Source organism: Electrophorus electricus, unplaced genomic scaffold (assembly GCF_041902795.1).
Source record: "Electrophorus electricus isolate QZ-2024a unplaced genomic scaffold, ASM4190279v1 Scaffold50, whole genome shotgun sequence".
Taxonomy (NCBI): domain Eukaryota; kingdom Metazoa; phylum Chordata; class Actinopteri; order Gymnotiformes; family Gymnotidae; genus Electrophorus; species Electrophorus electricus.
The window spans coordinates 163,568-235,656 of record NW_027658768.1 but is presented as its reverse complement, the minus strand read 5'-3'; the positions used below and the strand labels follow the sequence as shown (position 1 = coordinate 235,656).

Genomic DNA, 72,089 nt, shown 5'->3' with positions numbered 1-72,089 from the left:
CTCCACTAGGACAAGCTGTTTGCTGTCGATGAAACTGGTGTTGACCTTAGCCGCATCTTCTCGGAATGTAAAGATAAGCTCCTCCAGGCGACAGCTTCTTCACCTCAGCTGGGATATCGTCCCTGAGACGGTGATATGCCTGAGTTTTCTGTGGGTGTGGTACACACATGTTCATGTCAGAAGGTCAAGCCCAACTGGCAGCCACAAGACCCTTTCAATTCTCCAAATGATAATAGACAATTTCTTGATAGAATTTCTTGATAGAACCATCACATGAACCAGGGAGAATGTCTGTTTTTTGATAGCGTTAAACACAATGACAAAATAGGATCTCACCTTCCTCATGCTGTAGGCAAACAGGAAGGCTACATTATAGCCCACTTCCCTGATCAAAGAGACCGACTGCTGGTGGTCCTCCTCGGTTTCCCCACAGAAGCCTGTGATGAAGTCACTGCTCAGACTGACCCCTGTAAAAAGAAATTATACATAGATATATATTCACACAAGACCTATTATAGCTACAATAATTTTATAATTACATATTGAATGTTTGGTAATGATAGGACACCTGGTATTATCTTTCAAATGTTTTCCACAAGCTCAAGGTAGGCTTCCCTAGTATACCTATGAAAACATCCCAGAGCATGATGACTTAAAGTGAGAACTAAGTTTTAACACATGAGACATCAAGAGATTTGAGATAAGCAGGCTAATCTCTACTGTGCTTGTGGTGAGTGCTGTCGTTCTAGGAGCGTTTCTCACCCACGCCTCATGGTCTGTAAGACTCTGCTGCTGCCGCTCTGAGCTGGCAAGTGGATCTGCTTACAGATGTTCCTCCGCTCTTGGATTAGCTATAACACCTTCAGGAAACATACTCACCCACCCCAGCACAGGTCAAACGAAAACAGCACAAATTGACTATGGCAGTCAAACCTTATTTCACATATCTGATAAGCATAAGGCTTTTTCAATCTGATAATCTATTAATGATCTTTTCTACTGCTCACATCCAAATTTGCGAATCCTAAATTATTATCCAATCTGCTGCTTAAAATGGCCTATGAGCAATATCTGCACATGAATTCAGACTATAAGAAACTGTTCAACTAAATACTTAAACTCTTTGAACATCCACTACACCACACAAGCCATAAACAGACAGGGCCGGATTACCAATAGATTACCAGAGCAGGCAGTGACCTGTAGGCCCCACACCTTTTAGGGGCCATGCAACAAGGAATAAAAAAAAAAAAAACATATTAGGAGATAATTTGCAAGGGAGGCCCCAAGATTATGACTGCCTAGGGGCCTCCACAGGGTTTAATCTGCCACTGTAGGCAGTGTACATGTACATGCCCCTAAATGTAATTGGTAACATATTCCATTACATTACTCAAACGAGGAACATACTTTAAAAACTTTGGAATACTTCAACATTGTCCAAGACTATTTCAAATATAACTCACTTTAATTACATTTAAATTACATTTAACAGCATGTATTCTGTGTTCTGTATTTTGTCACCTGCAATGAAATACATTTTAAAAGTACCTTCCCCACACTAGTCATGGGTATCCCAACCAAAAACCACATGCTCACATCCATGACTCTGGGGTTTCTACCTCATCAGGAAAGTCTTTAGGATGTGGCCAGGTGAAGCGAATCCTTGTCAGGGTTTACGAGGGAGACGTGGTGTAGCAGGTCAGCGAATCGTAGGCCTCCTTGCTCATCACGGGAACACGGTGCTGAAACCACGGCTGAGGTGCGAACCAAGCTCCGAGTTGCTGGCCCCGTCCCCAGACACGTCTCTGTAGCTGTTCACGTTTTGACCCAGCAGGGTCACTTCCTTCACCCCCTATGGCCATGATCATTTCATATACTTAGTGTTCACATCTGGCCAAGTTTCACACACAGAAACTAGTAAAGCCAGACTGCACACATAGTCGCTGAAGGGAAGAGACCTGGTCAGACAGCATGCGCACTTCTTCAAGTATGGAGGACACAGGTCTGCTCCTTTCCCTCCCCCAGGTAAACGGCACAATGCAGTAGCTGAACATGTTGTCACAGCCCCGCATGATAGACCTACAGCAGTCAAAGAGGGACAAAATATACTGGATAATCCCACTGTAAGACAAGGTGCCACCAACAAGGCTTGCAGTACACAAGGTCTGTACTGTCAACAGCGTGAAAGGACTTTAAAAGTATCGACACCCCTGATATCAAACCATTATTTGAAGTGCTACATCTAAAAGCATGAAGGAGCTGAAGATGAGCCACCACGGTGTTTGAAGTTTTATATCCCTTCATAAGTATAGGAGGGTCAGTCATGTATAAATATTTAACCAAAAAATGCAGATTGACAAGTGTTCAGTAAAATGATAATAATAAACAACTGAACTATGAGCATTTGCTGTTTTTGGCTTTATTGTGGATGCAAGTCCCATGTTTCATGCAATATGGTAGCAAATGCCTTTAAATTATAGCTGACTTTTCTGTATTTTAATCTAACAGTTACTGTTCAGATTAAATTCAGTGTATTAGAGTTGAATATGAAAACACCAAAAACTGTCTATACATGTTAACTTAAAAATTGAACTGGACCATCTTTAAAAAATCACACAGTGCAAAGTTAATTTAAGAGTTAGTGTTTAGCAGGAACTCCTCCCTTATAAATCAGCCAGATATTATTATGGCACTCACACAAAGGCACTGTGTCCTGAATGGTGAATGGGCATGACATCAGCATATGCCTCTTCCAGGGAGAGCAGGACATTGCTGGTCCTCTGACCCCCATGGGCCAGTGCAAGGAGTCGGAGAAGATCTCTGTAGGCATCTGGCCCTGCTACAACATCCACCACCCTCTCCTTCTCCAGCAACTCAGTCTTCAGTCTCTCTGCCATGCAACCTACAAGAGAGCAAGCACACATATGCGTATACGGGCGCGTGAACCCACACACAAACATACATGCGCACACACGAACCTTTCAGACTGAGAGATACATTTGAATGTGAATGAAGAACTATGGTGAAGTGAGAAGTTACCCAGGACTCCTATCTTTAATGGAGTGCTGCTCTTTAGATGCTTCTTTTACAGAACTGCTGGATGTTTGAGTCTGTTCCAGATGGTCTGCTCTGCCTTTTCCCTGTCACAATGATTTTTATTTTTTCCAACAGAAAATAGCATTACATCCAAGCAAAAAATGTCACTGAAGTCAAGGACTGCTGTCAAGTTGCACAAGATTGGCAACGTATAGATTCACTGTGTAAAATACAAACAGAAATAGGCTTTTCCTACCTTATGGAGCATGTGACAAGAAGCACCACATCTGCCTGTATAAAAAAAAAAAAAAATTAGGAAAGATGAGAATGAAAGCTTTCAAATAAAGGAAGCACTGTGTTTATCAAGGGTCAAAGGTCAAGGCATTGACACTTACCTCTGATAGTTCGTGGGTCCGAACATATCCACCCTTCTGAAGAATGGACCACGCAATTTCAGTGTCGTTGACGTTCATCTGACAGCCGTATGTTTCGAAATACACTGCAAGATGTAAACACCAAAATAAAATTGGCAACGACTACCGGCATACTGACACATGGGAATTAAAATCCTAAAGCCTGAACTATCATGGCAACAAATGCAGTTACATACCTTTCCGTAGCTGCGCCAGACCACTTTCTTCAGGAAGATACGATTCCTCATGTTCCTGTTGCGTCTCAGTTGAACTTTTGCCTGAAGAACTCTTAATGACGACAGCTTGGTCTTAAATGTGCTCACTCTCGTCTCATCAGTCTCATTAGTAGGAGTGCTAGATAGAGACACTGAGCAATAACCTCTGCATTTGTCGGCGAGTCGAGATAAACACTTTTCCACAGAAAACACTAGAAGTCTAAGCCTGCGGGCAGACATCATGTCTAAACGGGAGATTCGGCTACAAAGCCATGAACAAGACAAGAAACTCAATTTAACTTTAAAAGTAACGTTAGCTAAGGCTAAGTGCTAACTTAGCAATGGTGCTGTGGTTTGCGCAGAACAATTTTGTATACAAAAGTATATTATCAGCGAGCTAACAAATCTGTACAAGCAGCCAATAAATATAAAAATATCTGTAGCTCAGTTAGGTAACCTAATAATTCAGCTGTAACATACACTCACGTATGACCCCACACGGTTAACATTGACATGCAGTTTTGTAATTTTCAAAATAACGGTTTCATTAAAACGTAACAGTGATACTCGTGTTTCAGTTCTAAGACAAGTAAACGGTGTAACTTGGGAGGGAGATCAATCGCAAAAATATCGATTTACGTTTTTTAATTCATATTTTTGTAATTAATATTTTTTAATTAATATTTTTTTAATTAATAGTTTTGTGAAATCTTATATTTAACATAAACGGCTACTTTTATTTTGCAAGTGTTTACTTGTTAGTCATAAGTAGTGTTTTGTGAGATGATTGTTCGTTTTCACACATGGCTCTCTGTCCCTCACCTACTCTGATCTAATGACGAATGCGTAATTTATTTTATAAGTGGACTTCACACTTCGTTCTGTTACCTAAGGGTCAATACAACATACTCGTTTAAATGTGCTGATACAAAGATTGTGAAACAATTAATGTTTTTAATTAACTGATTAAAGTTTTACTCTGAATGAACACATTTTACGAATATATAGGAATGTTAACCTTATTACATTGTCTTTGATGAGGAAATGGGTATTTTGGATGTTTTAACCTTTTAAACATGTTTTAACCTTTTAAACTTTTAAATATTACCGTAAGGTTGTAAATACGTTCATTAATATTTTAGGTATTTTGATTATTCATTTTGCAATTTTGATTAAAAATAAATAAATAAATAAAAATAAAAAATCTAGTTATTTAAACATGTCCAAGAATTGCTGTCCACTCTCTCATCTTTGGATAACCATCTTGGTAAAAATGCGACCTTTGACATCAGTGACCTCACAACTTTAAAAAAGGTCTATCTTCATTCGACTAAAGGCATAAACTGCATGCTCCTATAGTATGTCAGTTCATTTGAATTTCTCACTTTGTCTCCATACTCAGATGAGTTAAAGCTAAAAATGTCCACCCCATTGTGATGAAATATTGAGTTAATAAACATTATTTTAGAATATCAAAATATATGTTTGAAATGCTAACTTTAGCTAAAATTGTCCACCTGCTGACATGACAGTTGCACAATACAGTGAACATATACTTGCATATACCTTCTTTGCTGTTTTCTTGTTGTTTTGTTTTAAGTAATATTTCCTAATAACTATTAAACTATTGATGTTCAGCTACGACAGGAGCTGAAGTAGCAAAGAGGAAAAGGTCCAGGTGAGATGCAGACTCTTGGAGGAAAGAGACAATTACCTGTGAAATTAGAGAGAGAGAAAGCGCTGTAGAAAAGGTGAGGAGATTTTAACAAAAAAGGGAATTCATGACTGAAAAAGAAAGGTATGCCAAAAAAACCCCAAAACAAAACAGAGTCGAGAAAGGAATAGTTGCCATGACAACTAAACATTCTTGAAGAGCTATAAACTGTGTTATCAAGGTGTATTTTAAATGTTCATAACTTTGCTTTTAATGGCTTTAAACGTTATATATAGCTTAGAAGTATGTAGAGGTTGGAGGAATATGTGTGGCTATATTTGGGCTATTTCTTCTGTTTGGGTATGAGTGGTTTGTAGCATTTAGCCTTGGACATTGAGAGTGCTGAAAAGTCTAAATGTGTCTGTGAAAGCTTTAGAAGTATAAAGTGATTGATTTTTAAATTAGTAATGAAAATGCTGAGGTAATAAAATGATATTGTAAGCAGAAAAGTATGGATGGTCCCGAATAAACTGGTTTCATGCAGGAAAGACCAGTGTAGGCTTCAGCATAAATCTTCAGGAGGCCTCTTTGAAAAAGCCTCTAGGGGATTCCGTTGAAGGGAGAGCCTTGGTTCAAGGATGGGACATCCCGGCCAAGCACTGGAAGAAACAATATGGAGATCACCAAAAGAAACAATATGGGCATCCGGTGATATAGAATAGGATCGTCTTTTAAAAAAATAGAAGTAGTTCAGGTTGAACATAATAGTACCAAGAACTTGTTGGTGTAACTATTAAATATCAATTAGCATATATTGAATAATGTATGGTTTGAACATAATAGTGGAAACCTGGACAAGTATTATGAAAAAATAAAAATGGTTATGCAAGTGTCCTTGAAGCGTTTGGTTACTATCTGATGGATTAAAATAGGTTTGTTGGTAACAAAGACATCACTAAAGTGTACAGAGCAAAGGTACTCCAGGACCAGGATGGGTAAGTAGCAGCTTGATCAATGGACTCTTCTGTGAGACGTAACAGGGCGTCGGTCTTAAATGTAATGTTAGATCAAGTGAAAAACTTTAGTGGATTGAAATACAGATAAATAAATCCACCAAAAGTACACCTGCATCATTGGTAAAAAGTTGTTCTGCTAGTTGTCTGATTTTGTTCCAGTAATCTAATGTTTCCTGTGGACTAGGTGGTTCAAGATTATATTGGTGTTTGCTTTATTTCTGTGATCTTTTTAACCATAGTCTGCTTGTTTATACTGTCTACCAAATACTGAGTAGTGAAACACTGACACAATCCCTTTTGGCGTCAGACATTTGTAATAATTTCAATAATCTACACTTGTAAATCAAGAGGGCAGCACCATTTTAAAGTCTAGTTTCCTTTCTCTGTATCACTTTCTGTAATTTTTCCGTCTGTGTTTTTATTAAAGTTAAAAATGGAAAGGGTATTAAAACTCCCTTTCACTGACATCTCTTCCACTGAACTTGTAGAGAAAGTGATGATATGAAGATGATTATGTTTATCGCTTTCACTCAGAGATCATTGTCTGAGGGTCATGTTGTACAGTTCACGATGCCCCGGGTTGCAATCAGGAGGTTTGACAGTGATGTGCCACAGTTGTCTGTGGTGTTCTATATGATCATCACAGAACATCACACATAACTGGTCAAATTGTATCTCGAGTAGTATATTTGTGTATTATACTATATATTAGCAGCATATCTTTATGATGCAATTAAAAACATTCCCCATCCCCCTGAATACCAATCATATTACATATCTGGGTACTAAATTCTCTTCCCAGTTGTCTGTTATTCAAAATAAATTGTCATCCAATTATTAAAACAATAAGCGACGAACTTCATTGATGGACAAATTTGCCCCTTATGCTCTTCGGACAAACTGCAATAATTAAAATGAGAATATTACCTAAACGAAATTGTTTGTTTTCAATTATTCCAGTGCCACCAACCTGTCTAAAATCTTTGGACAACATCATAACTTGATTCTACTGGAAAAATAAATCACATAGAATCAAACTCACAACATTACAGAACTGTAGTTGATTATTGCAAATCAACTACAATATGGAATAAAATGGATAAAACCTAGTATATCAGACAGAATATGGATAGACATAGAGCAAACATTATGCAAAGATCTAAAAGTCAGACTTACCATTTATCAGTCAAATCAATTAAAGAACATTCATGATCAACAATTTGTGGGTGGCCATGATACTAACAGCCTGGTGGAAATTCCACAAGATATCAAACTCCACACTAACATAAACATAACACTGCTTTCATGTCACTTCCACAAGTAGCCCAAACATAAGATATAGAAAGCAGGTAAGAGCAACTATCAGTTCAGAGACATTAAACTCACCTGCATCCATATCAGTATTATAAACATTCCTAATACAAAAAAACTATCACATAAGATATACAAACTAATAATGAAATCAAATCGCATAATTACTCTCCCATCGAGACAATGGGAGGAAGATTTATTACTAGCTCCCGACACCACAGTTTGGATTAAAATGTGTAATAATAATTACCACATGACAGCAACACTAACCTACAATGCATTCAGTACAAAATAATACATAGATTACATTATACTACACATTGGATGTTTAAAATTGGTTTCACAAGCTCAGCAATCTGTACATACTTTACTCCAAAGACAGCTGACGATTACATTCACATCGTGTGGCAGAGCACACCTATCAAGCAATTTTGGCAATAAGTAATCACACACATGTCCCATGATTTAAATAACCCTATCCATCCAACACCATCTTTATGTCTCCTAGGAGACATGTCATCAACCAATGTGACAATAGAAAAAAAACAGGATAATATATATATAACATTATTAATTGCAAATACAAACATACTCATGAATTGGAAAACAAAAAATAATATTAGTGTCACCGAATGGAAAAATCTATTGATAGACTACATATCAATGGAAAAAAATCTCAGAATGAATCAATAAGAACCAATAACCTAGACTGGACTCCTTTGATAAAAAGTTTACAGAGCTAATCCATAAATGATAAATATCCCAATCTAGTACGTGTACATATACAGTGCACTCGCACATAGCCTCTCTCTCTCTCTCTCACACACACACACAGGCAGACGCACACAAGCAGTCACACACGAACACACACACACACACACACACACACACACACACACACACACACACACACACACACACACACACACACACACACATTCCCGTAATGGTGCAGGTGGCAAATACTTAAAATACTCTATCTGCATTTCCCGTTTGTCTGTTTCGTCTCTGTTCGTCTTATTTTTCCTCTCTCCCCTATTCCCGTTTCCCCCACGTTATTTATGTCTGTTCATACGTTTTATACACCCGATATAGTTGGACACAGTGAGAAGTTAGAAATAAATAATGAATAAATAATAAAGTTCTAAAGGTCCTCCGATGGGCGGAAATCAATTGATATATTTATTTCTCCAGATTTCTAACTCGGAGAGAAAAAGACGTCCTTTTACAAATCGCACCTCGTTGTGGAACTCTACTAAGGTTTACAATCCAGGCGATGATTTTTAACCTCAAAGAACATAGGCCTGCTCCAAGGCAAACTGATTTCATCCCATTAATTAACTTTAATGCGATGTTTTTTGCCGAGCATTAGGCTAAAGAAAATGAATGTTGCTGCGTTTATCAAACTAAAAGTATTTATTCTGAGCCATGCGGTAAATGATTCAGTGTGAGCAGCATATGGACGATTTTTGGAAAATGCTGTGACTAGGTAATATTTTGAAATATAAGGCGTTGTTAAAGCCTCTCATTCACGCTATTAACGTTATAAGTTAAAATAACTGAATAATTCATAAATAAATAAATAGCGTTTGTATAATATTTAAAAATAAACATTTACGTAAAAGCACTCTTACGTAACAACCAAGTTGTCATGTATTTGAATCTAAAGCTAAAGTGTTGCTTTGATCGCTTTGGTCGGTCGACACTTGCCTGGCTCTGTTGAATTGCTGTTTCAAGCTGTTTTATAATTCGTGCAGTTAGATCATTTGGTTAAATCATTTACGATTTTATTTTATTCATTTACTATTTTCGACTACGATTTCCAGAAAGGTTGACCGACGATCCTCACGAAAATGAATCCAAGTGCTCCAAGTTCGCCGATGACTTCGTTGTACGTGGGTGACCTTCATCCAGACGTTACCGAGGCCATGCTATACGAGAAATTCAGTCCTGCTGGCGCAATAGTCTCCGTACGGATTTGCAGGGACGCGATGACCCTCCGCTCACTTGGATACGCATACGTGAACTTTCAGCAGCAGGCAGATGCTGAGCGTGCTTTGGACACTATGAACTTTAACATCATCAAAGGCAGACCTGTGCGAATTATGTGGTCCCAGAGAGACCCCTCTCTGAGGAAGAGTGGAGTTGGCAACATCTTCATCAAGAACCTTGACAAGTCTATTGACAGCGAAGCTCTTTACGACACATTCTCTGCCTTTGGGAACATCCTTTCCAGCAAGGTGGTGTGTGACGAGAATGGCTCTAAGGGCTACGGCTTTGTGCACTTTGAGACCCGTGAGGCTGCGGAGAGAGCAATTGAGAGACTTAATGGCATGTTGCTCAATGACCGCAAAGTGTTCATTGGCCACTTCAAGTCTCGCAAGGAGCGAGAGGCTGAGATGGGGGCCAGGGCCAAAAAGTTCACCAATGTGTACGTCAAGAACTTTGGAGAGGACATGGACGACGACAAGCTGAAGGAGATCTTCAGCAAGTTTGGCCAAACGCTGAGCACTCGCGTCATGACCGACGAGAGCGGCAAGTCCAAGGGCTTTGGCTTTGTGAACTACGAGAGGCACGAGGATGCCCAGAGGGCTGTGGATGAGATAAATGGGAAGGAGCTGAATGGGAAGAAGGTGTATGTGGGTTATGCCCAGAAGAAAGGCGAGAGGCAGACAGGGCTGAAACGAAAGTTTGAGCAGATGAAGCAGGACGGTATGACTCGCTACCAGGGAGACAACCTGTACGTCAAGAACCTAGACGACGGTCTGGACGACGCGCGTCTACGTAAGGAGTTCTCTCCGTTCGGGACCATCACAAGTGCCAAGGTGATGATGGAGGGCGGCCGCTCCAAAGGGTTCGGCTTCGTGTGTTTCTCCTCGCCGGAGGAGGCCGCCACGGCCATGACGGAGATGAATGGGCGCGTTGTAGGCACCAAGCCGCTGTACGTGGCTCTGGCGCAGCGCAAGGAGGAGCGGCAGGCCCACCTCTCCAACAAGTACATGAAGCGCACGGCCAGCGTGAGTGCCTTGCCCAACCTCGTGCTCAACCCCTACCAGCCTGCCCCGCCCTCCGGCTACAACATGGAAGCCATTCCACAAGCTCAGAACTGGCCTGCCTACTGCGCAAGCAGCCAGCTGGCACAACTCCTCCCCAGCCCTTGCTGGGCCATGCAGTGCGTCCACCCACAGCAAGTCCAGGATATGCCGAGTGCCATCGGTCCAGCCGCATCCTGCCCGCAGGCCTTCAGCGCCATCCGACCAACCACCGCCTGCCAGGTCCCACGCACGATGGCCTATCAGACCATGGCATCTGAGGCTCCGGGGACAGGGATGGCCAGCGCGGAAGCTGCCAACAAGGCGTCGCTGGTGAGAGCAGTACCACAGTACAAAACCACCTCAGGCGTTCACAGCCCACAGCAACACCTGGGCACACAGCCCTTAGATATAAATGTCGAACTTACCATTTATCAGTCAAATCAATTATAAAACATTTATGTTTCTCAACCCACAGCAGCACCTGGGGGCAGAGCTCCAGGTGCCCGTGCAGCTGGCTGCGGTCCATGTGCAGGGTCAGGAACCTCTCAGTGCCTCCATGCTGGCTGCTGCACCTCCACAGGAGCAGAAGCAGATACTGGGTGAGCGTCTGTTTCCCCTGATCCAGAACATGCACCCCCACCCTTGCAGGGAAGATCACGGGTCTGTTCCTGGAACTGGACAACTAGGAGCTACTGCATATGCTGGAGTCTCCTGAGTCTCTGCACCCTAAGGTGGATGAGGCAGTCGCTGTGCTCCAGGACCAGTGCGCGCAGGAAGCCGCTCAAAAACTTTAACCAGTGCTGCGCTTCTGGCTGTCTAATGGAAGAATAAGCAGTAAAAAAAAATAACATTTTAACTGAAAAAAATAAACATTGAAACTGAAATGCATTGAACATTGAAATATTTTTGCCATGTCTGTAGACATCAAGCCTGTAAGGGTTGGCACCAGGCCGAGGCCCCCTCGACCAGAGGGAGGCGTCGAGTCAACCACGCCACTGATCAGGATCAACACCCAACAGCTGGGCTAGACCTTATATAAGCCCAGTGACCCAATCATTCAGTGCTGGGTTTTTGATAAAGTTTTGAGCCAAGCTCCTAGCCGGTAACTCTGGGTATTGAGGTCTGTGAGCCCTTGTGCTATGCCTCTTTTCTGTTCTGCGAGGGTGTCAGTGTTTTTACACGTCCCCTCCCTTCTCCAGTTTTCCCCTCTCGAGTCTGTCTCTCTCCTGAGGCTTCCCTTAGCCATTCAAGTTTCTCCCCGTTTTCTGGTTTTGTTTGGGAGCTTTTAGTTCGAGTTTTCCCCAGTGCATCGGGGTTGCCATTTCTTTCCGTGGCGTTCTTTGTTCTCCCCTTTTCCACGCTCACCGAGGTGTTTCGTTTTTTCCTCTTGTTTTGCTTGATCCAAGCTCTAACTGTTCTGCACACGAGCCCACCATTGTTAGAGTGTGGCTGCTTACCCAGTAAGCTATTGGTGTCCTCACCTAGCTGACCTGGATTCAAAACCACCTTACAAAGTCCAGGCCTTGGTTATTCTAAGCTTAAAATGAAAACGACAGAAAAAGGTAAAATCATTTCAAGTTTGGTTTATTTGTCGCATACATAGTCATACACAGTATAACTCACAGTGAAATGGTTGAGTGCTCTGTCCAATCTGAGGAAAAAGAAAAACAGTGGTGCATAATATTCTATATATATACAAAAATATATTAATAGTGCATGTACAATATATATATATATATATATATATATATATATATATATATATATTATGTTTATATGTACAATGTATATATGGATATTTATATATGTATGTACAGAATGTACAGTCCCATCTTGCAATTGGCATATTTACAGTTATATGTTACATGGTGGTAATTGAACATATTACAGTTATATTGAACATATTACAGTTATTTCTATTACATATTACAGATTTTGACATGAACAGCTGATCATTTTTTTGTTTTTATTCCTCTTAAAGTTTGAATGTTCAGATTGTCAGTTCTTACAGGTCATAGCTGATCATTAGATAAGTGTATTGGGTTGCATTAATATAAATGTAAAGATCAAAAAAACAAAACCCCACAGTGTAGCTTAAAATAGAGAATAATTCTGTAATATTCCTTTATGTACAACACAATTTCAAATGACCTTATTAACAAACCAGTAAAGACAGGACGAGAAGCAAAGGTCACTTACACGTATTAAATCTTGAAGCAAACAAACTGCAGCTGCAAGTGCCACACTGCCATCCAGTTCCACTCTCTGGTCTGGCGACGGTCATATTACAGGAGCAACGAGAGGCTGCCAACAGTTTCTTTTAGCTTGTCTACTGAGACGGTGAAACTGGCCAACCAGGTGAAAAGCATTGTGAAGGAGAAACGACTTCGACTGCCGACGTGGGAAAGTAGCAGTCAGAGCAGGTCTATTGGAGCAGTGCGATGGACTCTGCCCAACAATGGGCTGCAAGCCCACATCTCTGCACATAGCAACAGTATGTGGTTCCTAGGTGCCCAGTCGGCTAGTTTTAAAGTTCAATTCAAATATTAAATAAAAATGCAGACTTCAGAATTGGTTAAAGAGCATAACTGTGCACGTACTTTATTGTAGGTTAACATTAACACGCATTATTGAGGCACCCTCTGGAGAATGTCTAAAAATCAGAGAACCCACATTTTCATACATTTTTCAGTAGTGGTTATGTATTCACCCCACATTCCTTTACATATTTGCGTTTGTCTTCACGTCCATTGCATCCAAACCATACATTTGTCAATATATGCAAAGTAATATAAAACACCCACACCAGTTGGAACCTGTTAACACCACATTCCAAGAGATTTCTCTTGACCTTATCCTAAAGAGATGGTCCTGAGCCTGATGGAAATAATATCTCATACTTGTAAGTGTGCTGGAGCCTATCCACCATCCTTTGCAGAAGCCTGCAGAGGCCTTTACAGAGGCCTCTGCCCTGTACACAAATCATTCTGAAAGGACACATACCATTCTGTGATTATGTTATTAATATGTCTAATTCAATGTTAAACCTCTGTTCTCTTTTTATTACCTCAAGCACCAGACCTGAGGAATTTGCACGGTCTCAAGGAGTGCGTGAAGTTTATCGCTCAGTGGAAACAAGAGGTGGAGCGTGTCTGTAAGCCTGACGAGGGCGCTGCAGCTGCATCCAGTAGCAGTAATGACTGCGGTGGAACCGTACACCCCCACACTGTTGCCAGCACATTTTTCAGTGGGCCAGCCGTCTCAAAGCTGTTGATACATTGTTCAGTCCACGTGAAGGGCAGCAGGAGAGAGGAAGTGAAGAGAGGACCTAGGCAGTGAAGGAGACCAAGCAGAGAAACACTGAATGGGCTAAAGAACTCCAGACAGTCTCAGAGCGGTGCGGCATGATGAGGGCAGAGTTGGCACAGAATTTCAGGCAGCTGGAGCTTAAGAAGAAGCTGGAACCCATGCTGCCTGTCCTGGACTTCATCGCATGGTCTCTACTCAAACATAACCAGGATGTAGTTTCACAGCTTTGGGTCCTCAGTAAACAGCGATCCTGGAGAACTTCAAAATCCATTCCAAATTCATTGTGGAACTGGATCTGCAGTGCTGTGGATGAGGTCACATTGGACCCCATGACCAAACATGCATGGCTGCTGCTGTCTGATGACTGTAAGAGGGTTCAGGAGTACCTGACTAAGATGAAAGTTCAGTTCACCTCCCAGCGCTTTGACACTTGGCCCTGTGTGCTGGGCTGGGAGGACTTCTCTTCCAGCTGTCTTTCTATAACTCACAAATCTAGACATTTATTGGAAACGTCCGGGAGAAGCTGTAACCCCTCTTTGTACTGCTAGATGGCCGCACTCTCATGACACTGCACTCATCAAAAGCAGCACCAGAGACGCACTGAGTCATATTCCCGAACGCACCTCTCAGGCCAGCTTATTTGCACATTTTGTCGTAAAACTTAAGATGTCTGTTTTATTAAATTACCAAAAACTTTTTTTCAAAATCAAAGTATTTGTAGCTACAGAAAAACATGGCTAATCACAAAAATGAGAAATAACGTCACTGATATTTGCAACATGTGTTTCTAACATGCACAGGCTCTTGAGGAGCACCTAAACCCTCACACAGGGGTGTCTGCTTGTCATAGTACTGTAAGGAAGGGATTTGGCGAAACAGGCCACAGAAAGCAGCATATGAGAATCCACACAGGTGAAGAACCCTTTAGCTGCCCAGTATTTCAGAAGCAGTTTGTGCAGGCGGGTAATGAGCCGCATTCGTACCCATTCATATAGGATGTTGGGAGCAAAACGGTTAAAGACTTGAAAAGTATGTTAACAATCAGTTAACAATCAGATTACTGTTGTTAGGTTGTTAACAATAGAGTAATAAATGGCTAATATGCTTCTTCCCAGTTATGCCTTTGCTTGATCTATTTTGGTCTGATTTGGTGCTTGTCTGGGCAAGTGTGATAAAAAGTATTTTTTCGTTTGTTTTTCATTTAGTTCCTTTTTATATCGTGTTCTGTTCCATTTTATATGTTGTCTATTATCCCTTTAAAGTCTGTCAAATTAATCAAATGTGAAGATTTCACTCTGTTCAGATTTGATTGAAAAAGAGACCAACCACTCCCTGCATCTTTCATTTTGCATATACAGTGCATTTGCAGTTAACCGTTTCTTGTTTGTATTAATCGCGTGTGATTCTTGTGAGTGCCGTTAGTGTTCTGTGTTAAATGTTAATAAATGTACGTCCCAGACGTTGGAGTCTGTGCGTCCTGCCCCTCACCCTGCGGCACTCGGGCCACCCCTCGTTACGCTACTGTTGTAACTCAAGAGCGAAGCACCATTTTAAAGTCTGGTTTCCTTTCTCTGTCTCACTTTCTGAAATTTTTATGTCTGTGTTTTTTTAAACTTAAAAATAGAAAGGATATTAAAACTCCCTTTCACTTAATGGCCTCTCATCCAATGAGCTGTTAGAGAAAGTAATGATAGTTAGATGAATATGTTTATAGATTTCACTCCGAGAACGTTGTCTGAGGTTAATATTGTACAGTTCATGATGCCCAGGGTTGCAATCAGCATGTTTAACAGTGATGTGCCACACAGTTGTCTGTGGTGTTCTCTATGACCATCACAGAGCATCACACATAACTGGTAAAATTGTATCTCAATTAGTATATTTGTATATTATACTATTGCAGCAGCATAACTTTATGATGCAATTAAAAAACATTCCCCATCCCTCTGAATGCCAATCACATTACATATCTGGGTATTAGATTCTCTCTGCAGTTGTCAGTTATTCAAATTTAATATCATTCCAGTTTTTAAAACAATAAGTGACAAACTTCATTGATGGACAAATTTGCCCCTTATACTCTTTGGAAGAATTGCAACAATTAAAGTGATAATGCCTAAGATAAACGATTTGTTTTCAATTATTGCTATCCAGCTCCAGCAACCTGGTTTAAACCTTTGGACACCATCATAACTGGAAAAATAAATCACAAAGAATCAAACTCACAATGATACAGAACTGTAGTTGATTATTGCAAATAAACTACAATATGTAATACAATGGATTAAACCCAGTATATCAGACAGAATATGGATAGACATAGAACAAACATTATGCAGAGATATAAAAGTCAGACTTACCATCAAGCAAATCAATTCAAAACATCCATGTTTCAACTGTTTGACAGAGGCCATAACTCTAACAGCCTGGTGGAAATTCCACAAGATAACAAAGAACTATTCATTCTCGTATTTGGAACAATCAAGACTTTACCTTCAACAACAACAAAAATTATTAAACTTTACACCTTGGATAGAAAAAGGCAAACATATTCCTCATAACACTACTTTCATGTCACTTCCACAAGTATCCCAAAAGTATGATATAGTAAGCACCCAAATGACCAGCAACACTAATCTACAATGCATTCACTACAAAATAATGCATGGAGTACATTATACTACACATAAGATGTTTAAAATTGGTTTCATGGACCAGCCCCTTCATACATGAGGTCAATGGTCAAAGCCCGATCTGTACCTCGAGTACTTCGAACCTCAAGTACGGCTCGGCTTGAAATACCTTGCTTCGGGTCTCATGGACGACAAGCATCGAGACTATTTTCTGTCCTGGCTCCAAGATTGTGGAATGAACTCCCGCTTGCTGTCCGGACAGCAGAGTCCTTTGCAGTCTTCAAACCCAGACTGAAGACCCATTTATTTGCAGAATATTTAAAGGACAACTGACACTGCTCCCTTATTGACTGACCAATTTAATACTTATTGTAGGGCATTTATGCTTTTTAACAAACTCTAGCACTTATTGTTTATAGCATTTATCATTGTTTAAGACAGACCTTATGTATTTTGCACTTCTAAGTATTAGCATTTATCCCTGTATTCTACAGTATTCTTGTTCATTGGTATGTTTAATTCTAACCTACTATACTGTACTTGGACATATTCTATGAGTAAATGACAAAGCACTTTTGTAAGTCGCTCTGGATAAGAGCGTCTGCTAAATGCCGTAAATGTAAATGTAATTGTTTCACAAGCTCAGCAATCCTACTTACATACTGTCACGATACGGCCCCTGCTTCCAAACGTCTCCTTGCTTGTATGTGTGTGTGTCAGTTAGGTGAGTAAGGGACTGCGGTGTCCTGGACCTGAATGCCTTTGAGAGGCAGGTGGAGCTGGTCCTCCATGGGGATTCTCCCTTGGGGGGGCTTTCAGAGAAGCGTCGTTGTCCTATGAGGACACTCCCTCCGTGAAGTCTCGCAGCCCCAGAACTTAAAGCGCCTACGCCTAAGCCTCGTAAAGACAAGGAGGCAACGTCACCAGTGCCCACCCCTGAAACGGACAAATCAGCTGGTGCGCTTCCGGACCTGCGGGCGACAAATCGTGAGCAGCCGCCTCCACCCAAGCCATCGAGGGAAGATCCCGCCCAGCCGGTCCAACCCAGCCGAAGATAGGAAGACTGGCTGGAGCTCCTGATGATAACTTCCCTGGACTGTTTAGTAATTCCTTAAAGGAAGACTGGCTGGAGCTCCTGATGATAACTTCCCTGGACTGTTTAGTAATTCTTTATGTAGTCCTGATCACATACCTATCCTGATCACCGCACCTATCCCTGTCTCAAATATTGCCCACACCTGAGTCCTATTCCCCTCATTACCAACCCCTTTAATAAGCTTCTCCTCATCGCATACTAGTCGCGAAGTATTGCTTTCCTATACGGCGTACGAGCGTTTCCTCATCCTGTGTGGTTTCCCGGTTATTGACTCCTGCCTGCTTTCTAGACCTCGTCTCCTGCCTGACCCTCCGTCACCTCCTGAACGCCACCCCGTGTACGACCCCGGACCGACTCGACCACGCTTACCTGTCTTACTACACGTATTAGTACGGCTGCTAAAAAAAGACCTCTGCAACCGGACCTATATTTAACAGCATATCAGTAGGATAGTAGTAATACTGTAGTAATAGGTTTCTAAAAATGTATTATATGCACTATTTTTACAGCCTCTGAAAAAACATTTGAGGGTTAAGCTGAAATGTTAACACTTTCCTATTTATGTTCGCTGTATAAAATAAAATAAGTGCATGTGACTGCAGTGAACAAGGAATATGTTGTCAATATTTAGATAGATGACAGCATGTTCTTTATTTTTGCATCATATTAATTGTTAATAATTTGCTAATGATAAAAAAAGTTTCTGCGTTTTCATTACGAAATAATGTCATTTGGTCATATTTATAGTGCCTTAAGGCCATTTCAAATTTAACAGTAATGGATTTTCAGCGTAAATTTGCATTCCTGCAAAAATAAAGGTCTGTATTTTCAATGTTTAAACATATGAGCTCCGAATGGTCAAATTACGGAGCAGTAGAGTTTGTTTCCGTTCTTTTGTTGGACTGGTTCATTGTCGCGAGAGCGACCGTTTAGGCGAAGTCGGTGAGTGCGCGGCCGAGCTGCTCGCGCTTGAAGATACGGTAGACTCACCGCATGCAGCACTTGTACGCTAGCAATTTAATTTCTTCAGACTGGAAATACGATAATGCTAACGTTTGTTGTCAGAAATATACTAGCTTCTCCTTTCGATCGAGGGTATATTTTTCAGTCATAGTTATAACGCCGAAAGGTGGGTTTCGTGTTAAAACTTTTCAGTTCGTTTTTTTTTCATACTGTTGTGCTGCGGTAGTTTTGTAGTATCAGTCGAGGAGGCTAAAACCCTAACGGGTTGTTTTGTTAGTTTGTTTGCCAAACAATGATTACCTGCCGTTTTTGTAGCAAAGAACTTGATGCTTTGAAGGGTTGTGTGCTGCACTGTAAAGTTCATAGAAACGAAGCCACTTGTTTTTTCAAATGTGTTAGCATTGACTGCAAGCAGACGTTTTGTACTTATGCAGCTTTTAAAGCTCATTTCTATTGTGTTCACAGTGTGCCTGCACCCTCTGTTACTGCTAGAGCCGTTGTTACAGATTTGAAATGTGTAATTTCGCTGTGAGCGTCAAATTCACACAGCGAAGAACTTGTGACTTAAAAGAACATATAGTGGAGGGACGACCTGTGGCATGTCCAGTAACTGGTTGTAAAAATACGTTCACCGTGAAATCATCATTTACTGCTCATATGTCTAGGAAACATCAAGAATGTTCGACTGCTAGCATAACCTATGTGACATGTACAAGAAAACAATTTCTCTCATTTGTACTTGAGGATGCTTCCCAGAGCTCAAATGATGCAACAACAAATGAAAGCATTCAGTTGCCACCGAATTTGAAGGAGACCTTTCTTGGGAATGTACGTCTATTCTACCTACAGTTAGAAGGGCATCACCTTCTTCCAGCTTCAACAATACAGACTGTTGTTGAAGAGATGTAAAATGTGCATAAGTAGAGACAGGAATATACTTTGGGTAAACTACATTCACTTTTAAAAAACATGTTTTGACATGTGTCTGACAGATAATGCTATTGCTAAAATCTGTGATTGTGTTAAGGATTCAGATCTGTTCTCTGTCTGTCATCCGGGACCACTAAGGACAACATATTCAAGAGCTCAAGTATTCAAAAAGATGTTCAAATACATACCTGTGTTACAAACATGAAGTAGTTTATTAGAATCAGAATTATGGACGAATTCAGTGTCTTGTGTCTTCAGTCTTGTGAAGTCCAACCAGTTCTTCATTGAAAATCCATGATGCCTGATGCTAATTCTGTACCAGAATGCTTTTGAAATTGTAAATCCCTTCAGCTCTGCTAAGAAAAAAGACAACGTTGTCGCAGTCTGTCTTTTTTTGGCAAATTTACCTGTTCGTGTACGGTCCGATATCGATCACGTCCCTTGTCTTACTGTGTGGAGAAAATGACTTAATTGGAAAATTAAATGACTTAATTGGAAAATTGGAAGTGCTAAGGTTTTCTCAGAGATGTTAGTGGATTTAAAAGATTTGGATGTAAATGGAATTATTGTAGGTGGTGAAACGATCCACGGGGCTCTTTGTTGTATTGCTGGTTATAATTTGGGATACACAGCATTGGTGGGTTTACTGAAAACTTACTTTAATTTTGCAGGTACTGTGAAATCATACGAAGTGAGTTTCAGAGTGATGATCCAAATGTACGTGGTCCCCAGGGCACCCCTGAAAGTTCTAATTATGCTGTTGGTGATCTAGACATTGAAGCTGTGGACAGTCGAGATATCAAAGGCATAAAGGTAAACTGTTTTCAATACTCTGATATCTTTTCATGTTTGTCAGCCTGGTCTCCCACCTTGTTTAGGCCTTGACATATTTGAGTGTGTGTTGTTCTATGACGTTGCACTGTACTTGAAGCATTTCATTAAGAAAAAAAAATGCCTTACATATTCATTATTGAACTGGCACATCAAGCAGTTCAAGTGCAAAGGATCTGATGCTTTTACAAAGCTATGTTCTGTTAACTCTGGGGTGTCCAAGCTTTCAGGTCAAGCTATCCAGAATTGGAATTTCCTAATGTTGCTGCCTTTATTAATTGGTGACAAAGTGCAAAATCCAGATGATGATGTGTGTAAATTAACTCTCCAGCTTAAAAATATTGTTGATATGATTTGCACACAGACGATTTCTTTGTCACAGGTGGCCTATCTTGACATTATAATCCAAGAATATCTGGAATCTGCATTTATTTCCTGAGTGTAGCGTGCGGTGGCTCGGGTGCCGCAGGACGAGAGGCAGGACGAACAAGGTGCAGGTGTGTGCAGGTGTGGTTACAAACAAAACCACCCTCCCACTGCACGTGGCAGGCCAAACCACGTGACTCGGGGGAGGCGAGCGTTCCGTGACAGTGAGAGTCCACTAAGACCAAAACATAATTTCTTGCGACACTATCCAGCACTAATTTTTAAATTTGCCCCCTTGATTAGGTTGTGGACAATGCGTTTTGAAAGTAAACGCAGCTACTTCAAAAGGTGTGCCAGGCATTTGAAAAACTTTAAAAAATATCTGCCTAAATTTATCCAAAAGACAGAAGATGTTTCAGGCATGTCTTTCAGCTGGACCTGGACGTTGTCAGCTTCTGCAAGTCAAAGTCAGTTGTACCTTCTACCCCAACCTTTACAGTGATGCAATTAAACATGCAGTTAGAGAGTTTGGCTTTTCAGAACACAATACTAGTGTTTCCATAGAGGTGCAGTGTAAGGGTGCATCATATAAAAAAGGACATTTTCTTGTGTCAAAAAATGATGAGCACATGGAGTTTGGAGAACTTCTCATTATTTTAATTCAAAATAATACATCTGTGTATTTTGTAATGGATATACATAACGCTGACGTTCATTAGGAATACCATCTGTACTTTGTGACAAAACACAGTTCAAGGCTGGAATGTCTTAACATTAACAACTTGGTAGATTTTTACCATTGTACATTGTTAATGGGCACCAAGTCCTTCCACTGAAACACAGTGTATTGTCGAGGTAAACATGATCTGTGATGGAAACCATACTAAAAATTCACACATACTATGTAAGAAACGTATCACAAAATGAAAAGTTTTTTTTTTATATATATATACACATACTTGAGATCAGTGTAATGACAGTTTTTCCTTTTATTTGTACAGTAAGCAATCATCCATGATTCCAGAAATGACTGACTTGGGGCAAACATGGTTACACACCGCCATCAGTGAGGTCTTGCCTGACCTTCCAGAGATGATGAAGGATATTCTAGAAGAGACCTAACATTCCCTTGGGGTGGAGACATGATGATTTCAGCAAGTTTGGCCAAACGCTGAGCACTCGCGTCATGACCGACGAGAGCGGCAAGTCCAAGAGCTTTGGCTTTGTGAACTTCGAGAGGCACGAGGATGCCCAGAGGGCTGTGGATGAGATAAATGGGAAGGAGCTGAATGGGAAGAAGGTGTATGTGGGTTATGCCCAGAAGAAAGGCGAGAGGCAGACAGGGCTGAAACGAAAGTTTGAGCAGATGAAGCAGGACGGTATGACTCGCTACCAGGGAGACAACCTGTACGTTAAGAACCTAGACGACGGTCTGGACGACGCGCGTCTACGTAAGGAGTTCTCTCCGTTTGGGACCATCACAAGTGCCAAAGTGATGATGGAGGGCGGCCGCTCCAAAGGGTTTGGCTTCGTGTGTTTCTCCTCGCCGGAGGAGGCCGCCACGGCCATGACGGAGATGAATGGGCGCGTTGTAGGCACCAAGCCGCTGTACGTGGCTCTGGCGCAGCGCAAGGAGGAGCGGCAGGCCCATCTCTCCAACAAGTACATGAAGCGCACGGCCAGCGTGAGTGCCTTGCCCAACCTCGTGCTCAACCCCTACCAGCCTGCCCCGCCCTCCGGCTACAACATGGAAGCCATTCCACAAGCTCAGAACTGGCCTGCCTGCTACCCGAGCAGGCAACTGGCACAGCTCCACCCCAGCACCCCCTGGGCTATGCACAGCATACAACCACAGCATTTCCAATACATGCCGAGTACCATCAGGCCGGCTGCAGACCAATCTCTGGGCCAGGAACCTCTCACTGCCTCCGTGCTGGATCTGGAACCTCCGCAGGAGCAGAAGCAGATGTTGGGTGATGGATGGTCTGTTTCCCGTGATCCAGAACATGCACCCCAAACTTGCAGGGACGGGTTTGCGCCTGGAGATCGACAACTCGGAGCTTCTGCATATGCTGGAGTCTCCTGAGTCTCATTGAAACACTGAAACTGAAAAAATAAAAACGCATTAAATATTTTAAATATTTTTGCCTGGTCTGTAGACTCCAGTTTCAGGCCTTGATTGCAGTAAACTAAAACAACATGTAAAAAGGCTAAATGATTGAGACGTGTACAGTCCGTCACTCCTTTCTTTTTGTTCCTCTTACTGTTCGAATGCTCAGAATGTCAGAATGTTTTTGCAGTTGACAGCTGAGCATTAGGCATGTGTATTGGATTGTATTAATAATACAATTGAGGATTCATTGCTGTTCAGGGACCCAGCAGTGGTAACTTGGCAGTGGTAGGGCTTGAACTAGCAACATTCTGATTACAAGTCAAGTAACCTCTGACTAGTATTATTATGATTAATATTATTAATATATCTTACACTGAGGTCTGCTGAAGCCTACCCAGGATCCTTTGCAGCAGCCTGCCATATGCAGAAATCATTATGAAAGGACACAGAATCTCTAAACTCCCTTATGTTTTATGTTATTAGTTTGTCTAATTCAATGTTAAAGCACTTTCCCCTGTAAACACTCTTTTTATGACCTCATTTCACCGTTTCATGACTTTATGCCACGAACCAACCAACTATTTTTTTATACAACTCTTTTCAAACACTTTAACCATTGTGGGTAACTACACTATTATACACCTATAATTCTTGTTATGCTATCTATTGTATTGCCACTGTCGATACATCGATGTTAGGAGAAATACCTCATGAATACTTTAAATGAATCCTTAAAATGACACCTATTCCATTTACTAATGCTAAGCTTGCTACAGTCTGAACTTCTAGCAAGTCAAGAGAAGTCTCATGCAGTTTCTGTATTTTCTATAATTGCATAATATATGGATGGTTTTAAACTCAATAACATACGCACTTGCAAAATACGTGAATATAAAGGAACAAAAATAAATGAACATAACCACATACCTAAACATCATCTGGTACCATCTCCCCATCAGCCCTCAATGCAGTATGAGGATGGTCAGATTGTTGTATTTACTAATAGTTACCACTAGTATTAAAATAACAGTAAGCCCAAACCGTTCGACTATGTCCTCTTAAACAAACCTATGATTTTTTTAATATTTGGACCACATCCTCCTGCAGAATAAAACAATCAGGAAATACAGTTGAGTTGGCTCATACCGCCCTCACATCAGTGTGATATCCATCAATGATGTGTTATGGCTCTGGGTAAGGAACAATGTTATATTGTTCAATAAAGTTTTCACAGGATGCAAAATTTTCATGGTTTTAGCAAAGTTTTCGCTACCTCTATACAGCAAACACCAGAATCGACAAGGTTTACATTAATTATAGTCAGTAGAATTAAAGGGAAGAGGCCATATAAAAGGCTGGGATCTACGTTTAGCGGACTCGGCACTGTGTTACTAGATATTCCCCACCTTCCAGTAATTTTATTAAGCCCTCTTTAAACAGAAAATAAAGATGCAGAATTAATTGAAGAGAGTAGTAGGTCCATTATTTATTTTGAGCTCAGCGTTACATACAAACGAGGCATAGTCCAGAATATGTCTAATAATCACACAAGGAACACACATTTTTATCCAGTTTTCACAACTGATTATGTGATTGCCACACCTTCTCTACATACTGGTGTTTGAAATCTCCACCACTGTGTTCAACCATACATTATTCAATATATGCAAATTGAGATCTATCATTGTACAAATTGAAGCTTGATCCCAGTATATCCTATTGGAAGATTTTCCTGTTTTTTTTTTTTGTTGTTGTTTTTTTTGTTTTTAACAAAGATGATCTCAACTCATACCATCAAACACCTGCAAGATGATGTTGCAGGTCAGTATCACCCTGCTCTTATGGTAAGATAATGAACCTTGCTTAGCCACAGAACTCTCGAAGAGGCTTTCACGTCTTTTAAAAGCCGGGATCTTTCCCAATACTTAGGAAGCTATTTCTCACGGGAACAGTCCAGAGTCATCTGCCGTAGACTTCCACAGAGGCCTTGAAACCACCTGCATCAGAGCCTCTGCTCTGCACTTACAGACCCACAAAGGCCTTAAGATACCCCAGAAACATTATTCCTCTTTATGCTTTCAAACACAGTCTTGCACCACTCTGCACCTGTTGCAGAGAGCTTCAAAGCCTATTATAATTAGGTCACAGATCGCCTCATGAAAATACCTTTACCCCAAAACATTTTATTACCTCAGGTGGAACAGTGTGTATAGGCCTAGACCTCTTTAGATGTAACTTAGAACCGCCGGTGACCGCTGTATGCGTTTCTTTGGTTGTACAAGCTCCACTGGAGGACTCGATGAATAGTTGATGATGGAAGAGGGGTATATCAGATTCACCCCTTCTGCCTCCATGTGACAAATTAACACACAGCATAAACTTTTAGAAATAAATCAGTCTTTTAACAAATGGTAAACATTCTCTAGAAAAGATTATCTTGTAACAATTCATTGAGTATATGAACTGTTTTTGTGTCCTTATATCTATAAATGAAAAGTAATAAAACATTATAGATGATAAATAAATTACATAAAATGTATAAAAGTTCACAAATAAGAAAGTACCTGAGTCTGCACTTTTCTCCACAGATTCAAGAAACTCGTGAAAGTTGGAAGCTATAGAAACACATAGTACAGAATTCTAGACTGACTGAGGTGTGAGCAGAAAGATCGCCATGATGTCCTTATATCTAAAGCACTCAAAGCATTGATGTTATGTAAATAAACTGTGATCCGATTGGTTCAATCTAAGTAAATAGATTCACCTACTTTGAAGTTAAAGTTTTTCTCAAAAGGTTAGAACTGGTTGACTATACTTTGCCGTGTTCTGTAATAGAAAATGTAAACATTTATATCTAAAATATTGCACGACAGAAATCAATTCAAGACTAACCTCTAATGACTGCTAGATGGGGTAAGATATTAAGTAATAAATGAGTCCAGATCCTCCTGCCCGACAATACGGTGAGACTCTGTTTTTACGTGTGATGGAAAATGATACGAAACTATGTATTATGTGATTCATATAAAATCACACTGATCCTTTTGTTCTTAAATTAATAATGCTGTTTGCACATTTGTATCCGCCTGTTGCTGATTAAGTTGAACATGTATCAGGAACTGTTAACATCAAGGTCAACTTGACACACAACCCACACTGTTTGGAGACAGTTTGGGTTGGTTTGTGGAAAAAACCAAGCTGAGAGCTGATTGGCTTATAGCCACAGCAACAAAGGAAAGAAGAGCTGCTTAAGAAAAGATGATTGGTTAAAGACAGCACAGGAGTAGTATAACTAGCCACGGTTTTGTATACTCGGGGCTCCCTACCTGAGGAGAGCCAAACATTTATTTTATTCTTTTTCTTATTAAATTACTCTCTTAATCACGTCTGACTTGCTGTTTGTTCAAAATTCCACAACATATGTCATTACTACGCCGCACAAAAAAGACCGCCATATTTGTAGTTCCATAATGTGAAAAGGCGTCATTTTCTATGCAAACGAATGAATAAACACCATGCCATGCCTTGCTGTATCCCCTCTTTGCACCGCTGGACAGACACACTCATGACACTGTACTCATCAAAAGCAGCACCAGAGACGCACTGAGTCATATCCCGCTACACACCTCTCAGGCCAGCTTGTTTGCACGTTTTGTCATAAAATTTAAAATGTCATTTGTTGCCATTATATATAAAATTACCTATTTAAAAAAACAAATAAATCAAAAAGTACTTGTGGCTAGAGAAACACGTGGCTAATCACCTACAAGAAATAATGTCAGTGATGTTTGGGGCAGGTGTTTCAAACTTGCCCAGACTCTTGAGAAGCACCTAAACGCTCACACAAGGGTGTCCGCTTCCCATAGTGCTGCAAATACTGCAGGAAGGGCTTTGGTGAAACAGGCCACATGGAGGAGCAGAAGACAATCCACACAACTGAAGAAGCCCATAGCTGCCCAGTATGTCAGAATCCACACGGGAGAAGAACCCTGTAGCTGCCCAGTATGTCAGAAGCAATTTGTGCAGCTGGGTAATAAACCATATTTGTACCCATTCGTATGTTGGGAGCAAATCAGTTGAAGACTTGAACAGTATGTTAACAATCAGTTAAAATTACAGTTGATGACAAGAAAACAATGGCTAATATGTTCCTTCACAGCTATGTCATTGGTTGATCTATTTTTGTCAGATTTAGTGCTTGTTTGGGCAAGTGTGTTAAAGTCTTCCTTTGTTTTTGGTTTTGTTCCTTTTCATATAGTTGTTTATTCCTTTTTGTCTAGTGATGTCCATTATCCATTTAAAATCTGTCAAATTAAACAAATGTGAAACGAATTCCATAGTATTCAGATTTGATTGCAAAAGAGACCAACCACTCCCCGTATTTTGAATTTTGCATATACAGTATATGTGCAGTTCCAGCCTAGTCCACTGATCCAAAATCTGGCCCAGATGTATCTGTTGACTGCAAATTTGAATGATTTCTGTGCTCTGCAGCAAAGGAGCGTTTGGTTACTATCTGATGGATTAAAATAGGCTTGTTGGTAGCAAAGACATCACTAAAGTGTACAGAGCAAAGGTACTCCAGGACCAGGATGGGTAAGTAGCAGCTTGATCAGTGGAATCTTCTGTGAGACGTAACAGGACTTCGGTCTTAAATGTAATGTTAGATCAAATGAAAAACTTTAGTGGATTGAAATACAGATAAATAAATCCACTAAAAGTGCATCTGCATCATTGGTTAAAAAGTTGTTCTGCTAGTTGTCTGATTTTGTTCCAGTAATCTAATGTTTCCTGGCACTAGGTGGTTCAAGATTATATTGGTGTTTGCTTTATTTCTGTGATTTTTTTAACCATAGTCTGCTTGTTTATACTGTCTACCAAATGCAATACTGAGTAGTGAAACACTGACACAATCCCTTTTGGCGTCAGACATTTGTAATAATTTCAATAATCTACAGTTGTAAGTCAAGAGGGCAGCACCATTTTAAAGTCTAGTTTCCTTTCTCTGTCTCACTTTCTGGAATTTTTCCGTCTGTGTTTTTATTAAAGTTAAAAATGGAAAGGGTATTAAAACTCCCTTTCACTGACGTCTCTTCCACTGAACTTGTAGAGAAAGTGATGATATGAAGATGATTATGTTTATCACATTCACTCAGAGATCATTGTCTGAGGGTCATGTTGTACAGTTCACGATGCCCCGGGTTGCAATCAGGAGGTTTAACAGTGATGTGCCAAACAGTTGTCTGTGGTGTTCTATATGATCTAAAAGTCAGACTTACCATTTATCAGTCAAATCAATTAAAGAACATTCATGATCAACAATTTGTGGGTGGCCATGATACTAACAGCGTGGTGGAAATTCCACCAGATATCAAACTCCACACTAACATAAACATAACACTGCTTTCATGTCACTTCCACAAGTAGCCCAAACATAAGATATAGAAAGCAAGTAAGAGCGGAGCAGTCAATGTGCCTAATATGACTGCAAAAGCCTGGCAGGACAGGAGGTATTCCTGCTTCTGCTAATCAGCAAAAGGAAGCTCCTGGCAAAGTGACGTGGACTGCAAAAAAATCACCAGGAAGGTCAAGCTACAAATGCCAGAGAGGAGCAGGGAGCACCAAAAGTTCCATAGCATCCTGCGGAAAGAGTACCACATAAGCATGGAAAAAGTACAGCAACCCATGGTATGAGCATGGACAGATGAGGAAGAGTTGCTAGAACAGTACGTCCCCAATAAGCAGGCAGGATGTGGATCCGTCTCACTATTTCATCGGCAGAAATGCAGGAGCAGGTGATAATACTCCTGGGCCCAGCACTCTTCAACCTGGGTACTTTAAGGAGAACACGGCAGCCTCCCAAAAGTGATACAAAGTCCCAAAATGGCTATTACCTGTGCTGAATAACAGTATGAAGGACAAATCTACCCCTGTCCAAAGTTTAATTGATTTAACTGAATGCCAACTATACTACCACCATCAATCTGTGTAAGGTGTACTTGCAAGTGCCTTTAGCACCAAAAGCAAAAGAACTCAGTGTTTTCAACACATTTCATCCAAGCATCATCATGTGAAATGTTGTTCTTTTCGGAAATTCTTCATCTAAATATGGTTGTGTTGCTAATGAGATCATATTATTTGTTACTCTTTAAACCTTATTATTCCTTTAAGATTCAAAGTCTACTGTGTTAGGAAACCTATGTGAGAATATAAAATCAGCAGTTTCTGCATGCTTGTGTGATGAATACAGAAAGTGATCTCTTGTACCTGCGGAATTAAGGCTTCAAATGTCTTGGTGTTCAGACGATATGGAGAGGCTCTGGGAATCTGGAAGGATAAACGTTTGTTTCATTTTCAGGGACTGTTGATCATTTATTTGTCCATTCATTTATTACACTATTAAGGGATTATTAATGTGCACTGGGAGAACAGTATAAAGTTATCAGTCTTCTTCATCAGTCTTCTAACTAAATAGCCTGGTCTTGTAAGGTAACCACATCCACACCTTTCCCTCAGTGATGGCAAGGAGTGGTTTAAACTCACCATGTCATCTGTGATTCTGAGTCTGAGTGCTTCTGCATTTTTGTACACAAAGCCTGCTGAGTTGGCAGTGAAGGCAGAGATGCCCATATACAGCATGTTGCTTTCATCAGGTGGCAGTGAAAATGATGTCGGGGCAAAAGCGGGTTTCTTGTGCACTCCAATGTTGTAAAACTCCCCCTATATAGAGAGCAATGCAGAGATGAACTTATTCTTTTACAGCTCCTGGGTCTTGATTCTTCGTTCAGATTAAACTGTTTTATCAGTGTAACTTTTGTGTAACCTTTTTTTCCTACAAAAGCCCAACAGTGCTTTCTGGATACACTTAGGCACAGTTTTGCAAGTGCTCCTGTTATTCCCTGTTAATTCAGATCTTTGCCTCAGAAAGGCTTTCTTATGATCATTATGGTCATTATTCTTATGCTTTGACAACTTGTGCCTTTTTTAACTTGTGCCTGAAAACCCCTTTACCTATGCCAATGATAAAACACTGATGAACTCCTGCAAACAAGTTGTAGTTTATTAATTAGTGCATTAATCTTAGTTTGGGATCTTTAATGACCATCTTAATCTGTGTATATTATTTGATTGTTGATTCTTTCCTAGCTGAATGTAACTTCCTCTCACAGTAGTGTACAACTTCCAAGCTTATCAAAGGATAGTGTTGTAGTCAGGACCATTAAAAAATCATTCAAGCAAAGACCAAGATTTTGTAGTGTTTGAATCTGAGACAAGAATGAGACTTATTTAACAATGATTTTACTTTAATTATACCACTCACTGATAATGTATTGTAAATTGTCATAAATTGTCATAAATAATTGTCATTATAAAGGCAGTTGAATATAAACAAATATAAAGCAAAAAGGTTCATATGGTCATTTTTATTATTAAATTAAAACATAGTAATACTTAAATAATTGCTATCTGCCCTTGGGTCAATCATGGAAAGGATTAACTAGATGTGTTCTGTAATGTGTTAAATCCTCTTGATAAATGCATAGCTTTAGCTATATCATAAAATATATGATGAGTCTTTTTCTCATTATTACTTGTGTACAACAAAAGTTTGTGTGACAAGCAGCAACATGTATATTTACCAATTTATGAAAACGGGAGTATGCGCAGTGGGAGAGTAAATATCTTTTAAAATGACTCAATTAATGGCAATGCATTTACAATAAGTCTCTTATGCACCAGTACTTGTGAATGTACACACACAAACCTCACCGTTTGGGTCTTCCCCAAGTCCCCTGTCCTGTTCGCACTACTAGCTAAGAGCAACCAGCTAACTTGATAGCAGTGTGACTCAATAATAATAAAAATAATAAAAATAATAATAATAGTAATAATAATAATAATAGTAATAACAATAATAGTAATAATAATAATAGTAATAATAATAATATGGCGCTTCCATGCACATCAGCAAGCAAATAGGAACACTAGCACTTGCATGAAATTAAGCATATTAGCATTTCAGAAGGCAGATTATTTAGCCTGCTAAAATAGCAGGTCTGGCAGCAAATGTCTGTTCAAAACACTATGTCACAGGTATGAGTATCATGTATTTGCTATAGTATGATTGTTCATGTTTGTAAATTTAAAGCTTACAAATGCTGTATTTACAGTGTATTGCAGGTTATTAAAATGTGGCAGTAATTATTAGGATATAGAGAATTGTAGTGTTTAAACAAATCATTATGTCAGAAGTATGTTTAGGGGAGAATACACCCTGACCCACCCAGAGTTAACACACACTTACCTTACATTATTGATCATAAACTTGAATAGCTACAATACTGTCTGCTAATCATGCAGTTTGAAGTTTGCAAAGTGTGTACCCAGACAAAAACTTTCCTTTAACACTGAGTCATACATGAGTCAGACATGATTCTGAATAAATGAATGAATGAAAAAATGAAAAGCCTTATTTCATTTCAAACTGCACTTCAGGAACACTGAGCTCAAGTTCTGAGGAAACTTCCCTGCATATTTTCAGGGGTTTTCTGCCTCACCATGCCTGAATCACCTCATAAGGAGCTTGATAATGAGGAGACAGGGTGATTGAGGCAGTGAACACTCCTCACTGAGCATACTGGCTTCCAAGAGCTGGAGCTGGGAAGACCTATAGGTCTGTGACACACACTCCCACCCAGTCCTGATACTAAGAAGGTGGAACCTACAGGCTAATATGCAGCTGCCTGTGCATCAATAGGCGTCTGGGGTGTCCATCACTCAGGGAGGCGTGGCTGAAGGCGTGGCCTTGCAGACTCTGAGAGCTGGCTGAGATAATCTGTAAAGGAGAGAGTAGTCACCAATAATCATGGAAATGTAGCCACAACTGTACAGTATATTTCACAGCCATGTATATTACATATCACAGACCAGGCTTACCAGAATAAATATTCCACACATACAGCTCATATATATCTGTGTGTGTGTGTGTGTGTGTGTGTGTGTGTGTGTGTGTGTGTGTGTGTGTGTGTGTGTGTGTGTGTGTGTGTGTAAAAACATGCTCCTGTTCTAGTCTCAACACAGACAGATATACATGTAGGAGTAGCAAACTGAAGTAAGAGCTCACCTTCACCAGTACATAGTCTCCAGCTTTAACAGTGACAGGTACGAATTGATGTGCGTAGACAACTACACAGGGTGGCCGGAAGCGTGGCCAACAAAACGGGAAGACAGTGCTTCAGTGGTAAAGTTCCTGGTGAACCAGTACATTCCTTACCATGGGTTTCAGAGAAAGGTGAGATCAGATAATGGCACTCATTTTACAGCGCGCAATTTGCAGGAGTTAGAGAAAATGCTGGGTCTGAAACATTCATTTGGGGCAGTGTATCATCCTCAGTCTCAAGGTAAGGTGGAAAGGATGAATCTAAATGTGAAAAACAAAGTGGCCAAAATCTGTGCACAGACAAAATTAAATTGGGTTGATGCCTTACCTTTGGCATTAATGCAAATTAGATGTTCAGTAAATGCAACAACTGGTTTTACCCCTTTTGAATTGCAGACAGGTTGAGGATTTCCAGGACCCCAGGGACCCTTAACAATAAATGAGAAAAGAAAAACATCTCACACACACATCATACTTTAATGAATTGCAAAGTATCGTTTCAGCTTTCTCCACGCAGGAGGGGGACCGGACGGGGAGCAGACAATCCCAGACGATACCCGTTACGGACTGGGGGCTGCTGAGAGTCATCAAGAGAAAATGGAGTGAGCCGAGGTGGACAGGTCCATTCCAGGTGACAGAAAGAACCAGCCACGCCGTACGCCTGAAGGGTAAAGGGGAAACGTGGTTTCATCTGAGCCAGTGCGCCGCCGCAGAGTCACCGCAGAGGAGTCTGCAAGAGACAGCGAGGGACCTTGCTGAAACATCACCTAACTCACCTGACCCGGAAGGGGCAGAATAATCCCCGGGAGCAAAAGGGTCAAGGTAGTCCACCCTTAGACCCTGAAGTAAGAAGAACAGAACACCAGTGATGACTTCTGGACAATTGTGTTGTTTGATTATTTGTTGGTGTATTGTGTTGTGTGTTTCCATTTACAGTTTGGTCACGCTTGGGTTAAATAATAGCATGGCAGTAGGAAAGGATTAAAACATTAACAACAAGACGGTGAAGAAGAATGGGGGTAGAGATTGGTGGATGTGTAGCATGTGCAGCCGCAAGACCCAGACTTATAACCACCCCGGCACCCCTATTCCCACAAAAAGACCCCAAGGGTTATGCGTGCATGATTGGCCTGACTAAGGAAAGAAACCCTAAGAATTGTGACACTTTGAGCGTTATTTTCCCCCCCATCAGTAACAGAACCTATTTTCACCCGAAAAGGGGGAGGGGAACTACACGTGCTTCGTTAGAAGTTCAAGCACACCTCAAGTACGCTTGGGGCACATCCCGGCGGAATGGTGTAACCGCACGGTCACTGGGAACGAGTCTGTGGGTTCATGGGCACGAGCAGGATTGTATGATTATTGTGGAAGGATGACTTTGGTTGTTAACATGCCAGAGAACTCGGAGGGGACATGCGCCATGGTCAGGTTAGCAGCTCCTTTATTACTGATAGGCAAAAAACTACACAGGGACCCGGTAACTGATGCAGCAAGACAGTAGCGAGAGGCATACCATTTTGATTTAACAAGGAATACCCCCACATACATAGATGCAATAGGAATACCTCGCGGAGTTCCGGACAGATATAAGTTAGCAGACCAGATAGCAGGGGGATTTGAGAATATTCCGATACTTTCTGCATTATTCCCCATTACTCCAAATAAAAATGTGGATCGGATTAACTATGTACATTATAATGTCCTCAGGCTAGCCAACCTGACTAGGGATGCAGTGGAAGGACTTAGAGATCAGCTGGGACCAACCTCACTGATGGCGGTGCAAAATCGTATGGCATTAGACATGTTGTTGGCGGAAAAGGGGGGTGTCTGCGCTATGCTTGAGGATGTGTGTTGTACATTCATTGCTAATAATACCGCTCCGGATGGGTCAGTTAGTAGAGCATTGGATGGTTTGAAGACCCTATCAGAGGAAATGCATGAGAATTCAGGCATAAACAACCAGTTGGAATCCTGGATGGTGAGCCGGTTCGGTCAGTGGAAAGACTTAATTGTGTCATTGATGGTTTCATTAGCCACATTCACGGGAATTGTTGTGACATGCGGGTGCTGCTGTATTCCATGTATTAGGGCGTTAATGGTTAGACTAATCTCAGCTATGATAGAAAGGAAAGATGTGCATGAGGGTACCACGATGAGGCCACTGATACAGGGGGAAAGGGACGTAGAGACAGGAGATGCCAGAATAAAGGAGTGTGATTGGTGATCTCTTTGTAGAGATCAAAAGGGGGAATTGTGGAGTTTCAGAAATTAAATGAAAGCTAAGCTTACACTAGTAGAGAATAATGTGCAGAATGGAATAGGACTAATGCTTGAATAAATAAAATAATTACTGTATGTCCAGACATAACAGGAAATGCCCTAGACGTGCATATGTGTGATTATGCAAGAAGACATGTGTACGAGACGGTCAAACAGAGGTGACGGCTGAGATGGAAAAACACAAAAGCAGAAGTGGCACAAGGCGAGAGAAATATGTCTGTCTGTTGCAAAGTTATGCTTTAGATCTCACTCGCACTGTGTTGTGAAGTGACATCTCCAGAGCTCTGCATTAATAAAAGGCCACAGGGTAACACACTGTTTCCTGTCTCTTCTTTCCTGCATCAACGGACATGACACTAACTAATGATATAACAGAATCTGGCCCTTAGCTATTTTATTAGCTTTTTATCAGGGCACGCTTAGTAAAATGTCACATCTCTACATCAACTTTTTAAAAAAATTAACAGGCAATCAAATTATTTTGGCTATACTAAAACCTGTCCTGGAGCAATGCCTAGCTAGCTGGATAGCTAACACTAACATGCAAGACTGGGTTTGTTTTGCAGAAGTAGCAGATGCTAAATAGCTGCCTTGTAAAAGAGGTTTGCATTGGGGACTGTTTGTATTTGATGCATGCACTTTAGGTATTATTGCATAACGCTATTTGTGATGTATTTTTGTTTTTCAATCAGTCACATTCCGAGCCAAACTTCTCTTAGGTATCTTGTATCAGTGGAGAACTACTTTTGAAGGCATTGTTACTAGCTAACTGTTAGCTAGCAAGGTAACAAGGTAACTCTTTTTAAACAACAAAAAGAAAAAACACTTTACTGTGATTAACAACTATGAATTTACTAAGTTTCATAGAAGGTCTGATTAGCTAGCCTAGCTAAAGCTATGTTTGATACGTTTTGATATGTCTAACGACACTAGCATTTTTGGACAAGAGTAGCTTTATAGTTGCTTAGCTAATGTCACATAATTAAAAGTAGAATCAGAGGGAAATGTTGAATATTGTGTCATTGCACCAGCCATGAGGCATTAAAGTGTCTGGACAAGAACATAGCTAGCTAGCTAATTGGCTTAGATCACTACTGCAGCTCTCACACCTCGGTTTATTACATCATAATAGGTAATGTGGAATTTTTAAGGACCATTGTTGCGTCTGATAACGCGTTCAGAAAAGGTGTTCTTCAGCTGAATGAACAGATACTGAAACGAACACTAAAGAGATCATCCAACATTCAAGATATTTCAGTAGACACACTAGTGGAAGAGCTGCTGAGGTTCCTGAGCCATGAATGTCCGGCCTCCAGCATCTACTCTGGACAGGTATGTCACCGCCTTGCACCAGGACGCAGAGATCCATGAGCATGACTGAGATGTAATTATAACTATATACACCTCATTAGTCTGATGCTAATGAGCACACATGCACACCTGCCGTCCAGTTCTTTAACATCCATATCCGTCACCTTGATTTATCTTAGTAAGTTGCTGCTGAAGCTCTGTCTCTCTTTCTCTCTTTCCCCATGCCTCCTTCCCTTCCTGTAGGAGTGTGGATACACCACTGGCGTTGTTGCCTGATGCACCTCCTTTGGAAGAGGACACGGTCCACTGTCAGAACTGGCAGGAGACAGTGGAGCCGCACACACTCGCCTCTCTCGGCTCCCGGGAGATCGAACGGCAGGCTGTCATATATGGTAAAACAGCAAATGTGGTGCACAGCAACTGACTATAAAAGACAACTCCCAGTACACAGTTAACATGTAAAATGAAAACAATTATTTACTGATCTAACTTAAACTAAATAGCTACTAAATCTTTTGAACATACAGTATTCTATTTATTATGCACATATGATAATTCTATCCTGACTCATGAAAATGTGGAATTCTGAATTGTGTAACGTTTGTAAGAAATTGTAGTGACTTTGCTATATCCTCTTCCTCAGAGCTGTTCACAACGGAAGCATCTCACTTGCGGACTCTCAGGGTTCTCGATCAGGTGTTCTTCCAGAAGATGAGGAACCTTTTGACCGTCGAAGAACTTTCCTGTATCTTCCCCAACCTGCCCCAGGTCTACAGTCTTCATGGTCAGTCTCTCTGTGTGCGAGGTTTTCAAACCTAAATTTCTGAAGCCTACTTGGTGTCTAAATCATAATCAAGATTAAAGAAGTGTAAAACCCACCCAAACTGAGAATTTAATGACAGAACAATATCAGCTATCGGCACCATGCCATTACTGTGAGCAGGTATGGACTGGAGGCTGTACATGTTGTTTCTGCCGTGGCCTTCATGACACAAGTAGAGTTCTGTTGCCCACTGACACAACTTTCTAACAAACCACATATACACTGGCTCGCTTAAACAGATTCTGTTTTGTGGTGTTGCATTTGTGTTTCAGCGAATCTGTGTGAGTCCATGAAGAGGCTGAGGGACTCTTCTATAGTTCAAGGCATCGGAGACATCATGGTGTCTAGAGTGAGAGCTGGCTAGTGTTACTCCCTTTCTAGTTCACATCATCTTTTGGTGCTGTCTAAAATGAAGGGGTTGTTCTGTGTAGTGTGGGATATACTTGTTGCTTTACTTGATATGTCAGTAGCTCATGTGTTTGTGTGTGTGCGTGATAGTTTGAAGACGCTGCAGGAGAGGAGTTCCAGGAGCAGGTGTCTCACCTGTGCAGTCAGCAGAGTCAGGCACTGGAGCTCATTAAAAATAAATGCAAAGACCCGCGTTTCGCGCACCTTATACAGGTAACACTTTTTAGAGGTATAAAGCCTTTGGACAAACCTACAAACACTAGAGCTTCTGCCATATTTGTTAGTGGGCTGGGTTGTGAATTGGTTGACCCATACTTTGAATTGGAGACTATCCAGTCTTTTATATTTGACTTTTATTGCAGCACATAACTTCTAGTGATGCTGTTTTAGGTATAAATTGGTGTTGCTGTCAACAGAATCCACATTTGGACTTAGATGTCCTTGGCTCATTCGTGTGTGTGTGTGTGTGTGTGTGTGTGTGTTAGGAATGTGAAGCCAGCCCTCACTGCCGCCGACTACAATTAAAGGACCTTCTAGTGTCTGAGATGCAGAGACTCACCAAATACCCCTTGCTGCTGGATAACATCATCAGACACACAGAAGGCATGTATAGAAACACTCACACACAATGTATTGAACCATGAAAACACTTCAGTATACACACACATACCAGTTTACCAAGGAGGCAAGCACACACACCCTTTCTCCTGGATTAACACTAGTATGTGCCCCCACAACAGCTGGTTCTCCAGACCTGCAGCCATTGGTGAGGGCACAGGCGTGCTGCCGTGGGATACTGCGAGCTGTCAATGAGGTCGTCAGGGAGACGGAGCACCGGCGACTGCTCAGCCGTTATCAGCGCAGGCTAGACTTGTCCCCTCTGGAGAGGCAGGCCAGTCCTGTCGCTGCTCAGTTCAAGGTACGGCCTTACTATGTATCCACCATCTGCCTTCCAAACAGCTTCTCTGGTCTTGGAGCACCTGATCCAGAGTATGAATTATTAACTATATTCTTTTTCTATGTAGAATCTGGACCTGACCACTAAGAAAATGATCCACGAAGGACCGTTGACTTGGAAAGTTAGTAAAGATAAAGCTATAGGTAAGAGATCATCACAGCTGAACAAATCACTGTTCACTCTGGGGAATGCAGCTATTGAGAGCATGGTGCTATGCTGACTTGGAGTTATTTGGTTCCCTGCTACCTCACACATGACATGGTCTGAATAACTGTGTGTGTGTGTGTGTGTGTGTGTGCACCTGCATCTGCCTGTATGCTCATACGTGTGTATGCACATGTTTCAAGGACTTTTAATGTGAATGGATGCTTTCAGTGATCTGTGTGCAAGCTTGCATACATTTTTGTTTTTCCTCTTGCAAATGATTACTTGACAGGTCCATTCTCACTCTGTGTGTGTGTGTGTGTTCCAGACATTCATGCTCTGCTTCTCTCAGACCTGTTGGTGCTACTCCAAAGGGGTCCAGGTGACCGTTTGAACTTGCGATGTCCAGCGCGCTCACTGGGTGGGGTTTGGGGTGGGAACACGCACCTCAAAACCACCTTTTGCCCCGTTGTTCGCTTGGATTCATCTCTTGTCAGATCTGTGGCTACAGGTATATTTGTAGTTATTCTTACAGCTATGAATAGCCAGAATAGATGAATGGGTCTGGAATAACTGTCTTTATTTTATTTTTAAAAAATTAAGAAGCCAGTTAGAAATTGCATGTGGGTTACTTTGAATACATTGTTTGACAACCTGCTCTTCTCTATCAGATAACAAGGCCTTGTATGTGATCAGTACATCAGAGAGACAGATATACGAGCTGGTGGCTGGGACTTCCTCTGAGAAAAACACGTGAGTTTGTTTTTTTTCCTCTCTCTGACCCACCATCTTGTCATCAAGGTCAACCAGTCAGCACTGCTGTGTCTGTATTGTGATTACATTTATGGTGTCGGGCCATTTATGGTTTAAATGACAAACCAGGCACCCAGAAGTATAGAAACCAAGCCTTAAGTGAAGTAGATATTGTGCATGAATGGATAACCATTTGAATTTCCCGCAAAATCAGCTCAGAAATATGGCAAGTATTTCTTTGAATACTATGCCCATATGTTCAGATGATTTTAACAACATTGTGCTGTTGTAGAAATTGGGACCTGATGGCTTTAGCGATGTTTCCACAGATGGAAGAACCTGTTAGAAAAGACCATCTCCTCGGCCTCTGGAGGCATTGAAGCCACCGAGCAAGGATCAACAGCTCCGTAAGTACTCAGGATTTTGAAAGTTTTCTAATGCTGCTGTAATGCTGTTAAGAGAAGGCAGAATTTCAAAGATGCACTTACAATGATTGGACTCCTGACATCTCCTCTAGGTCTGCGGTTCTACGGTTGCACGGTAATCAAGTCGGTCGTCTAGGTAAGCCCATGTTTGTTTTTGTTTGTATACAATGTCATAGGATTTGCTCTCTGTGGTACTTATGGCTGATGCCTTTGGTCCCTAGATGGCTCCCTATCAGAAGAGTCTGGTTCGATAGAGAGAGATTCACAGAGTGATGATGAAAATGTTCTCACACCTACTATCCCAACTGACCAATCAGAAGCCTACATGCATACTGGTGGGCAGGGTTATGTGGGAGGACAAGCTAAAGTGGCTGATGCTGCTCTTCAAGATGGTAAGAATTTGTTACACTCCGTTACACAGTCATTGTTGCACTATGATAGTTAAACAGTATATTTCTGGTGGTGGTGGTGGTGTTTTTATAAATAGAATTTTAGCAGGCTCAGATATTTACCAACTTTTTTGCACCCTTTGTGTTCTGCCAGTCAGGACACTAAGACTGTTGATCCTTGGATCCTTGGATCCTTTAGAGGCTGCCAGTCAGAAGCAGAAAGTGACATCATTGTCCTCACAGCAAGAAGGGCAGGAGATGCCTTGCCAGTCACCAAAAGGCCGTTCACACCTGGAGATGCTGAGGCATGAAACGAGGCCCTGCCAATCACGAGCAAGCATACGGCAGCGCATGATAAAAAATGTGGATGGAATCTTTCAAAGAATGGAGGGACTGATGAAAAACCTGCATCAGCTTAGGGTAAAGTGGATATATTACTCACTCTCTCTCAAACACACAAACACACACACACACACACACACACACACACACACACACACACTATCATTGCAGCTAGCTAGCACTTTCATGTTATGTTTTAAAAGAATGGCTTTGTGCACTTGTGAGATCCTGGTTAACTCCTTGTTTTCATTTTCATAGGAGATTGAAGCAGACCAGTGTAGACTGCTCACAATGGTGAGAAAAAAGTCACCTGTCTGTCAGTTCAGATGACACCATCCATGGGTCTTCCTCCATTATCAGGACACCATCTATTTATCTTGGGTCGAGCGATGGTAAGTGTGTCAAAGAAGCAATTTATAAATACTGGGGCTAAACCTGTTTAATGCTGTAGCACAATTCTTTTTGATTGTACCAAACAAAAAGAACTAATCTGGAATCACTGGGATAATTTGGGGTTGAGTTTAAATGGAGCACACAGTTGAATATTAAAACATCACCGCAGATCTTGGGTCTTGCTATTGCCAGACTGAAAACTGGCCTTCAAACCTGTAGCAATTCCTAATTTCAACTTTAAGAATTTTATGTATGTATTTGAATAATGTTTAGTATTGATTTTGGAGTTGATGTAATTATGTTGCTTATGGTGTACTACCCCTGCAGACTGTGGCAATTGTATGGTCATCTTTCCAACCTGTTTAGGTAACGAAGAAGGGCCAACAGAACCAGCTCAGCCCGAGAGCCATTCTACAGGATTCTGATTTATTACACGAGACATTGTAAAGAGTTTTACTTACACATTTGAAACATGAACACACACAATAAGGGTGTGGCATTCCTGCCATTTCATACATCCGGTGTAGCTCTTTACTATCCCAGCATGCCTTTCTCCTGGGAGAAACCTGCAAATATTGTATTGTCTGCAACTGAGAAGAGAGAGACAGGACAGACGAACCTTCAGCACATGCACCGAGTTGGAATAAAAAGCATTCAAATGAAAGTCCAGATATGTGAGGTGTTTTTTTTTATCAGGTAAAGCTAAAGTTGGAACAAGGGAACTGAGGTGACAGTTTAAAAAAAAAGATTAGTCAGTGAAGATGAAGAAATGGAACTAAAATGAGACTGAAAATGTATGGCTGAGGAAATGAATCTGCCCACTAAAGGGACCCCCCCCCCAAGCACTTTGCCCAATACATGTATGTTAATACTCACTCACGCCATCAGTGACAAACTGGCAATCCAACAGGTACCATTTTGCTCGAGAACCTATAATGTGCCCATGTCAACTTGAGGCAAGATGGTGGTCTTCATCTCTCTTCGCCTTATGGAATGTGTGGATGGGTGACTTAAACAAATTCAGGTTCTTTTGCACTGGGACCCCTGCAAGACACATGGGCTCCAAGAGGGTATTTTGCATTAATATCATCATATGTCTATGTTGTATCCTTTATTTTATAAATTAACACTATGCGAGAGCAAAGAATAAAGAGTGTGGAAGGAGTTTATTTTATTTCTTTAAGCGTTCTACAGAATAGAAAATAAAGGTTTGGCCTCTCTTTACGCACAATGGATAAGGCAGGGCTTACTGGGATTGCCATTGTGTTGTGGCAAGACATCATCTTCACTGCTCATTACTGTATACTTATTTGTGCAGCCCTGTTCTGGACTGACTCCTGTCAACATTGCAGGGGACAAAAAGGAACATATTTGTTGTCTGATATCATGTCATTACCGATGAAGAGGCACATTCTGTGTAGTGTAAATACTGTGAAGCTCATCCCTCACCTCTTGAAATGGCTCAGTGATGCCAGGGTTGGTTTTTGACACATATGAAAGGATTTATACTTTGATCTGTTAAGATGTTGGTAGAAGTGGCTCCTTTACACTGACTCCAGTTTGGCCTTTGTTGTATAATGGCTAATGTTATGGTTCAAAAAAGAATGAAATAGTCTAAGATCAGTGTTAAGGACTAAGGATTATGGTACTAATGTTTTAATTTAGGATTAGTTAAGAAATCAGTATTTGGTGGAATATCTCAGATTTTGATTGCAGCTTGTTCATGCATCTTGAGGTGTTCTCCACCAGTCTTTCACACTGCTTGTTAAATAAGCTTTGATTACCTAATCAGAATCTCATTAAATACAAAGAGCTGTACATGTGGTGGAATTCAACAGACTGTGGAATTGAAATCATTGCCAAACGCAGAGATACTAATTTGGACTGATCTCTTAATTTTCTTCGAGAGTTATGTTTTTATATATGAGTTTTTATTTTAAACTTTATCATAAAATGTATGGGGTTATGGTCCCATTCTATTCTGTTCAAATGTAGGCCTACTGTTTTTACAATTCCTGTGAGAAGCGTGTGTGTGTGTGTGTGTGTGTGTGTGTGTGTGTGTGTGTGTGAGAGAATCCAAGAGCCCCTATTTGAGATTGATGAGTGGCATGTGTTGGGAGTCTGCCCTCGACAAATAGTATCCTTGACTGTATTATCAGTTTTGTAAACAATCCCTGACAAGTGGGTGAGTGAGAAGTGCATGCACATAGACACAGCAGAAAGAGGAGGTCTGTGTTTTTGGCTTCCTAATCAAGTTTGCGTTCCCTTCATATACAGCCAATCAGAGAGAAGGGGACAGACATTTAGAAATAGAAAGTGAGGAAAGTTGTGGTTCTTCATTAAAGGAATTGGATTAAGAGTCACTATTCTTAAGAATGTGTTTAGTACCTACTCAGGCACACACAACAGCTTCTTCAATGACAGTTGCTGCTGTTATTTTAGAGCTGACCACACACACAAAGACCCAGGTAAACATACAAACAGCTCACTGACATATTTTTGCTCTCCCCAGAAATAGGGTTGTGTGGTTAAAGGTCATGTAACCATAGAAACGTAGCCCCCACACTGTTCACTGCTCCTGTACCCCCTTATTCATTCCCTTGGTAAGAGCCAAGCTTGGTAACCCTGGAGATGATGGGAGATGGCTGGGGAATGCGTGTGTGTGTGTGTGTGTGTGTGTGTGTGTGTGTGTGTGTGTGTGTGTGTGTGTGTGTGTGTGTGTGTGTGTGTGTGATGAGACCTTGTGGTGAGTGTGAGAATTGTGAAAGCACTGATTCACAAAGTTGTTGAATGATGGGCCTGTTTTTGTAAATTGCTTCCTTAGGGTGAAACACATTTAATACCTTGAAGGTGAAGTAGTGTGTAATGCTATTTTCTGGTTTGTTCATTATTCTTGCACAGTTCAATTAATAGATGAAGACTACAACCTTTGTTTGAATTTTCAGTGTGTATTCAAGATGTTCATTTTCAAAATGTGACTTAATTTTATACTATCACTGTTCCGGGACATTAATGGATTCATTGAAATATATAAAAAGAGATCTTTATAGATCTCTACATATTATGGTGTTGCTCTGATTTTATATGCACTTGTTCATTCTGAATGAGAACAGATTGTAATGAAATTGTGGGCACTTGTAGCTCACCTTTAAGAGCAGATAGAGCTTTGTGCTGACACCACCAGTCTTTGGTTTGATTAACAGGGAGTGTGTTCACTCTGAGATGTGTTGCTCTGGATTATGGTATTTGCTTTAAAGGTATACTTATTTCTCTTCCTCCCTCAGGTTAGTCCTCCTCCTCTTCAGCCTTCAAAATAGATTCTCTCAGGAGTAAGGTTGAACTGCTGCAGCTGCCGCTGGCGCTATCCTCTAAATCTATCTCAGAGCGCAAAACTCAACTGCGCAGAGCAACAGAACGTTCCAGGGGCGGAGCTGAGGTCCACAAACCCCAGGCACTGGCCCCAGACATGGACAACGAGTCACAGTACTCAGGCTACTCCTACAAGTCCTCCCATTCCCGTAGCTCTCGCAAGCACAGGTGCGTATGCCATTTCCCGACATTCTTCCCTTTTGCCTAAATGTGGGCGGGCATTGATGTTTTGTCTAGAACATACAAATGTGAATGTACACTACTGCAAACACTGAGGGTACCACCGTATCGTTATTTAACGATTATCCATTTTATGTTGCTTTATGTACCAACTTGGAGTATACTGTGTATATAAATGTTTATATACATCTGTGTGCGCGTGCGTGTGTGGTGGTGTTTCAGGGATCGGAGAGACAGGCACCGCTCTAAGAGCAGGGACAGCAGAGGGGACAAATCGGTCACTATCCAGGCTCCTGGAGAGGCCCTGCTGGACACAGAGTCCACACGTGGAGATGATCGAGTCCGTGTTTTCACTTCATACCTCGTCCAGCCTGGAAAACCATTCCACTATAGCTTCAGACCATAAAAAGTCTATAGTGCTTCAAAATATGAATGATTGCCTTTTTTTTTTTTTTTTTTTTTTACTGAAATGTTGGACTGAGCATCTCATGTCTCCTCATGCAGTGTCAGAAATTTTGCTCTAAAATCTCGCAGTACACATATACGCAACACGCGTATAAAAACAACCAATAGGAAACAGCCTGCCATAGCTCACATGCCAACTACAAATAACAGCGGTATAGCGAAATGAGCATGAAGTATGTGGGACACAAAAATATTTTGTGCAGTTGTGGCAGCAGATAGAATGCCTTTTTGATTTCACATTTGTTGTGACAAAAGCACAATATCTTAATGATCTAGCATGATAGTTTCCAGAAAATCTGTAGTCCAATATTGAGAACAACTATCGATGGAGCACTGTGCCATGGAGTTTGGTCAAGGTTTCAGATGCATCGTCTTGTACAGTTTGAAATGCAAAACAATGTTTAAGACTGCTGGAATTGCACAGTGCAAAGGCAGGTTGGGGTGAGTACCAATGTTAGCTGGCATGCTTTTGTTGTAGACTTGATGGCCAATTCATTGTCTTTTTTCCAAGTCAAGCTTCCACACATTCACGCTTGACACTGTAACCTCATCAGCATGGTATGTTACTCTACAAGTCAAGTTTTCAGAACCAGGTGAATGACATCTCAAAACTATTCTTGAACATCCTTTTTCAGATTTGAATTCCTTACTGAGAAGTTTGAAAGAACTTAGGAGTCATTGTTGAGTTACGAAAAAATGTGTCTGGAGTGTGAATGGCCATCATAACTTGCGTTATTCATCGGAGCCTTGCTCACTAAAGCTGTTATTTTAACTAAGCCTACTCGCTAATTGAGTTACCTAGAGAGGCAAGCTTGTTAAGGTTTAATTCCCGAAGTTTGGGCCCTGCTGTCAGCTTGTATGTCAACACGTAGCCCCCAGGAGAGAGAGTTTCGCCTGGTTTGGGTTCCTACGTGACAGCAAGGATTGTATTTTGCACTCGAAAACTGGAATCAGATTGTGAGCTAAGAAAGGGGGAGAGAGACAAGTACTCATGCATGTGAGCACACAGCTAGACAACATGGAAAAAAGACACCCAACATGCAGCAGGAGTGGCTAAAGCCATACAGAAAACAAGAGTACATGAGAAAGTGTTTTTCATGAATATAGTGGAGTGTTCTGATAACAATTTGGTTTGTTTATTTCATAGAGCTTCAAATATTGCATTGATGGAACCAAATAGACATTTAGGAGGAATTAGCCATACTTGCCATACGTCCTTCGCCATATGCATTCTTGCATTTTTCTCTTTGCTGTTTTCTGTTATAGTCATAAATTCTACATATATTTATTGAGAAAATCCTTTAAAGAGGCGCATGTCCATCATCACGTTTTATTTGTTTGGCTTTTTTTTTTGGTTTTACTATTGGAAACAAAATTACTTTTTTTGCATTTGATGTTGATATCATTATGGCAGGCTTTAGTGGAGGTACTGGTGTCTATATTAGATGATTAAATACACAGCACCAGCAGTTCTGAATCTTTGTGTTAAATAATCTATGCTGATTGTCACGATCAGTCCCTTCCATGTTCCGTGTTTTCCATGTCTTGTGTTTTGTTCCGTTCCACGGTTTCATTTTGTCCTCACACTGATTGCGTACACCTGTCCCTCGTTTCTAGTTCATGTATTTAAACCCTGCTGTGTGCCTTGGTCGTGGCTGCCTGTACACGGGCATCTCGTCGTTCCCGGAAGAAGCAGGCTCACGTTTATTTTGATAACGACGAGATCCCAGGTAAGCGTCTACCCGTCTTGACCAACGCTGCAGGGGGGAGCGGCCTGCAGCGCAAGACGTGAAACCACGGAAAGAGGGAGTCCAGGAGGGTGGCCAATCTTGACATTATTACACTCAGGAATTAAAAAAAATATATTGTAGCATCCCATGAAATGTGATCTTTCACACATAATGAGAGAGGTTGGCAAAGAACTAAAACTCAATTAAATATATCAACTTCCCCTTAAGCCTCTCATATACTCCACATTTAGGAGCAAGCCTACTCCTACACAATAAGCAGTGCGGTATATGAAAAGAGTAGGCGTATCAAATAAACAGAGCAACATGGTTAAGGTCCAGCCAGATATGTAAATGTTTGCCAGAACATCCAGTGTGTGTCTGCCGTTCGGTCAAAACTGGATCAGTCCAGAGGCCGCCCCGTCAGATCTCTTTTGAACAAAACAGTGGTCGAAATGCTGTTGAGAACAGTTTTACAGTTACAACAACAGAAAAAAGACTCAAATATATGCTGGATGGTTTATTCATTAAGGGAGAAAGCTGTCTCTCTTGTGGAGGATTTGCCACAGAGACCTGGGCATGTGGTATGGTCTCTGCACGGTGCCGTCATTACGCTCCAGACCCTCCACTAGAGGAGACAGAAACATCACAGTGGAAATAAAAACAATATAGTCCTGATGATTGGCATATGTGTAGTAGCTTGAGAGTGAAATGTGTGTGTGAAGGATTACTCCATATATCCCTTTATGTGCTCGACTGTTTCATTAACGGAAGCGAATCCAGGGAGAGAGAAGTCTGGAGGAACGTCCTGCCAGTCAAAGCTAGGCAGACATCTCCCTAGTTCTGGGTGGAGGGAGAGACAGAAAATAATATGACTAACAATTAAACCTGCTGACTTATCACTGCAGGTATAAGTACTTTCCTGGTGGTTTGGTTATGTTTTGGTACATAGCATAGTCAAACTGTTACAAAACAGAATGGACAAATTAACAGGTAGTTGTGTAATCCTGCTGTCTTTACCTGGTTTACTTGGCGTGTAGAAATATGGACAAAGCTCTTGATTGAGGATGTCTTGGACACTCTGTAGTGGAAATGCATGTGAAAATCTCATTAACATGCAGAATGCTATGTATGCACAAATGCTATGTATGCGTGAGTGGCTAAGCCAATGCATGAATTACATGTACAAAGAGTTGCATATTGCAAAGACTTTTGATACGACAAATTCTGTTCTGTCAAGAGTGAGGTGAGGGTTTATTTCTCAGAGATGAAGCTGGTTACATTGCTTATTTGCAGTGTGAGGTTTTACCAATGTGGTTTGGGCGAGGTCAAGTCTAGGGTCACAATACTGCTGCTGAAAGAAGTCTTTAGGCAGGGCATTTGGGGCATACGCCTCTGGGGTCAACTTCCAGAACTCTGAAGGGCATTTTTTAACACAGACCTGCAAACCAACGCACAAACACACAGAGTGAAGGAGATCTTATTTGAGTAGCTAAACACAGTGTTGCTTTTTATATTTCTATCTACACTATTTACACATTGTTCATTGCATGATAGAGCAAAAGGCTCCCAAACCAAGCAGCAAAAGGAGACCCAAGCCCCCAGACTTACAAACTGGCATTCACATACTACATGCTAAACTGTTTTGTAATAAATGAGTCTCATGTGCATATTTCTAAAAGGCTACTGACATACGTGTTTGGTTTCTGTACAATGTCAACAGGACATTTGTGTGGAAATCTCACTTGAGTGGTTGGACACTGGAGACCCTCTAGAATGGCGTCCATTTCTGTCGTTGCTCTGGCACACTTCAGAAGGTCAAAGTAGAGGACGTTTGGTTTGTCACTGAAACACGAGAGGATGCAGGAAACAAATGCAGCTTGACACATGAATATTAGCCAATTAAATAAACAATTTTTATTCAATTTTTTGAGTATGTGTATCAGGATTCAGTGCTGGAGAGTCACACCACTACCCAGCTAAGTGTTCTTTCTTCGAGGGTGAATTGGACTGGGGTAACCAATAAACTCTGCAGTGTTGTGACACTCCTAGACCTGAGTTTGGACCCCTTGGTTTAGAGACAATCATTAAACACAAGTGATTTGATTGGTTCCACTTGTTGCTGTGCAGTGCCAATCATGAAAATCTTAAAGCTAAAGTCTAACCCATCTTGTCTTGTTGATGTTTCATGTTTCCACATGATTTGCACCTGCACAGCTCCATTGTAACCCTAGTCCGACTCACTAAAGTCCATTCGAAAGAATACTGACGGTGTTCCTTACATACTGGGTGTGCTGTTTTGGTATTCCTGTGAAGATATAAATACTTATCCAGTATGTGAGGGACTTACACATTGACTCCAGCTCCACAAAACATCCCAGTGGAGTTCTGGGGCAACACGACATGACGAGAGTCTCCAAGCAGCCACGCTGTGTTAGAACCTCCGTTAGAAGGATATCTCACAAGCCATACATGGGTAAAAGACCTTCCGCTTGAGCCCACAATAATAATGATTTTTTTTCCCCCATGAAAGTGTAGTTGGAAATGTTTCTTACCCAGGGAGCGAATAAGAATATAGGTGACAATGGCAGCCACAAAAATAATACAGCAGATAATGTCTGCACATCTCCTGAACAAAAACAAGAAATATTATTACACATTGCATGATTTAAATTATGTATTAAAGTTATTTAGCTAAGTGAAATAACTTTATAGTCTTAGTCTAGATCTATGGCCTTAGTATAGTTCTTGTATAGCGTTAATAACAGACATTCTGTGATCCATGATGTGTAGAGCTTTAAATGGTTTTTTAAAGTCAGCTGATGTGGAGGAGTAAATCGGAGAAGCACTGAGAGATTGCCTGACTCGCCTCTTGTTAACTGGTCGCCTGAAAATGGGCTCATACGGAGGAGGTTCCCCTGAGAAGATAGAATTGAAGAATATATATATTCTATAAATTCTAAGTATATACCATTACATTAGAATGAATTTAAACCTTTGAAAAACATATATTCAGTCACGCGTGTCTGAACCTTTGACCGGTACGCTATATTTTGTCTAACACATTTTATATACAGTTGTCATGGAACGCTCCCCTTCACACTAGCCATGTGGTACGGCCCGCCGCGTGCAGTGGGAGTTCATAGTCTTGTTTGTAACCACGCCTGTGTAATTAACGCGCAACTGCACATGGTTTAGTCTTGTAACGTCTGTGTGTTTAAACCGCTGTGGGAGTGTGCATCTTAGTCGGTCAATGCCCATGTTCGTGTTCACATAGTTCGTTATCTGTATTCGTGTTTTATGTTCACTGTTTATGTTGCATATGAGCGCCGGTGTCTTTATCGTGTGTTAATACACGTCTGTCCGTCCTGCTCCTTGTCCAGCGACACTAGGGCCGTTACAACACTTTTCTTTTTTTTTTTATGACACCTTCTGCACACATACGCTTTCGATCTGATACACAGTTACAGATCGTACACTATATAAATGTTTTTAATATAAGGTAGACCTACCAAGTACGTAAGAACATTTATTATTTTAACATGAAATGTACAAGCTAGTTTTGTACATTTTTTTTCTTTTTTAACCATTGTATTTGACGTATGGGTTCTCATAAAATCTTTGGCATATGGCTATATCTGGAAAAAACAACAACAACAAAACTCACCGCAATAATGTGGCATGCTGACTACAGTACACTCCCTTGCACTTTCGATAAGCGCCATCACACAGAGTCCGCAATGTGTAATGTTTCAGTAAAAAATAATCTTGCATTCGATAATCTATTCTTATGACGCATCATTCCAGGTTATTGACACATTGTGATGTTGGAAGTCACAGCACGTTCTCGTTCTTAGCTCATCAACAAAGGCAGCTTGGTCACGAGCACCTGCTTTCCATGCTATGGGATGCTCGCGCTCAATTTTCCATGTCCTGTATCGAATATTTAGGCCTATACGATTAAACTGTCCGTGGTTACTGTGCTTTTAACGTACAAAAAAAGCTACACAAATAATAAAATAATCTTTACATAATAATGTAACCTTAGGCTTATCGCCAAGATGTAACCTGTGAGGCTAAGTGACAACGTCTCCCGTCCCCTACCTAAACTACGTCTACACTGACTATGAGAATAGTAGTATAGTATAGTAGTTCAAGAGTATAGTAGTGATATGTGATAACAATTTGATTTGTTTATTTTAAAGACTTTCTAAAGTTGCATGTATATAACCAAACAGGCAATTTACATGAGTTTGCCATCCCAATACTTTAAATTTTTACAGTAAATATATTCAACATTATATTATGGGTACAAGGAAAAGTGATATGTAGTGAACCAAATAGATATTTAACAGGCTTTTGCCATCCTATTACTCCAAATTCCTACAGTAAAAATGACTGAAAGTCATTCATGAGTACAAGAGAAACTGTATTTCAAGAATTTAATGAAGTGATTTGATAACAATTTGATTTGTGCATTTCACTCAGCTTCATGTAGTGATATATAGTGAACTGAATAGACATTTCACAGGATATTGCCATCCTATTACTCTAAATTCCTACTGTAAAAATGACTGAAAGTCATACCACAGGTACATAAGATAGTGTATATCAAGAATTTAGTGGAGTGATCTGATAACAATTTGATTTGATTTATTTATAGAGCTTCAATTATTACATATATGGAACTGAATAGACATTCGACAGAATTTTGCTACTCCATTATTCCAAATTCCTGCAGTAAAAATGACTGAAAGTCATATCATGGGTACAGGAGGAAGTTTATTTCAAGTACGTAGTGGAGTGATTTTATAACAATTTGAATTGTGTATTTTATAGATCTTCGAGTAGTGATATATGTTGAACTGAACAGATGTTTAAGAGGATTTTGCCATCCTATTACTCAAGCTTCCTACAGTAAAACACTTGAAAGTCATACCATGGGTACATGAGAAAGTGGATTTCATGAATATTGTGGAGGGATCTGATAACAATTTGACTAGTTTGTTTTCTAGAGTTTCAAAAACTGATTATATAGTGGAACGAATACATGTTTATGAGGATTTTGCCATCCTTTTACTCCAAATTAAAGTAAAAACATTGGAACGTAATAGTATGGATACACAAGAAAGTGTATTTCAAGAATATATTGGAAGGATTTGATAACAATATGAATTGTGTATTTTATAGTGCTTCAACTATTGCATATATGGAACAGAATAGGCATGAACAGGATTTTGCCATCCTATTATTCCAAATTCCTACAGTAAAAATGAGTTATACCATGAGTACATGAGAAAGTGTTTTTCATGAATATAGTGGAGTGTTCTGATAACAATTTGGTTTGTTTATTTCATAGAGCTTCAAATATTGCATTGATGGAACCATATAGACATTTAGGAGGAATTTGCCATACTTGCCATACGTCCTTCGCCATATGCATTCTTGCATTTTTCTCTTTGCTGTTTTCTGTTATAGTCATAAATTCTACATATATTTATTGAGAAAATCCTTTAAAGAGGCGCATGTCCATCATCACGTTTTATTTGTTTGGCATTTTTTTTGGTGTTAGATTCACTATTGGAAACAAAATTACTTTTTTTGCATTTGATGTTGATATCATTATGGCAGGCTTTAGTGGAGGTACTGGTGTCTATATTAGATGATTAAATACACAGCACCAGCAGTTCTGAATCTTTGTGTTAAATAATCTATGCTGATTGTCACGATCAGTCCCTTCCATGTTCCGTGTTTTCCATGTCTTGTGTTTTGTTCCGTTCCACGGTTTCATTTTGTCCTCACACTGATTGCGTACACCTGTCCCTCGTTTCTAGTTCATGTATTTAAACCCTGCTGTGTGCCTTGGTCGTGGCTGCCTGTACACGGGCATCTCGTCGTTCCCGGAAGAAGCAGGCTCACGTTTATTTTGATAACGACGAGATCCCAGGTAAGCGTCTACCCGTCTTGACCAACGCTGCAGGGGGGAGCGGCCTGCAGCGCAAGACGTGAAACCACGGAAAGAGGGAGTCCAGGAGGGTGGCCAATCTTGACATTATTACACTCAGGAATTAAAAAAAATATATTGTAGCATCCCATGAAATGTGATCTTTCACACATAATGAGAGAGGTTGGCAAAGAACTAAAACTCAATTAAATATATCAACTTCCCCTTAAGCCTCTCATATACTCCACATTTAGGAGCAAGCCTACTCCTACACAATAAGCAGTGCGGTATATGAAAAGAGTAGGCGTATCAAATAAACAGAGCAACATGGTTAAGGTCCAGCCAGATATGTAAATGTTTGCCAGAACATCCAGTGTGTGTCTGCCGTTCGGTCAAAACTGGATCAGTCCAGAGGCCGCCCCGTCAGATCTCTTTTGAACAAAACAGTGGTCGAAATGCTGTTGAGAACAGTTTTACAGTTACAACAACAGAAAAAAGACTCAAATATATGCTGGATGGTTTATTCATTAAGGGAGAAAGCTGTCTCTCTTGTGGAGGATTTGCCACAGAGACCTGGGCATGTGGTATGGTCTCTGCACGGTGCCGTCATTACGCTCCAGACCCTCCACTAGAGGAGACAGAAACATCACAGTGGAAATAAAAACAATATAGTCCTGATGATTGGCATATGTGTAGTAGCTTGAGAGTGAAATGTGTGTGTGAAGGATTACTCCATATATCCCTTTATGTGCTCGACTGTTTCATTAACGGAAGCGAATCCAGGGAGAGAGAAGTCTGGAGGAACGTCCTGCCAGTCAAAGCTAGGCAGACATCTCCCTAGTTCTGGGTGGAGGGAGAGACAGAAAATAATATGACTAACAATTAAACCTGCTGACTTATCACTGCAGGTATAAGTACTTTCCTGGTGGTTTGGTTATGTTTTGGTACATAGCATAGTCAAACTGTTACAAAACAGAATGGACAAATTAACAGGTAGTTGTGTAATCCTGCTGTCTTTACCTGGATTACTTGGCGTGTAGAAATATGGACAAAGCTCTTGATTGAGGATGTCTTGGACACTCTGTAGTGGAAATGCATGTGAAAAACTCTTTAACATGCAGAATGCTATGTATGCACAAATGCTATGTATGCGTGAGTGGCTAAGCCAATGCATGAATTACATGTACAAAGAGTTGCATATTGCAAAGACTTTTGATACGACAAATTCTGTTCTGTCAAGAGTGAGGTGAGCGTTTATTTCTCAGAGATGAAGCTGGTTACATTGCTTATTTGCAGTGTGAGGTTTTACCAATGTGGTTTGGGCGAGGTCAAGTCTAGGGTCACAATACTGCTGCTGAAAGAAGTCTTTAGGCAGGGCATTTGGGGCATACGCCTCTGGGGGCAACTTCCAGAACTCTGAAGGGCATTTTTTAACACAGACCTGCAAACCAACGCACAAACACACAGAGTGAAGGAGATCTTATTTGAGTAGCTAAACACAGTGTTGCTTTTTATATTTCTATCTACACTATTTACACATTGTTCATTGCATGATAGAGCAAAAGGCTCCCAAACCAAGCAGCAAAAGGAGACCCAAGCCCCCAGACTTACAAACTGGCATTCACATACTACATGCTAAACTGTTTTGTAATAAATGAGTCTCATGCGCATATTTCTAAAAGGCTACTGACATACGTGTTTGGTTTCTGTACAATGTCAACAGGACATTTGTGTGGAAATCTCACTTGAGTGGTTGGACACTGGAGACCCTCTAGAATGGCGTCCATTTCTGTCGTTGCTCTGGCACACTTCAGAAGGTCAAAGTAGAGGACGTTTGGTTTGTCACTGAAACACGAGAGGATGCAGGAAACAAATGCAGCTTGACACATGAATATTAGCCAATTAAATAAACAATTTTTATTCAATTTTTTGAGTATGTGTATCAGGATTCAGTGCTGGAGAGTCACACCACTACCCAGCTAAGTGTTCTTTCTTCGAGGGTGAATTGGACTGGGGTAACCAATAAACTCTGCAGTGTTGTGACACTCCTAGACCTGAGTTTGGACCCCTTGGTTTAGAGACAATCATTAAACACAAGTGATTTGATTGGTTCCACTTGTTGCTGTGCAGTGCCAATCATGAAAATCTTAAAGCTAAAGTCTAACCCATCTTGTCTTGTTGATGTTTCATGTTTCCACATGATTTGCACCTGCACAGCTCCATTGTAACCCTAGTCCGACTCACTAAAGTCCATTCGAAAGAATACTGACGGTGTTCCTTACATACTGGGTGTGCTGTTTTGGTATTCCTGTGAAGATATAAATACTTATCCAGTATGTGAGGGACTTACACATTGACTCCAGCTCCACAAAACATCCCAGTGGAGTTCTGGGGCAACACGACATGACGAGAGTCTCCAAGCAGCCACGCTGTGTTAGAACCTCCGTTAGAAGGATATCTCACAAGCCATACATGGGTAAAAGACCTTCCGCTTGAGCCCACAATAATAATGATTTTTTTTCCCCCATGAAAGTGTAGTTGGAAATGTTTCTTACCCAGGGAGCGAATAAGAATATAGGTGACAATGGCAGCCACAAAAATAATACAGCAGATAATGTCTGCACATCTCCTGAACAAAAACAAGAAATATTATTACACATTGCATGATTTAAATTATGTATTAAAGTTATTTAGCTAAGTGAAATAACTTTATAGTCTTAGTCTAGATCTATGGCCTTAGTATAGTTCTTGTATAGCGTTAATAACAGACATTCTGTGATCCATGATGTGTAGAGCTTTAAATGGTTTTTTAAAGTCAGCTGATGTGGAGGAGTAAATCGGAGAAGCACTGAGAGATTGCCGGACTCGCCTCTTGTTAACTGGTCGCCTGAAAATGGGCTCATACGGAGGAGGTTCCCCTGAGAAGATAGAAATGAAGAATATATATATTCTATAAATTCTAAGTATATACCATTACATTAGAATGAATTTAAACCTATGAAAAACATATATTCAGTCACGCGTGTCTGAACCTTTGACCGGTACGCTATATTTTGTCTAACACATTTTATATACAGTTGTCATGGAACGCTCCCCTTCACACTAGCCATGTGGTACGGCCCGCCGCGTGCAGTGGGAGTTCATAGTCTTGTTTGTAACCACGCCTGTGTAATTAACGCGCAACTGCACATGGTTTAGTCTTGTAACGTCTGTGTGTTTAAACCGCTGTGGGAGTGTGCATCTTAGTCGGTCAATGCCCATGTTCGTGTTCACATAGTTCGTTATCTGTATTCGTGTTTTATGTTCACTGTTTATGTTGCATATGAGCGCCGGTGTCTTTATCGTGTGTTAATACACGTCTGTCCGTCCTGCTCCTTGTCCAGCGACACTAGGGCCGTTACAACACTTTTCTTTTTTTTTTATGACACCTTCTGCACACATACGCTTTCGATCTGATACACAGTTACAGATCGTACACTATATAAATGTTTTTAATATAAGGTAGACCTACCAAGTACGTAAGAACATTTATTATTTTAACATGAAATGTACAAGCTAGTTTTGTACATTTTTTTTCTTTTTTAACCATTGTATTTGACGTATGGGTTCTCATAAAATCTTTGGCATATGGCTATATCTGGAAAAAACAACAACAACAAAACTCACCGCAATAATCTGGCATGCTGACTACAGTACACTCCCTTGCACTTTCGATAAGCGCCATCACACAGAGTCCGCAATGTGTAATGTTTCAGTAAAAAATAATCTTGCATTCGATAATCTATTCTTATGACGCATCATTCCAGGTTATTGACACATTGTGACGTTGGAAGTCACAGCACGTTCTCGTTCTTAGCTCATCAACAAAGGCAGCTTGGTCACGAGCACCTGCTTTCCATGCTATGGGATGCTCGCGCTCAATTTTCCATGTCCTGTATCGAATATTTAGGACTATACGATTAAACTGTCCGTGGTTACTGTGCTTTTAACGTACAAAAAAAGCTACACAAATAATAAAATAATCTTTACATAATAATGTAACCTTAGGCTTATCGCCAAGATGTAACCTGTGAGGCTAAGTGACAACGTCTCCCGTCCCCTACCTAAACTACGTCTACACTGACTATGAGAATAGTAGTATAGTATAGTAGTTCAAGAGTATAGTAGTGATATGTGATAACAATTTGATTTGTTTATTTTAAAGACTTTCTAAAGTTGCATGTATATAACCAAACAGGCAATTTACATGAGTTTGCCATCCCAATACTTTAAATTTTTACAGTAAATATATTCAACATTATATTATGGGTACAAGGAAAAGTGATATGTAGTGAACCAAATAGATATTTAACAGGCTTTTGCCATCCTATTACTCCAAATTCCTACAGTAAAAATGACTGAAAGTCATTCATGAGTACAAGAGAAACTGTATTTCAAGAATTTAATGAAGTGATTTGATAACAATTTGATTTGTGCATTTCACTCAGCTTCATGTAGTGATATATAGTGAACTGAATAGACATTTCACAGGATATTGCCATCCTATTACTCTAAATTCCTACTGTAAAAATGACTGAAAGTCATACCACAGGTACATAAGATAGTGTATATCAAGAATTTAGTGGAGTGATCTGATAACAATTTGATTTGATTTATTTATAGAGCTTCAATTATTACATATATGGAACTGAATAGACATTCGACAGAATTTTGCTACTCCATTATTCCAAATTCCTGCAGTAAAAATGACAGCAGCAGTATTGTGACCCTAGACTTGACCTCGCCCAAACCACATTGGTAAAACCTCACACTGCAAATAAGCAATGTAACCAGCTTCATCTCTGAGAAAAAAAAGCATCTCTTTTTTAAAGTCGGCTGATGTGGAGGAGTAAATCGGAGGTATGGTCTCTGCACGGTGCCGTCGTTACGCTCCAGATCCTCCACTAGAGGAGACAGAAACATCATAGTGGAAATAAAACCAATATAGTCCTCATGATTGGCATATGTGTAGTAGCTTGAGAGTGAAATGTGAGCTAATAATGTTTTTTATAATTCTATTCTCCCTGAAGTAAAGGGACAAGACCATACAAGCTTTCGACTGTGTGTGCCCAATGTCATTATGAACTGCTGGAATGAAGAGAGAGAGAGTGTGTGTGTGTGTGTGTGTTTGTGTGCGTGTGCGTGTGTGTGTGTGTGCAGCAGCTTACAGAAGCATAGGAAAAGGGTGTCCACACACATGCTGTACACACTAAAGAAGCCCTGCGCGATGAAATAAGCTCCCACAATCACCGTCTAAAAAAACAGCAGTAGTAGATATACATGCTGGGCCTTCAGTATTATGAGAGGAACTGCTGTCCAGAATAAATGTGTAAATCATGGTTATTTACAAACAAAGTGAGTTTACAATCACTGTCAATAAGCATTTTGGAATCTAAAAAAGAAAGAACCATTTCTTCAGTGTACTGAATATGCTGATGTTTTGTTCTCACACAGACGCAAGTGTCAGCACTTGAGCTTTTCTGAGGTTACAATACGTACAATAACGGGCAACCAGTAATAATGCAGCAGCTGAAGCTGGAAATTGTCATATGGCAGCCTGATTCTCCCAGAGAAGAAGAAGAAAGCCAGCAGACCTTACAGGGAATGTAGAAAAACCCTCAGAGTTACCTATTAAAGTGTGTTGCCATGTGCCATCATGGTCAGAATGTGATGAAGTGTAGTATGGGTAATATACACATGACTTCACTCTATATTTCTCACCTACAAATCCGACCACTAGCACCTTGCAGGAAAACAGCAGCGTGTCTGTAACACAGTCCAACACCACCACCCTGTGGACAGAGGGACATGGTCAAGGACAACGTGCTAAATATGAGCTAGAACAACCAGACACAAAAATGACTGATCAAAATAGCTAATGTCAACAAATATGTATACAAATTAAAGTCATATTCATATGAATATGTAATGATAAATTCCAACATTTAATATTTTTGCCTTAAAAAATGGAAATGGAAGTAATTTGTTCCACAACAGTAACATTACATCATTTATATACACACAAACCCAGATTGTGTTTTAGACTAAAATGTAATTCATGATAAGTAGAATCTTTACATTGCAACTCTCTTCTTTACCTTTAAACACATTGAAACAGCGTTTCAAAGCATTGTAATCGCGCTAAACACTGTTTCAGGGCAAGAGATTGTGTTTTAGACTAAAATGTAATGCATTATAAATGGAATATTTATATTGCTACTCTGTTCTTTACCTTTTAAACACATTGAAACAGCATTGTAATCGCCCAACAACACTGTTTCAGGGTAAGAGATTTTGTTTTAGACTAAAATGTAATGCATTATAAATGGTATCTTTACATTGCTACTCTGTTCTTTACCTTTTAAACACATTGAAACAGCATTGTAATCGCCCTAAACACTGTTTCAAGGCAAGAGTTTGTGTTTTAGACTAAAATGTAATGCATTATAAATGGAATCTTTACATTGCTACTCTGTTCTTTACCTTTTAAACATATTGAAACAGCATTGTAATCGCCCTAAACACTGTTTCAGGGCAAGAGATTGTGTTAAAGACTAAAATGTAATGCATTATAAATGGTATCTTTACATTGCTACTCTGTTCTTTACCTTTTAAATACATTGAAACATTTTTCATCAGCTTACACTAATGGTCTTTGTAATGATGAGCATTAATGATTAGAGGGGGTATCTCCCTCAATTATAGAGTGGATGAACTCTTGTTATGCAATTGATTAATTGACAGAGGTGCTGCAAGTTCAGGAGCCTCTCAGTTGGAAAGGTGTAGGAAATACTGCAGTCAGCAAGGTATCAGCAAGCACTTAGAGTGCCAGAGAGTCTAAGAATAGAAGCTGTTTTTTTCTTGGCCTTCTGTTTTTCAGTGTGGCAGCATCGCTGAAAGGTCAAGATGTTGTTTTAGCACACAGAACCACCTTTGAGTAACGCAAGACAAAGAACTTGTCTTTTCTGAGAAGCGTGTAAAGAGAAAGCAATCACTTGCTAAAGCCTGCCCAAAAAACAATGGCATCGATCAGGGCTCTGCTCTGCTTCAGACAGAAATATTCAAAATTAAAACTAAAACAGCAGTAGATGTTTTAAAAAAAATCAAAGCTCTGTGATTTAGCTAATTTAGCTAATTGATGGTTATTATGGCACATCACATTCAGCCTCAAAGAACAAACAATCTCTCTCGTTCATTTGGTTAGTAGTCCTGTTTTCATCTTTCCATAATGGTATATTCTCTTGCCCTTCAGATTCCTTCAGTGGGATCTCCCACTCCAAGAAGGTTAAATTTGAGAATCCTGCGCGGGGCGGGAGCCCTGGCCCTCGGATTCGGGCGGGGATACCCTGGCCCTCGGATCCGGGGTTCAATTCAATCGATGGCTTACCTGCCATGGTCTTTTCCCCCTCTGGAGCCTCGGACGAGGCTTCGTCGTCGTCTTCCTCCTCTTCCAGCTGGCAGGGCGGAGACGAGGCATTGACCTCGCGGCGTGCTGACGGCTATCAGAAGCGGGGCAGCCTCAAGAGGAAGAGAGAGGAGGCACACAGCAGCAACAGTGTACAGATCCTGGAGGAGCTCTCCTCCCCTGGGTTGTCCAATCGTGTGGCCAGGGGCAGCGATTGCGAGTACCAACTGGTGCAGAACGAGATCCTCCGCTCCGTCTCCAACAGCTACGAGGTTTTGGAGTCCCTGGGCCGTGGAACCTTTGGCCAGGTCGCCAAGTGCTGGAAGCGGGGCACCAGTGAAGTAGTCGCAATCAAGATCCTGAAAAGTCATCCGTCGTATGCTCGACAGGGCCAGAACGAGGTGGGAAAGTTGTGCCTGCTTTAAATAAGCTATTGATATGGCCTAGAATCAGCTGTAGCCCTGATTCTGTTATTGTTTGTTTCAGTTTTTACAACATATGATCTGTTGGTGTCAGATGTGCTAACGCACACTGTGGAATTTGTATACAGCCAGGGTAGCACAGAAATACTTGTTTGGCACACTAGTTCTAATTTTCACTAGTTCAGTAGGAACTAGTTCGGATAACACACGGACAGCTTGAAGCTTACTCTAAAAAGAAGATTTAGCTTCAGTTGTGTAAGCCATGCCTGTTTGGATGTGCATTAAAAATGTTATTGTTATGAAAGAGCATTAATCTGCATTGTTTGAGTACCAAAAGCAAGTTCATGGGTTCATTTCCAAGGGACCACTTCCATAATTGCATCTCCCAAATCCTGTAGAAGTGAATGGTTGAAGGGAAGTACACAAAGTGCTTGATGCTATTGAAAATAAGTAGGCTATTTGTCAGCAGTATCAAACTTTGAAGCTGTGACCACGTAGCTTCGGCTTAACGCGTATTCCGTCTTCCCTCCTTTGCTCCTCCTCAGGTGAGCATCCTGAGCCGGCTAAGCAGGGAGAACGCCGACGAGTTCAACTTCGTGCGCGCGTACGAGTGCTTCCAGCACAAGAAGCACATATGCCTGGTGTTCGAGATGCTGGGGCAGAGCCTCTACGACTTCCTCAAGCGCAGCAAGTTCAGCCCACTGCTGCTGAAATGCATCCGGCCCGTGCTGCAGCAGGTCGCCAAAGCGCTCATGAAACTGAAGAGCCTGGGCTTGATCCACACCGACCTCAAGCCCGACAACATCATGCTGGTGGACCCCGTCAGGCAGCCGTACCGCGTCAAGGTCATCGACTTCGGCTCAGCTAGCCACTTCTCCAAGGCCCCCAGCTACCTGCAGTCCAGATACTACCGGTGAGGGACACGTGCTGAGGCGTGTTAGAAATAAGTATGCACTCGTTGCACTCTAGTGTGCTTGAGAGTAGAGCTGCATGTTGTGGACAGTTGTAATAACCCTGCTACACATTAAAAGCCTATGATGAGCATTACAGTTAACTGGAGCACGATTGATTTATAAGTGGTTTATTTTTATTGGGTCATGTGAGTGCTGTTATTTAGCAAAACACCTAATGAACCGTCTTCGGTGTCTGAGATTAGTTAGGATGCGCTGAACTGCAGGCTTTGGTAATATCAGTATTTAGCAAGTCTGTACAAAACCGCTATTACATTGTAGCTACACTGTTAATTAACAGTGTAATATACTGAGTAACGGGTGTTTAACTGCATTGGTACTCTGTATTTACTTAATGCAAAACAACATTATTGTAGTGTTGGTGCATTGTAGTGTTGGTTCCATGTTACACTAGAATAGTGGGTGTGTAATGTCTAGGAACACAAACACCCCCCCACGGAATTATCAGCCGAGGCTGATTTCATGATGGCGATCTCTGTGTTTTTGGTCCAGATCGCCTGAGATCATCTTGGGTCTCCCATTCTGTGAGGCCATCGATATGTGGTCCCTGGGCTGTGTCATTGCTGAGCTGTTCCTGGGCTGGCCCCTGTATCCTGGAGCCTCCGAATATGATCAGGTAAGCACATGGTCCTTTGAGCTGTGCCTTAACGCCCGTACAGCATCAGTGGTGCAGACCTGTAGTGGTTTTGTGGCTGTAGTGATATGTGTGTGTGTGTGTGTGTGTGTGTGTGTGTGTGTTGTGTGTGTGTAGTTTGACCTTTTAGCTGCTTTGTCGGCCCGCTCATTTTTAGGATTAATATAAATGAGTTTCTATGGCCTGTTTTTTTAGACATGCACTTTGAAAATGAAAGGATTAACTCAAAATAAAGTCATAATCCTTTTGCCGTATGGTGTCTCTGCAGATCCGTTACATCTCCGAGACGCAGGGCCTACCAGCAGAGTGCATGTTGAGCGCAGCGACCAAGACGCACTACTATTTCTACTGCTACCCCCTGTGGAGACTCAAGGTTTGCCTGTCTTCAAATGCCAAATGCCATGTGTTTTTTATAAGGGACGTAACTTAATGACTTCATGTAACTTAATGGTGGAGCTGAATGGTTTGTTTTTTCTTTCCTTTCTCCAGACACCTTCGGAGCATGAGGCGGAGCGTGGCATCAAGTCCAAAGAGACTCGGAAGTACATTTTAAACTGCCTTGACGACATGATGCAGGTTATTTGGGCTTTTGTGCGCGTAACTATACGCATTTCTTTTAGTGTTGCGATGTGAAATTGAAGAACGTGACAAAGGGCTCCCGCAGCTCACATTATAGAGCAGGTAGAACAAGGTGGTAGCTGAAAGGTCGAGCGTTTCTGCTGTCATAATGAGTAGCACATGTAAGTCGCTCTGGAGAACGGCATCTGCGAAGGGCAGAGCAGTGCGTAGAAATTTGCTGCAGAACTTCGTTCGTATTGGGTGCATTGCCGCCCTCTGCTGGTGAATAATATGACTCACCCATGGGTCTCTCTCGCAGGTCAATATGACCAGTCTGAAAGGCACCGACGTCTTGGCGGAGAAGGCCGACCGGCGGGAGTTCATCGACTTACTAAAGAAGATGCTCAGGCTAGACGCTCACAAAAGGATCACGCCAGTGAAGACCCTGAACCACCCGTTTCTGACCATGACCCACCTCCTCCACTTCCCTCAGAGTGCACAGTGAGTTGCTCCAGGCCTTCCAATCTACATGTCAGTGTTTCAAAAACATTTAAGGAACACCATGTTAATTTAGAAATCCAAATAGCATCAGAGTTTCTCTGCTAGTAGTGTAACCCCCCCCCCACCTGTGTGTGTGTGTGTGTGTGTGTGTGTGTGTGTGTGTGTGTGTGTGTGTGTGTGTGTGTGTGTGTGTGTGTGTGTGTGTGTGTGTGTGTCTCTCTCTCTTGCTGCAGTTTGAAATCTTGCTTGCAGAACATGGAAATCTGCAAGCGGCAGTGCACAGGCTTCGACAGCAGCAAGACCCTGTTTGATGGTAAATCTGATGCCCACTTCGGTGCTTCTTTTAAATGTTACATTAGGGTTGGCTTTTTGTTTGTTATTCTTTAAGTAGATTTAAAACATCACCAAATTGGCCTCCGATTCCACCTATAAAAGAAGACAAAAATGGTTTCAAATGCAAGTGTTCTACCAAATCATGTTACTGCTCAAATGTGATCCACAAATGGTGAATCAGGTTGTTGCCTAGTATTCGAGTAGCCGATAAAGATTCCACTCTACCGTAGTTCAAAACGAAATTCCGTTGAATCCAAACTTCATTGTGTAATTGTTGATAATTGTAGCTGAGGTTTTTTGTGTCTCTCATTCTATAAGATCAACACTATGCTTTCTTCTATGGTTCTTGTATGTGTATTTGTGGAAAATTCAATTCTACTTGTGCTTTTGCAGTACACAGTACTTAAGCAGACCGAGAACTCTTCTTGGTTTTTCAAGGGTTGCGACTTGTGCAATATTCAGCACATTTAAATAAATGTTTCTTTCTTTTCCTAGATGTTTTCCAAACACTTGATTCTTTATGACATTATGAAAATTTCTTTCTTTCCTCGAGTACAAACTCGAGTCCATCATTCATTGGCTGATATGTTACTATCATACATGTATACATGCAGACTCAAGCAAGGAGTTTGTAATGGTGGTACAACTGTGTTCAGGTCATTTGATACTTTTTATTGATAAAGATGTTCTTTTCCAGACTCAGTAGGGTTTTGTTGTTTTGTTTTGTTTTTTGTACCTCTATGAACATTATTGAATAATATGCCTTATAAGGGAATCTCTAATTAAGAGAATCATGTGTTTACATTTGGAATAAATTACATTCTGATAATACCCTAGCACCTGAGTCATACACGTTTTCTTTAATGAAAGGGGTTCAAACCTCTCCTGTACACCAAAGCATCCCAAGCCAAGTCTTGGAGGATTTGTCTGTCAGTCATTAAAATATCAGTTCACAGAAAGATGGATGAAACATGTTTTACTTTGATGAACTTTTTTACCTTGGAGTACTTTGTTTGGTGTGAGAAGCTGTAAATGTGTCCAGTCCTTAAAGCATTATTCTGATTTTTCTTGTCCCCTCCATCATTTTCATGCTCTCCTTGTAAGGGCTGTGAAGATGCTCAGCAGAAAATGAGCTGCTCAGCTGCAGAAGAGCACTTCAGCCTACATTTCAAGCCAATTCAAATTTGAACTCCTACACTGTCTTCTCATGTCCATTTCTTTTTGAATGTCAGTTAGGACATCAAGATGAATTAAGCACACTAAGCCCAATACTAAGAGACTGGTAGAGTGGATGAGCCACACAGCAGGACACAGCACTATTTTTGCTTCAGCCAGTGCTAACTTGATGCAGTCTTGCTGCTTGGGGATTTTGCAGGCTTTGACTTCTTGGGTGTGTGATGAGGATTTTGCTTAAATTAAACGCCTCATAAACACGTATGACCAATCTGTGCCTATGCTCTACCAGGACCTCATCGCGTACTTCTCTTTCAGTAACTCGGAGCCTGTGTTTTTTTGTTTTGCTATTTCTGACATGATTGGGCAACATTTTCCTTTTAATGTATATGTGGAATCCACAAAAAATATACCCACTTAAGTGTGCTTCAGCATAAATAAGCAGACACTGCAGTTTGGATTATTTCTAGGGAAACAGGAAAATATAGTATCTTTAATTCGCTGCATAACAGTTTACATTAATTATTAATCATTCGTATGTGTTGACAGTTGCAATAAACAGATTAAGAAAACATGCCGTGAAAATGCTGCCGTGTCCGTATTATAACAGAAATAATGCAGCTTCACTGAGCAGATCATCCATAAAACTTGCTCTATATGGATTTTATGAATAGAATGTTAATTTTGTTTAAAAAGACGATGAGGCCTAATGGGAAAGGCTAAAGTGTCAAGTCGGACTTGAATTCAACGACTCAGGTAACATTGGGCTCTCTAGCTAGGTTAGCTAACAGACAAGCTGTCTATTTGAGATGGTTAACTTAGCTAGTTCACACATTACTTATACACATCTCTTGCGGCAACAGATTCTAATTTTCATGGCGATGGAGCACGTTAGTTAACTTGCAGATTAACTGCCAACTATTTGCTGTAGCTGCAATTAACGTTATTATCTAGCATTGGCTCGCTAACGATCGGATTGCTCTAAAAGAGCTGTGACAGCTGCATGTCAGTCCTCGGTCGCTGAACTGTCTTCATGTCTAAGCACGGATACCTGTCGATAATGGGATCATTTGGGGGAGAATGAAGTGTGAACTAGCTAGGATAATTAGCTACTATGGCTAGGTACCTGTCCGCCAACGATGTGGCAAATTTAAAATACTGCAGTTCTTTCGTATAAAGGGAAGCTTAAAATTGTGTGACATGTGACCTTTTATCTTGGCTGCTGGCTAGCTATTGTAATTAAGTTGAATTTCAGCTTGGACACCTTTATAGTAATTGATGGTTATTATGACACATCACATTCAGCCTCAAAGAACAATCTCTCTCATTCGTTTGGTTAGTGGTCAGTTTTCATCTTTCGCTAAAGTTATATTCTCTTCCCCTTCAGTTTCTTCCAGTGGGATCTCCCTCTCCAAGAAGGTCAAATTTGAGAATCACGCGTCCGGCGGGAGCCCTGGCCCTCGGGTTCGGGCGGGGTCGCCCTGGCCCTCGGATTCAGGGTTCAACTTGTTCTATGGTTCACCTGGCCTGGTCTTTTCCACCTCTGTAGGCTGTGACTTGGGTAATATTCAACACATTTTTAAAAATGTTTGACAGTTGCAATCAACAGATTAAGAACACATTTTGCAGGTTAATTACTATAGTGGTTGTGTTTTTTAAAATCTACTTCTATTTTAGCTTTAATTTTGAATAAAGCCCATAACTAGCTCTGCATGGCTTGCGGCTATTGTAATCAAGCTGAAATTGAGCAGAGCTAAATTATTTAAATAAAGCGCTTTCAGGGTGATGTGGAGGCAAAACAACATGGAAGATTGTGATTTACATCCGCTTGATTTTCTTGAGCCTTCTTTCTGCAAGATTAAGGGTGGGAAAATCAACAGAGAGTAAGTGATGAATTTAACTAGCTGGCATTAGATAAATCACAGAATTGTGGTTGTGTTTTTTAAAATCTACTTCTGTTTTAGTTTTAATTTTGAATAAAGCCCATAACTAGATCTGCATGGCTTGGGGCTGTTGTAATCAAGTTGAATTTCAGCTTGGACACCAGTATAGTAATTGAAGGTTATTATGGCACATCCCATTCAGCCTCGAAAAACAAACAGTCTCATTTATTTGATTCGTGTTCCTTTTTTCATCTTTCCCTAAAGGTATGGCATCGCAGCTCCAGGCATCCTCTTCCGCTTCAGTTACCTCTAGTGGGCTCGTCTGCTTCAAGAGGGTCAAATTCGAGTGTCATGCGTCTGGCGGGAGCCCTGGCCCTCGGGTTCGGGCGGGGTCGCCCTGGCCCTCGGATTCAGGGTTCAACTTGTTCTATGGTTCACCTGGCCTGGTCTTTTCCACCTCTGTAGGCTGTGAGTGGGTAATATTCAACACATTTTTAAAAAATGTTTGACAGTTGCAATCAACAGATTAAGAACACATTTTGCAGGTTAATTACTATAGCTAGCTACCTATCCACTAACGATGTGGCAAATATAAAATATTGCAGATTTTCCATATAAAGGGCAGGTTAAAATTTGTGACCTTGTATTTGATCTTGTCTACTGGCTAGCTAATAACACGTGCACTTGGACTTTCCACTTTTAGATGCTACACCTGCCTGTTATTATTACCTTACTGCCAAGTCATGAAGAATCCATAGAGTAGTAAATTGATATTCTGTGGGAATCTTCTCATACCTGTCGATACAGCACAGCTAGATTATTTAAATAAAGCGCTTTCAGGGTGATGTGGAGGCAAAACAACATGGAAGATTGTGATTTACATCCGCTTGATTTTCTTGAGCCTTCTTTCTGCAAGATTAAGGGTGGGAAAATCAACAGAGAGTAAGTGATGAATTTAACTAGCTGGCATTAGAGAAATCACAGAATTGTGGTTGTGTTTTTTAAAATCTACTTCTGTTTTAGTTTTAATTTTGAATAAAGCCCATGACTAGATCTGCATGGCTTGCGGCTGTTGTAATCAAGTTGAATTTCAGCTTGGACACCAGTATAGTAATTGAAGGTTATTATGGCACATCCCATTGAGCCTCGAAGAACAAACAGTCTCATTTATTTGATTCGTGTTCCTTTTTTCATCTTTCCCTAAAGGTATGGCATCGCAGCTCCAGGCATCCTCTTCCGCTTTCAATTAACTCTAGTTAATTGCTTCAAGAAGATCAAATTTGAGCGTCATGCGTCTGGCGGGGACGCCCTGGCCCTTGGATTCGGGGTCCAATTCAACCTATGGCTCACCTGGCCTGGTCTTTTCCACCTCTGGAGGCTCTGAGATGTGCAATATTCAATACATTTAAATAAATGTTTCATTCACATTATGGAAATTTCTTATTTCCTGTAGTATCTTCAACGGTTCGGTTTTGCCAGCATGCTCTATGTACCTCTTTGAACATAATTGAATAATATGCCTTGCAAGGGACTATTTTAATTAAAAGAATTAAGATAATCATGTGTCATACACGTTTTCTTTAATAAACGGTTGGTGGTGCTGTGCCAGTTTCACTAATTACTTAAATCACTCAGGCCATAGTTTAGTTAATGCTGTGTCCGTATTTGTTCTGTTAGTACAAGGTTGAAGCTGCTGTAAATGATTTTGAAGTTATCAACTTCTGCTGTACCACTGAAGGAGTCCACCCCCTCCCTTTAGAGCATCTGTTTTTTTAATGGATATAAATCTGGAAAATTACAGACTTGACAGATTAAAAAGCTAACAACAAAAAAAATAATCAGAGATGACTTTTATAAGCCGTCACCTTAAAAAGGCACATTTAAAGAGTGGATCCAGTGCTCCAGCTTGCATGGAGTAGGCTGGAACATGTTCCTAATTAGGAACCACAACATGGCTGCTCAGGAAATCTGAATGCCAGACAGACAAAAACAAGGGCTTCAAACCTTTCCTGTAACACCAAAGCAACGCAAGCCAAGTCTTAGAGGATTTGTCTGTCAGTCATCAGTTATGGCTGTGTCACCTGACTGAGAAACACCTGGGTTACCTCTGACCCATGGGGTGGTAAATGGTCTACCAAAAACGACCTCAAATAGTGACAATTTGGTGGTGGCACTGGGCATCATTCTGATCTCACACAACACTGCTGGCAGTAGATTGAGGTAATAAAAGCAATATGGGCATCCGGTGATATGGAAGAGGATCGCCTTTTAAATAAAATGCAAGTAGCTCAGGTTGAACATAATGGTACCAAGAACCGGTTGGTGTAAGTATTGAATATTAATATGCATACATTGAATAATGTATGGTTTGGAGAACAATAGTGGAACCTGAACAAGTATTATTAAAAAATTAAATTGTGTATTGAGTGTTTTAAAGTGTGTATTGAGTTAACAGTCTTGAACTTAGGAAGACCTAGGAAGGACAAGATCTATCCATTTCTTTCCTGTTTTCCATCATGGCCTTTGTTTCAATGTATAATTCATTTTGTCAACAATGCCAGATGACTGAGGATGGTAAGGGATGTGAAACTTCCAGTCAATAGTTAGGTAGGTGCATAGTTTCTGAGTTACCATAGAAATGAAGCAGGGTCCCTGATCTGAATCTATTACCCGAGGCGCACCGTACCTCGGTATTATCTCCTTGGCTAGGATTTTAACCACAGCGCGGGCATCTTCCTTAGAACAAGGAAACGCCTCAGTCCACTTGGAAAACCTGTCTAGAATCACTAGCAAATACTTCAACTGACCACAAGGTGGCAGGTGCGTTTTGTCTAGCTGTAGATACTGAGAGGGATCTGCTCTAGTAGAAAGTGCCATTATTGTTGGTGATTTCAATATTCACTTTGATAGTGCCCAACACCCTCTGAGCTTGGCCTTTAGTTCTATATTAGAATCAATTGGTTTCAATGTACAAAGAGAACCCACACACTCTGGTGGACATTCTTACCCTGCTCTCATATTGACTGACTAAATTAGTACTTATTGTAGGGTATTGTTTATTACAATGATGTTGATTAACAAACTCTATCACTTATTGTTTATTGCACTTATCATTGTTTAAGATAGACCTTATGTGTTTTGTACTTCTAGGTATCAGCATTGATCCCAGTATTCTACAGTATTCTAGTTCACTGGTATGTTGGACTCTAACCTACTGTACTGTACTAGGATATATTCTATGAGTAAATGACAAAGCACTTTTGTAAGTCGCTCTGGATAACAGCGTACTGCTAAATGCTGTAAATGTAAATGTAAACATATGCTTGACTTAGTACTGCCATACGGTGTAGACATGGAGAAGGTAGTTATACTACCCCAGTCAGGTGCCATCTCAGGCCATTCCCTAATTTCATTTAAACTATGCATGAGCCACACTATCCTAACCTCGCCTCGCTATCATACCAGACACACGATCACATCGTCCACTGCACCTGGATTTATTGGGAATCTCCCAGACTAATAATTTGCGCCTAGGATTCCCTCAAACCCAACGGAACTTGATCAAATTACTGAATGCTTAGAATCAGTATTCTGCTGTGCACCTAATGATGTTGCTCCATTTAAGAATAAAAAAATTAGCTACAAAAATGTAGTACCTTGGTATAATGATCTCATTCGCAATTTAAAACAAAACACTCAAAGAATAGAACATAAATGGCACCGCACTAAGCTCGTAGTCTTCCAGCTTGCATGGAAGGAGAGCCTACTCACCTATAGAAAAACACTTATTACTGCTCGAACATCTTATCTCTTGAGCCCAATAGAAAATAACAAAAATAATCCTAGATTTCTTTTTAGTATCTGTACAGTCAGGTATTTTATTAACTACTTCCCATCTTGGGGGTCCATGGGTTTTGAGAGTTATGATAAACTGGGATGTTATGATGCTGTCACTTCACCTCTCTTTTGTCACTCGAGTGTGTTGACTGAGAGCGGCGGAGTGCTGATGTTCCAGGGTGCCCTCGTGCCTGTGTTTCCTTCTGGCTCTTTCCTTTTAGCTGTGCTGCCATAGCTAGTTCTGCCGGAGCCCATCTTTGCACATTATAGTTCCCTAATTTACACACCCTTGTACCTGGACATGCCTAATAATCTAGTCTCTCTTTCTGCCGAGGTACACCTACTCCTGATGTCATGATGTTACTGAGCCTCAACCCGTCTCAGCTGCCATGGCTCTTCCCACCACCCCCTGATGTGCCCTGCTGTAGGCCACCACAGCTCCACCCTAGCCAACTGCTTCTCCCTTGCCCTTAATGGATGCTCTCTTGTGGGATGGGCTTTGGACACATGCACACCATCGCGTCAAGACTAGGGCCTCTAGCAAATTGGACTGGACATTAACTGCTTATTTTTTCATTTTTTTATTTATTTCTCTCTTAAAATTGATATTATTGTGGTGAGCGTTGCCAGGCAAAGGAGGATGGGCTTCCCCTTTGGGTCTTGGTTGCTCTCAAGGTTTCTTCCTCATGCTCTAGGGAGTTCTTCCTCGCCACTGTCGCCCTTGACTTGCTCACTGGGTGCTTGGACGTGGACATTTGTAAAACTGCTTTGTGACAACATCTGCAGTAAAAAGCGATATATAAATACATAAGGATAGTGATATTAAATGCAACCGCAGAAAAATGAACCAATAACATCATTCTTGCACAAAGAATTGTCCATCCCACTACCAATGTTACAATGTATTCACCAAATCTACTTTTACATATTGTTATTTGCATTCGGCACTATTATATACAAACCATACATTAATCAATATGTTCCAACACATTCCAAGAGAAGGCTTCTCTTGACCTTATCCTAAAGAAGATTGTTTCTCTATATGGTCTTGAGCCTGGTGGAGAGGTCATATATCTTACGCTGAGGTCCACCAAAGCCTACCTAGGATCCTTTGCTTAAGCCTGCAGATGCCTCTGCCCTGTACGCAAATCAATCTGAAAGGACACAGAATCTTTATACTCCCTTATGTTTTATGTTATTAATATGTCTAATGCATTGTTCGGTCTCTTTTGCCTGTAAACACTCCTTATTACCTCAAGGGCATGCCACTGTGTGAGTCCTCAGCCCGCCCGAACCAACACCACTGCTACGACCACCTCCGTCGTCGGGCCACGGCCGTCGATCTTCTTTTCTGATTCATCAAGAAGTCTTTTGTAGGGCTGAAAGAAGATCGATATGTATTACATGTTTTAAAATTCAAATTCTTATATGTTGTGTCTTGTTTTGTACATTGTTGTATGTCAGTAGATAATGTTGTTTTTAGTTTATAGATTTGTAAAAAAATAAAAATAAAAATCTCAATACTATCTTAATAGGTTTCCAACAGTCCCATGGTAGGCAGTAGTTCACCTGGGTGCTGGGAATATTGACATGCCTATCGATATCTTGTTGCCATTTTTTTTTTGCCTTGGCTCCTGCCACAGTTCCAGCAGTCTGTGATGTCATCCTACGATAGGTCAGGAAGCGGCTCCGTTCTTCACCACCGGCCCGCAGCCTACTCGCTCGGCCGGAGGAAAGTCAACTGGTACCCTTAACTGTGAGAGGAAGAGGAACAGGGACAGACAGGAGGGATTCCTGCATTGAACATCAGATGGATTATTGAAGTTGATTATTGTAGTTTCTGCGCAGAGAAACTCTATTAAATGTATCTGAAATACAATGTGTGAGTGTTGGGTTTAACAAGATGGCTGTCGTATTTTGAATTCAATGGGAGGTGTAACTGTATTTAAAAATGGTTCTTTGGCACTTACTGGCAGTATGTGTTCAGAACACATCTCACATCCAACATCAAGCTCTTATTTAACTCCTATAGGATTTTAACTTCTGACTTTGAATCTTTGTTTCATTTAAAGGGATACTGTGGGCTAAATGGAGCTAAATCTACAACTACAGTAGTGAACTGTATTACTACAGAGAAATTGTTTTGGGATTCTGTGTGTTTAAAATAGGAAAAAAAATATCTGAAACTTTAAAAGGGCTGGCAATTAATATGATTCATGTTTCAACAGAAATATAAAACACATTTTAGGACTTGCAGATGCTTTATTTTCGTTAAAACTATTTGTAGATTATGTTGTGAACTATGCCCTAATTTGTTGTTTGTTGTTTGGGACCAGTC

The 72,089-nt window shown here is 40.8% G+C and overlaps 1 protein-coding gene across 1 annotated transcript; it reads left to right on the top strand.

Annotated features, from left to right (window-relative positions):
* The first annotated feature begins 25,832 nt into the window (after positions 1-25,832).
* LOC145656144 (homeodomain-interacting protein kinase 1-like) lies at positions 25,833-63,062 on the top strand. Its single transcript, XM_081709520.1, has 9 exons — positions 25,833-25,837; positions 59,489-59,840; positions 60,407-60,774; positions 61,325-61,448; positions 61,735-61,839; positions 61,956-62,042; positions 62,344-62,525; positions 62,759-62,838; positions 63,040-63,062. The coding sequence occupies exons 1-9, from the start codon at positions 25,833-25,835 to the stop codon at positions 63,060-63,062; spliced, it is 1,326 nt and encodes a 441-aa protein (XP_081565646.1).
* Positions 63,063-72,089: the final 9,027 nt, after the last annotated feature.

Excerpts from the sequence above, each read along its gene's own strand:
- LOC145656144 (XM_081709520.1), top strand. Across the intron at positions 60,775-61,324 it reads CTGCAGTCCAGATACTACCG|ATCGCCTGAGATCATCTTGG; the intron begins GTGAGGGACACG and ends TTTTTGGTCCAG. Across the intron at positions 61,449-61,734 it reads GAGCCTCCGAATATGATCAG|ATCCGTTACATCTCCGAGAC; the intron begins GTAAGCACATGG and ends GTGTCTCTGCAG.